Genomic DNA, 71,622 nt, shown 5'->3' on the forward strand with positions numbered 1-71,622 from the left:
CCGCAACCATACACACAGCGAGACAAACCAACAAAGTGTTAGTGACCTAAGATCTGGGTGGGGATCCTTGGCTAGGCCCTCCGACGCTCAAGTCAGTTTCTCTCTCAAAGGTGAAAGAAAGGAAGAAGAAAAAGAACAGTAACTGAAGTGAAATAGAGTTTAGATGCTAGAACTTGTGTACCTTGCCAACGGAGAGGATCCTCCTTTTTATACTAACTCACGTGACCTCCGTAGTCATGAAGTAGTCCCTGGTTCATTAGGAGATGAAGTCATCTTCTATACTTTATTCAATAATCCTTTAAGGAATCTTTTCTGTACCCTACATGTAATTGTTTTGTCGTTTATGATTTGTATTTATAATGGGGATACGTCATTATGACTGAAGAAACTTCTAGAAGATATTTCCCGCCAAATATCCTGTTGGGCATGTCTTGGCCAATTGTTTAAGTTGGCTACCTATGCTGTTAAGAATACCCCTATTAAATATGTCTCAGCCGGTCATTCAAATCAGTCGTATATTAAGAATACCTTCTACTGAATATGTCTCGGCCGGTCGTTCAAGCCGACCGTATATTAGGAATATCTTCTGTTGAATATGTCTTTATGTTCGGGCGGACTTTACTCGGCCGAGCGTATATGACCACGTGGGTGCTCGCTCGGCCTTCAGTTGGTCGATAATATGCTAGAAGTCATACATAAGGCTAAATGCCTTTATGCTCGAGCGGGCTTTGCCCGGCCGAGCATATATGAGCACATGGACGCTCACTCGGCCTGCGGTCGACCGGTAATATGTTGAGAACCATATATAAGTCTAAATGTCTTTATGCTCGGGCAAGCTTTGTCCGGCCAAGCATATATGAGAACGTGGGTGTTCGCTCGGCCTTCGGTCGGCCGGTAATATGCTAGAAGTCATACATAAGGCTAAATGCCTTTATACTCGAGCGGGCTTTACTCGGCCAAGCATATATGAGCACGTGAGTGCTCGCTCGGCCTGCGGTCGGCCGGTAATATGTTGAGAACCATATATAAGGCTAAATGAATTTATGCTCGGGCGGGCTTTGCCCTGCCGAGCATATATGAGCACGTGGATGTTCGCTTGGCCTTTGATCAGCCAGTAATATGCTAGAAGTCATACATAAGGCTAAATGCCTTTATGCTCGGGCGGGCTTTGCCCGGCCGAGCATATATGAGCACGTAGGCGCTCGCTCGGCCTGCAGTCGGCTGATAATATGTTGAGAACCATATATAAAGCTAAGTACCTTTATACTCGGACGGGCTTTGCCCGGTTGAGTAAATATAAGCACGTGAATACTTGCTCGGTCTTCTATCGGTCGGTAATATACTAGAAGTCATACATAAGGCTAAATTCCTTTATGCTTGGGCGGGCTTTGTCCGGTCGAGCATATGTGAGCACGTAGGTGCTTGCTCGGCCTTTGGTTAGCCGGTAATATGTTGAGAACCATATATAAGCTAAATGCCTTTATGCTCGGGTGGACTTTGCTCGGTCGAGCATATATGAGCACGTGGGCCCTCGCTCGGCCTACGGTCGGCCGGTAATATGTTGAGAACCATAAATAAGGCTAAATGCTTTTATGCTCGGGCGGGCTTTGCCCTGCCGAGCATATATGAGCATGTGGGTGCTCACTCGACTTTCGATCGGGCGATAATATGCTAGAAGTCATACATAAGGCTAAATGTCTTTATACTCGGGCGGGCTTTACCCGGCCTAGAATATATCAGCACGTGGGTATTTGCTCGACCTGCGATCGGCCGGTAATATGCTAGAAGTTATACATAAGGCTAAATGCCTTTATGATCAGGTGAGCTTTACCCAGCCGAGCATATATGAGCACGTGGGCGCTCGCTCGGCCTGCGGTCGGCCGGTAATATGCTAGAAGTCATACATAAGGCTAAATGCCTTTATGCTTGGGCGAACTTTGCCCGACAGAACATATATGAGCACGTGGGTGCTCGTTAAGTCTGTGGTCGGCCAGTAATATGCTATAAGTCATATATAAGGCTAAATGCCTTTATGCTTGGGCGAACTTTACCCGACCGAGCATATATGAGCACATGGGCGCTTGCTTGGCCTGCGATCGGCCGGTAATATGCTAGAAGTCATACATAAGGCTAAATGCCTTTATGCTCGGGTGAGCTTTACCCGGCCGATCATATATGAGCACGTGGGCGCTCACTCGGCTTGCGGTCGGTTGGTAATTGCAGGATCGAAAAGCGTTAGGGGGGTTGAATAGTGCTCGTGGGTAATTCGTTCGTTTCGTACAACTTTAAGTAAAGACGCAATGGAAAAGTAAAAAACACAACGCAAACACCAAGATTTTACTTAGTTCGAAAACTGTAGCGACCCTACTCCAAGGCCCGCACGTAAGAGTGCTTTCGGTGGGCAATCACTATAAATTCGTAGAATTACAAATACAATGATTAAATACAGTAATGGAAATTATACCGACAATTAAGAACAGAGAATTTAAATTTTCTGGTCGTCGGAGTCGAGTTACGGCTTTGTCGGATCGTCTTTTGAGCAGCTTGAAGAAGCGATAGTCGTTTGTTATGTTGTTCTAAAGCTCTTGGTCGAAGCTGCTTTTATAGGTTGTTCCGAGTGCCTGGACCACATGGCTCGGCCATTCCGTGCGTGCCACATCAGCTTGGCGATAACTTTTGAGTTTCGGGCGCCCGGACCAATTTTTTTCAGCCCCTTATTTTCTACAAAATAAAGTTAGTCCATGCATAAAACAAATATATATATATATATATATATATTGAAGTTTGACAGCGTCTGACTGTCCGGTTCTGACTTTGAGTTTCGTCGAAACTTTAGATCGAACCGACGCCTACTGTTCCCTTTTCGGGGAACGTGTCCTCACCTACTCCTCTCAAGAGAAGTTACTTGTTGTTAGATCGGTCCTCCAGACCGACTGGACTTTCTACCTAGGGTTACCACCCCCTAGGGTTTTCCTCAGCCTAGGGTTACTAACCTAGGGTTACCACCCCCTAGGGTTTTCTTTAGCCTAGGGTTGCAAACCCCTAGGACCTAGGGTTACCACCCCCTAGGATTTTCCACCTGTCTAACCGCAGCTAAGACTTTCCACCACATAGGGTTACCTCCCTAAGACCTAGGGTTACCATCCCCTAGGATTTTCCACCTGCCTATAATCAACTAGGATTTTTGCCTAAAACAACTTAGAACTTTCCTACAAGCTCAATGAACCTTGTCATATAACAAGACAACTTAATTTTGGACCCTTTGACATAATCAAAACACAGGCTCGATCATCGGATGTTTCCCGCATAAAAAATCTTCCCCTTTTTGATTATGACAACACGGTTCAAAGTTAAGTAAAACATAACAAAATAATAAAAGAATTTAAGCATGAGCATAAATGCAATAATTTATAAAAGACTTCCTTATGCTCCTTCTTTCATAAAAACTATGTTTAGATTTTTGTTTAAATGCTTAACTTTGACTTTTATCTCCCCCTTTGACATAAATCAAAAATAATAAATAGAGAGAAGGTTGTTTTACATGTAAAGATAGAAAAAATATTTATTCTTTTAACTTTAAGCTCCCCTGAATGGTAGCACTTAAAAACTTAGCTAATTTTTAAGCATTTGAAAGTGAGTCAGCCTTTAAAAAAATTTTTGAAAAAATTATTATTTATTTTCCTAATTTTCCATCTCACACATTCTAGGTCATCAAGCATGTTCAGCTTATGAGTGCGTATGAGACGGAGTTAAGTTGATTTTATCTTTAACTTTGAAAAAATATTTATGATCTTGAAGTATATTTCAAAAATAATTTAAGTTAAATTTGGATTTTGAAAATACCAAAATTGAGATTTTAAAATATAATTTTGAAATATAATTAAAATATGAATATTAATTGAACATTTAAAAATAATTAAGATTTTGTAAATTAATTATACTTGTGTAATTGATTATGATTTTAAAATTAATTAAGCTTTTGAAATTAATTATGATTAGAAATTAATTATACTTGTGAAATTAATTAAGATTTTGAAATTAATTATGATTAGAAATTAATTATACTTGTGAAATTAATTATACTTTAATGAAATTAATTAATTTAGGTTTGGGTAACTACTTTATGTTTTAAATCTAGAATTATCTCATCCTTTTCTAGATTTTCAATCAGAGAATCTTAATAATTTTTGTGAGATGATTAATTTAATCTTCAATTTAAATTCTAATCTAAGGATTGATTTACAATTGAGTTAGACTAAAATTTTACAGTTAGTCAATTAAATATTTATTTCAATGATTGACTTCCAAGCTGTGACGAGGCATTAGACCTTCTTGGGTATGAGATCATCCACCACTTCTAGACACAGCCTTACAAAGAAATTGAAAATTTAATTTTCTTTCTGAAAATCCTAGGTCTAACTAGTCAAGTGTGAATCAAGTCTAGGTCTTTATCTATCCTAGTCTAAGCATGAATAATAAAAAGTAATAAATCAAACATCAGATAATTCTATTTTATGATAAAAATAGTCTTTTTATTGGCTTCCCCTGGATTATAGTTTCAATAAGGTCTATCAAGGTAATGAATCTAATCCTTGGGGATCCAATATTGACCAAGTCCAACTTGATTAATCAAGTTCGACTTGGGGACCCATGCTTGGACTAAGTTTCTATTTGATCGATTTACTAATGATAAATAGGATCTAAATTTTTGTTTAGCCTTGTATCCAAGTCCAGTTCAGTTGTATACAACTCTTTGTTTTTCAAGAATTATGTCAAGGTTCTTGGAACCCAAAGTTGTTGGTGCGGTTAGCACTAACGATTTAACCCAGGTTTTGATGAATGACAAATCCGGTTAAGTTAGTTTGTTGTTGTCTAACACTCTGACCGAGTGTGCAGGAGAAGTCCAGACAGGTCGACGGGCTGACCGGATGTCTGGCACGAAGCCCAGCTAGGTCGACGGGCTGACCGGATGTCTGGCACGAAGCCCAGTTAGGTCGACGGGCTGACCGGATAGCTGGCAAGAAGTCCAAGCGGGTCGACGGGCAGACCGGACGCTTGGCGAGAAGTCCACTAGGTCGACGGGCTGACCGGATAGCTGGCGAGAAGTCCAGACGGGTCGAAGGGCTGACCGGACGTCTGGCAGGTAAGTGAGGTAAGTCATTGGAGGGGAGTGACCGCGAGGACGCGTTCCCGAGAAGGGAACATTAGGCGTCGATCCGGCTTAGATCCATTTCGGATATCTAAGTCGAGATCGTGACTAGATTCTGGTCTCGGAAAGATGGAATCTAAGTTATACTCTTTGCTATTACTTTGTTGAACTTTAATTATGCTAACACTTTGGTTTGCAGGATCTATTTTGTCTCGGACTAACCTTGTTTTGCAGGAAAGTTGTTCGCTGGAAAAAGGTGGTCCGAGCGCCTGGAAGGGATCCAGGGCGCCCCGAGCTTCATATAAAAGATGGGGCGGAGGCAGAGATCAGAATCAACTAAGAATTCTTAGACTGCTTGCTCTGCTGCTCTGCGCTCCAACGACGCCAACGAAGCTCCGACAACATTCTCTTGTCCTTGTGGTTTTCTTTCTATTGGTATAGCTTTGTTTCAATTTTCATTAGTATTCCTTGTTCTGTCTTTGTAATCATTATTTCGAATTGCTAGTGAATTGCCCAACAAAAGTGCTCACGGAGTACGGGCCTTCGAGTAGGAGTCGTCACAGGCTCCGAACGAAGTAAAAAACATTGTGTTCATCTGTCTAAGCTGTTTCATTTCCGCTGCGCTTAACTCCTTTATACTCGTTGTTTTTCGAATCGATATTCACCCCCCCCCCTCTATCGACGTTTCACGATCCAACAAGTGGTATTAGAGCAGGAACCGCTCTGATTTGGTGCAACCACCAATCAGACAGGGGGTGAAAATATTTTTTTTTTGTTTTTTCTTTCTCGCTTAATTCTAAATTGATATTACTATTAATTTAGGAATTTCTTTTCTTTCTTCTCGTTGCAATTAAATCTAAATTGGTGCAACACCAATTTAGATACAGCTATTATTTTTTCCGCACTACTAATCCAAGACCAAGTCTTGGAATATTTTTTTGTTATTTACTTGTGTGCAGCATGTCTCAACTAGAAGGATTTAACACAGTACGACCTCCCTTATTCAACGGGGATGACTTCTCGTACTGGAAGAAAAGAATGGAGGTGTACCTAAAGACAGACTACGATCAATGGTTCAGCATTATAAAGGCGTACCGAACTCCAATCGACAACTCCGGAAATCCACTAGACCCGGAACAGTGGACTCCGGACATGAGGAAAAAGGCATCAACATAAAACAAGGCAATCAACACGCTACATTACGGCCTAACACGAGAAGAGCTGAATCGCGTCGGACCACATCAGAATGCTAAAGAATTGTGGGACAAACTGATTGAGTTGCACGAAGGAACAAGTGATGCGAAGGTAACAAAAAGAGACCTACTTTTAAATAAAATATTTAATATAAAAATGCAGGAAGGGGAAACGGCAAGTCAACTGCATGCAAGAATCAAGGACGTCCTCAACGGACTCCACGCAATAGGCCACCAGATGGAAAACAGAGATTTAATAAGGTACGCACTAAATGCTTTTCCTCGTAATAGCTTGTGGGCATCAATCGTAGATGCCTACAAAATTTCGAAAAATTTATCTAAGTTAAAATTAGACGAGCTTTTTTGTGAGTTAGAATTACATGAACAAACTAATGCTGGAGCCGAGAAAGGTATTGCGTTATTTGCAGGCTCATCCAAAGAAAAGAAGAACAAGCCTGAATCTGAAGAAGATTCTGATCAAGATACCGAAGACGAAGAACACCTGGTGAACCTGGTAAGAAAAATGTTCACCAGGAGAAAAAGAAGCTTCAGCAAGAAGGACCTTCAAAAGATCAGTTCTCCCTCGGAACAAAAGAATGTGACGTGCTTCGGATGCAACAAAAAGGGGCACTACAAGACCGAATGCCCAAGACTGAAGTTCGACAAATCGAAGCCAACCAAAAAGAAGGCCCTCAAAGCAACGTGGGACGACTCCTCGGACGAATCGGAGGGAGAAGAGCAGAAATATCAGAGTCATCTTGCGCTGATAGCCCGCGAAGCTGAAACGGAAGACGGGTCTGAACCCGAATCAAGCCACGAGTCCGTACTCGTTTCTGAAGGCCCGGATGAGGTATATTTTAATTTAAACAAAAAATTCTTTAAAATTATTTCTTGCTTAAATAGTAAGTTAATTAAAATAGAAAATGAAAACAAATCACTCCTTGAGGAAAATCAAGACCTCAAGGAACAAATAAAAAATTTAAGTCCAACTCAAGATCTAATACTTGAAGAGAACTCATCATTAAAATCAGAAATTAATAACTTAAAAGAAATACTAGAAAAATTCACTTCAAGATCAAAAAATCTAGACTTAATCCTGAACAATCAAAAAGCATGTTATAATAAAACCGGACTTGGATACAAGTCGAACTCAAATAAAACCTTTAAGTCATTAATAACCCAATACAAATCAACTAGTCAAGCTTGGGTTCCGAAAGCGTGTTTGACCACGCAAGTAGGAATTAATCAATATTACATACCTAAAGAAAAAAATACTATATTAACTCGAATAAACTAAATCAAAAACCAAAACACAAATCAAAGAAATCAAAATTTAAAAATATTAAAACTCACCAAAATTATCACCAAGTTAATTATAACTATAAAATGAATCGACACAAACCTAAAACGAAAATTTAAATTAATGGCCAGTAATTCAGGGGGAGGCTCCAGAATAGCTGGCACCTCCAAAACTAACTTACCCGACAGGGTAACCTAAACAAACTTACCCGGTAGGGTAATTAGGATTAGTTAAAGAGACCAAGTTTAACTTGAATCATGGTACTGGTGAAGTTTTTGGATGATAGTACGTTAGGAAGCTTGGGCATCGCATGTCTAGAAAGATATGATTTCGATCTGGTGCATTTGGCCAAGTGGAACTGACCGAAGCTACCCTTAAATGGATCCTAACTAGTGAGACCAAGGTTTAGTACTAATCTCCATGGATAGGACTATTTAGAAAACCTCGAAAGGTTGGTTACTTCTAATGACGTCCATGTGACTCACCAAGCTTAGAAGTTTATCCGAAGAATGCCTGTTTGTAGAGACCAAAGCTAAACCTGAATCTAACACAAGTTAAACCAAAACTCCATAATTAAAAATCCAATTCATCTCACAAAATTATAGGATTCCCTGATTAAAAACTTAGATCGTGTGAGATGACTAAGGATCAAAATCAAGTTCAAATCAAATTAATTAAAATTCAAATTAAGTTAATTAAATTAAATTTCAAAGTAAATTAATCAAATTAAATTTCGAATTGAATTAGTTAAGTTAAATTTTGAACTAATCAAATTTCGAATTAAATAACTAAAATGAATTATGATCAATTTATTTTTAAAACCAAATTAACCTCAAAAACTATTTTAAAAATTATCTTAAAACCAAATTAACCTGAAAAACTATTTTTAAGACTAACCTTAAATCCTACTCATTGTAGGAAACCAAGTGGATTTTGGACAGTGGTTGCTCCAAACACATGATTGGAGATCACACCAAGTTCACTCAACTCTCCTACAAAAGCTTAGAAACAGTTGCCTTTGGTAACAACGGCAAACTCAAGGTGATCGGAATTGGTAATATTGAACTAAAAATAGATTTCATAATTACAAATGTTCTACTTATCGAGAATTTTAAATACAATCTCCTGAGTATAAGTCAATTGTGTGATACTAGGTATAAGGTTAAATTTCTATCCACAGAGTGTTTAATCAAACATCTAGATAATCCTACTATAAGCCTAAAAGATTTTAGAAAAGACAACATCTATGCTATTAACTTAACCACCTCTTCAATTAAGTGTTATTTAACACAAAAAGAAGAGACTTGGTTATGGCATAGGAGAATGTCTCACACCAACTTTAGAAATATAAGCAAATTAAATGGACGAGTGAGAGGCTTACCGAAATTACCTAACCTAGATTCAACCATATGTAATGCTTGTCAACAAGGTAAACAAACAAAATCCACTCACAAACCAACCAATCAACCACAAACCAACTTGATATTAGAACTTCTACATTTAGACCTTTTTGACTCCCATGGAGTCAAATCCATAAATGGAAACTTATACTGTTTAGTAATGATAGATAACTATTCTAGGTTTACTTGGGTTAAATTTTTAAAACATAAAGACGAAACTTTTGAAATCTTTGCAAACTTTTGCAAATAAATTGAAAACGAAAAAGATATTAAAATTAAAAGAATTAGAAGTGACAACGGGGGAGAATTTAAAAATCATAATTTCAACAAGTTTTGTCTTGAGAATGGCTATCATCACGAATTTTCGTGTCCTAAAACCCCCCAACAAAATGGAATTGTAGAAAGAAAAAATAGGACTTTACTAAAAGCCTCTAGAACTATGTTAAATGAATATAACCTACATAAATATTTTTGGGCAGAAGCTGTAAGTACAGCCTGCTATGTACAAAATAGAACAACATTAAATAAAAGACATAATAAAACTTTCTTTGAAATATTTTATAACAAACAACCCAACATAAAATATTTTAAGGTATTTGGGTGTCCAGCCTATATCTTAAATACTAGAGAACACTTAGGAAAATTTACCTCTAAAGTAGAAAATGGAATTTTTGTAGTTTATTCTCTAAACAGTAGGGGTTACAGAATATATAATAAAATTACGCTAAAAATCGAGGAAACCACAAATGTAAAATTTGAAGAAACCCAAGAACAAACTCAACTTCAACCTATTGAAAATAATAATTCTGAAGAAACCAATCAATCCCTAGATCATGAAGAAGATGAACACACTCAAGCAAATCAACCTCCTAGAACTATAAGAATCAACCCTAATCATCCAACTTATCAAATAATTGGTGACCCAGACCTAAGGGTTCAGACCAGATCATCCTTTAGGAACCTAAGTCAAATTTCCCTGATTTCAAAAATTGAACCCAAAACTGTAGCTGAATCTCTACTTGATCCAGATTGGATCATCGCTATGTAAGAGGAACTAGTTCAATTTGAGCGTAATGAAGTTTGGGATCTAGTACCACCACCTAAAGATAAAAAAATAATAGAAACAAAATAGGTATTTAGAAACAAATTAAGTGAATCTGGGGAAATTACTAGGAATAAAGCTAGGCTAGTTGCCAAAGGATTTAGTCAAGTTGAAGGACTTGACTACGATGAAACCTATGCCCCAGTAGCCAGATTAGAATCCATTAGAATGTTACTAAGTTATGCAACCCATAAGGGATTCAAACTATATCAAATGGATGTTAAGTCGGTCTTTCTCAATGGACTGATAAAAGAAGAAGTTAATGTAGGTCAGCCTCCTGGATTTGAAAATTTAAAACATCCTGATTATGTTTTTAAATTAAAGAAAGCATTATATGGACTTAAACAAGCACCTAGGGCATGGTATGAAAGGCTAACATCTTACTTAACATCCAAAGGATTCAACCAAGGTCAAATTGACCCAACCTTGTTTGTTAAATTACTAAAAAATGACATATTTATAGCACAGATATATGTAGATGATATAATATTTGGTTCAACTAACTCAGACTTTTTAGAAGAATTTATCAACCTAATGGAACAAGAATTTGAAATGAGTTTAGTAGGAAAATTGACATATTTTCTAGGATTACAAATTAAGCAAACAAATGAAGGAAATTACATTTATCAACATAAATACACTAAAGAATTACTTAAAAAATTTGGAATGAAAAATACAAAAGAAATAAAAACACCCATGGCAATAAACACAATCTTAGACAATGACCCAAATGGAAAACCAGTAGATCTAAAGTATTATAGAAATGCAATAGACAGTCTACTCTACTTAACTGCAAGCCGACCTGATATCTTATTTGCAATTAGTATGTGTGCTAGATACCAAACCTGTGCTAAAGAATCCCATTTGACTCAAGTCAAAAGGATTTTTAGATATCTTAAGGGAACAACAAACGTAGGAATTTGGTATCCTAGGACCAGTGACTTTGAATTAATAGGATATTCTGATTCAGATTATGCGGGATGCAAATTAGACCGCAAAAGCACAAGCGGTGGATGTCAACTACTAGGTCCATCACTTGTTAGCTGGTTTAGTAGAAAGCAACATTGTGTTGCACTATCTACAACTGAGTCAGAATACATAGCCATAGGAGAATGTGTAGCCCAATTATTAGGGATGATGCACACCTTAAAAGATTTCAACTTAAAAATCACAAATGTAAAAGTTTTAATTGACAATATTAGTTCAATAAATTTAACAAAAAATCCAGTGCATCATTCAAGAACCAAACACATTGAAATCAGACACCACTTTATCAGGGATCATGTTACTAAGGGTGATATTGAGCTCAAATACATTGAGTCCAAGTCAAACTTAGCTGACATATTCACTAAACCACTCCCTGAAAATGAATTCAGTCATTTACGTAGAAAACTAGGAATGTGTCTAATAGACTAGGAGTTTCAAATTTCAAAAAATATTTTCAAAAATGATTGTTTTCAACTCATAGGTTCAAACATGTGTCATTTTTAAAAACCTTCCTATTTATTAGCCTTTTTGCTCAAAATGTTTTTAGTCTTAGACTAGTTCAAAATCCTTAGAGAACATGTACCCATAGGACAAGTTTTGAGCATCTTACCAAAACCCTAGGCTTACCTTGCTTGTGTTTGACGAACATAGAAAGGGGTGAGATGCATAGGCCACTTGCCTAAGACTTAAGATGTTTATTTCAGTGCATCGACATAAGTCTGGGCATTAAATACAAAATATATATTAATCAAGTTAAGGTTGAATTTAACTTGACTAACCAAGTGAAAGCTGTTATCTTCTGATAAGTCAGTCAGTAACAAACTGGTTAGACATTTGATTTAATGTCAGGTTCAGGGGGAGAAATAAAACTACTTCAGTTTTTCAAATTAAACTTTAAAATTATTTTTGACTCAACTTGATTAAAAATGTGCAAATTTGTTTTGAAAAGTTGATTCTGAAAAAGAATTTTACAAAATTATTTTGAAAACTCCTTTATCTACTTTGAATATTTTAAAACTATGTTTGCAAACTAACTCTTATACAATCAAATTGTTTTGGGTTTCACTTTTTATTGAAAATTGATTTTGAATATTAGATTTAACTTAGTTTTGAAAATTAAATTCAAACTCTAGTTCTCAAAATTTGATTTTACTTAAGTTTGACAATTTAAAAGTTAAATTTTAGTTTTCAAAATTGCTTTGAAAATTGTGGAAATTAGAGTTTTTCAAACCTAAGTTTCTCAAAATCATTTTTCTTAATTGAATCTTTTACAAACTTAAATAAAGTTTACAAATTAAGTTTCAAAAACTTATTTGAAAAGCATTTCAACTAGTTTTGAAAATTTAATTTTTGGTCTTGAAATTTAGAAATTATACACTTGTGTTTGAGATTTTTTTTGACTTAGCTATTTTTCTTAAATCTAAAAGTTAATGCTTTAACAAGTTTTTCAAAAATTTAAACTCCCCCAGATTATCTTCTTTTTCTTTATCTGCTTATCTTATGCTTATTTAATCAATGCTTATTTTTGATGAATGCCAAAGGGGGAGGGTTAGGTGGTTAAGATAGCTAAACCAGAGTTGAAAATACAAACTAACTTAAAAACCCTTTAAATTCTTGTCTTTTCGTGCATATGTTTTCACTAACTTAACCAGGTTGTCATTCCATCAAAAAGGGAGAGATTGTTGGTGCGGTTAGCACTAACGATTTAACCCAGGTTTTGATGAATGACAAATTAGGTTAAGTTAGTCTGTTGTTGTCTAACACTCTGACCGAGTGTGCAGGAGAAGTCCAGACAGGTCGACGGACTGACCGGATGTCTGGCACGAAACCCAGCTAGGTCGACGGGCTGACCGGATAGCTGGCAAGAAGTCCAAACGGGTCGACGGGCTGACCAGACGCTTGGCGAGAAGTCCAGCTAGGTCGACGGGCTGACCGGATAGCTGGCGAGAAGTCCAGACGGGTCGAAGGGCTAACCGGACGTCTGGCAGGGAAGTGAGGTAAGTCACTAGAGGGGAGTGACTGCGAGGACGCGTTCCCGGGAAGGGAACATTAGGCGTCGATCCGGCTTAGATCCATTTCGGATATCTAAGTCGAGATCGTGACTAGATTCCGGTCTCGGAAAGATAGAATCTAAGTCATACTCTTTGCTATTACTTTGTTGAACTTTAATTATGCTAACACTTTGTTTTGCAGGATCTATTTTGTCTCAGACTAACCTTGTTTTGCAGGAAAGTTGTTCGCTGGAAAAAGGTGGTCCGGGCGCCCGGAGGTCCGGGCGCCCGGGAGGCACCCGGGCGCCCTGGAGGCAAAAATTATCCTGATCGCGCGTCGCCACTTAGAGCTCGCTGGTTGGACTTGCCACGTCTCACCAGGGCGCCTGGAAGGGATCCAGGGCGCCCCGAGCTTCATATAAAAGATGGGGCGGAGGCAGAGATCAGAATCAACTCAGAATTCTTAGACTGCTTGCTCTGCTGCTCTGCGCTCCAACGACGCCAACGAAGCTCCGACAACATTCTCTTGTCCTTGTGGTTTTCTTTCTGTTGGTATAGCTTTGTTTCAATTTTCATTAGCATTCCTTGTTCTGTCTTTGTAATCATTATTTCGAATTGCTAGTGAATTGCCCAACGAAAGTACTCACGGAGTACGGGCCTTCGAGTAGGAGTCGTCACAGGCTCCAAACGAAGAAAAAACATTGTGTTCATCTGTCTAAGCTGTTTCATTTCCGCTGAGCTTAACTCCTTTACACTCGCTGTTTTTCGAATCGATATTCACCCCCCCCCTCTATCGACGTTTCACGATCCAACAAAAGTGAACCGTTCTAATGAGTCCTTGAGTTCTTTGACTTGAGTTTTTAAATTGGAATTCTCTTCCTTAACTTGCTCAGTCAAAGAACTCGAGTTAGTCACTTCCTTAAGGGTTGTTACCTCCTTTGAAGTGACTTAACCTGGACGTTGGATTTGGCCAACTTTCATAATAAATATGAAACTAAATTTTGTAATTCATCAATTTTAGTACCAGAAATTAGGGAACTTATAACATTGTTTGGCCCTTCAAAAATGAAAACGGATCTGTGGCTTCTTTTGGACTCGATTTCCGATTCAGCTTTGATTTCTGATTCAAACTTTGTTTCGGCAACATATGCTTGTATTGGTAGAGCAAAGAAGCTTGCTTGCTCGTGTTCTTCGTCGAAATCTTTAGAGGATTCGGGCCACGTTGCTTTCAAGGCATTCCTTCTTCTTTGCTTCTGGTTCGGACACTTTGGCTTATAGTTGATAGATCAAATTAGTGCGATTGGGGGGGGGGGGGGGGGGGGGAATATCACGCTTTAAAACTGTTCTTTTCTTTGAAATCAAAATCATGCAGCAGAAAGTAAAAAGAGAGACAAGTTCATTTACTTCGTTCGGAGCCTAGCTCGACTCCTACTTGAAGGCCCGCGGTCCTTGACTGCACCGATGGGTAATCACTATAACTCTTCTTTCAGAAATCCTTCGGAAAGAAGCGGATCGTACAAATGAGCAAGATAGTAACAACCCTACTATCTTGCTTAAGTGAATTACAATGCAAGCTTATATAAAAATATACCGACAAGTAAATGCAGTTGAAGCTTTGGTCGGCACTTCCGGATAGTGTGGCTTGTTGAGTTGATAAAGGCTTGTAGCATGGTTTGCTTGCAGAACAGATCTTGAGTTGATCAGAAAGAGTTATTTAGCCGCAGACTTTGAGCCTCCTTTTATAAGTGTACTGGATGTTCGGTCGACCGATCCCTCTGTTCGGTCGACTGAACTAGCTCCCTTCCTTCCTGGCTGGAGTCTAACGCTGGATCGATCTCTAGCAATCAATGCTCATTAAGGGTTCGATCGACCGATCCCATTTTTCGGTCGACCGAACAGGTTCCTTCCCTATTCGTCGTGATTTTTCGAGATCAACAGTTAATGCACCTTTAATGCTGATTGGTTCGGTCAACCGATCCCTAGGTTCGGTCGACCGATCCGCTTCTTTTCCTTTGTTGCTGATCGGTGCTCATGAACTGGTGTTGAGTCATCATGGTTCGGTCGACCGATCTAGTCAGACCTGTAAAACAGTGTTAGGCAGAAAAGAACTCTGCAAAACAGATGTTAGCGTAGTAACAATATTATAATGTATGAGTAATATAAAGACGGTAGAACTGTCTTGATCTCAACTTGGAAACCTTCCCGGTTTCTTTAATTGGATCAGCAACCTTAGGTTGTTCCCTTCAGGAACCCGACCTCACTGTCACTCCTCCAGTTGCATACCTCAACTTACCTGCCAAACATTGGTCCTCCAGACCTGTTTGGACTTTGCATGCTCAATGTCTGATCGCCCGATTCACTAAGACTTTTCCTGCAATATTATATTAGCCAACAACATATAATAATAATACAGAAAATAATGGTAAACCTAAACCTAGATTTACCGAGATCCGCTGGTCCAGTCGACCACGCGCGATCGACCGGAAACCATCCGATCAACCTTGCTTGGAGTTCACTCCTCCAAGACTTCTCGTTACCTAAGGTTACCACCCCTTAGGATTTTCTCCACCTGGCAAGACTCAGTATTCGGCTACCCAGGGATCAGGTCCTCTAAACCTATCCACCTGGCTTCCACGATATACCGAGATTTCCCTTGCCTTAGTATTTGGCTACCTAGGGATCAGGTCCTCCAGACCTATCCACCTGGCTTCCACGATATACTGAGATTTCCCTTGCCTAGCCTCCAACTAGGACTTCCCTTGCCTAGCCTACAACTAGGACTTCAATAAATCAAGCTCCATACTTAAACATACTTAAACATATTTGTCTGACATTAAAACCTTGGAGGTCGATTGCACCAACAGTAGTGTCCCTTCTGGTTGTAGTCGTAGCATGTGACTCCAGACTTGACCTTCGTATTCGATTGAGTCACCTTCTTCTTTTTGCACATTTTCCATACCAGTTTTACGAGCTCGGCGATAATTTCATCTTCTTCTGAGTCCGATTCATCTTAGAACTCAGGTTCAGTTCAGTGCTTAATTTTTGGTTCTCTCATTCTACTTGTATCTACAATCAAAACAATACCTTTCTCACCGGGTAATGCATTAGTTTGCTCATGTAATTCAAGCTCTGAAAATAACTCGTTTAGTCTAATTAAAGAAAGGTCCTTGGATACTTTGTAAGTATCTACCATGGATGCCCACAAAGTATTCCTTGGAAACGTGTTTAGTGCATACTTGATGACGTCACGATTTTCCACCTTCTGTCTGATTGTGTGGAGGTCGTTCAGTAGATCTTGTATGTGAGCATGAAGCTGGCTCGTTGACTCACCTTCCTACATTTTTATATTATATAATTTATTCAAAATAAATCACTTTACTTACTTTTGTATCGGAAGTTCCTTCGTGGAGCTCGATCAGCTTCTCCCATAGTTCTTTCGCACTTGTGAATGAGCCTACTCGGTTTAGCTCCTCCTTTGTCAAACCACATTGAAGAGTATATGTCGCTTTAACGTTGGTCTCAACCTTCTTCATTAGATTTACATCCCAATTCTCACAAGATACTGGTTTTCCAGTGTCGTCGAGTGAGAGTGAGATGCCGATTTTGATGATCATCCACATCTCGAGTTGGGTTTGAAGGTAGTATTCCATTCACCCTTTCCAGTAGCAAAAATCTTCGCCGGAGAAGAGAGGCAGGCGAGCTGTGCTGTAGCCTTCTTGGTGAGTCATTTAACATGACAAAAAAAATAAGAAAACTTGTTCCAAGACTTGGTCTTGGATTAATAGTGCGGGATAATGAAATAAAAAGGCGAGCTCGAGTGGTGTTGCACCGACTTCAAGAACCGAAAGAATTCGATCAAAAAAAAAAAATTGGAAGGCGACAATTTTACCGATTCTGATTGACTCCGAAAAATTAAAAATTACCACGAAAAAATTTCTTGAATGGTGGTTTCACCGATTTGAAACGACCCCGCTCTAATACCAATTGTAGGATCAAAAAGCACTAGAGGGGGGGTGAATAACGCTCGTGGCTAATTCGTTCGTTTCGTAAAACTTTAAGTAAATACACAGCAGAAAAGTAAAAAGACATGATGCAAACATCAAGATTTTACTTGGTTCGGAGCCTGCGACTCCTACTCCAAGGCTCGCACGTAAGAGTACTTTCGATGTGCAATCACTATAAATTCACAGAATTACAAATACAATGATTAAATACAGTAATGGAAATTATACCGACTATTAAGAACAGATAATTTAAAGCTTCCGATCATTGGAGTCGAGTTACAGCTTTGTCGGATCGTCTTTTGAGCAGCTTGAAGAAGCAGAAGTCATTCGTTGTGTTGTTCTGAAGCTTCTGGTCGAAGCTGCTTTTATAGGCTATTACGGGCGTCTGAAATCCCTCCGGGTGCCTAGACCACGTGGCTCGACCAATCCTCGTGCGCCACATCAACTTGTCAATAACTTTTAAGCTCCGGGCGCCTGGACCAACTCCAGGCGCCCGGACCAACTCCGGGCGCTTGGATCGATTGAATGACTTCAATCGATTGAGTCTCAACTTCAATCGATTAGAGAGGTTGAGTTTTACTACAAATGTCTGATTTCAACCCATTAATCCATTTTTAGTCACATTAACCATCCTAAATCCTATGAAATTTATTTTTGAATATTTAAAGGTAGTTTTCTTGATGAAAACAATAGTGGATTGGTCAAAGAAGACTAAATTGAAGTCTAGAATAAGGTTTAGTTTTATTATTGGATTTTCTATTGGGATATGTTCGATGTGGTGTGTGCTAAAATATGTTTTGTAAACATGCACAACGGAAAATAAAATAATAATAATTCCTAAATTATTACATCACATGTACCACACGCATACAAGAATGCTAAACATGATCGCATAATTAAATTTTTATGGAAAGTAAATTTATGCTAGGTGCACCTTACGAATGACCTATAACGAGAAGGGCATCAACTATAGTGACATTGTCAAACCTTACCTCTATTCGTATCCATGCCGAGCTCCTCAAGACAACTTCTCGAGTATAAACCTCTCCTTCCGAAGTTACTAGCCACGGGCGAAGAAGAGGGATCAAGAGGAAGAGAAGCACACAAGGAAGAGTTTTCTCCTTTGTGGTGGTCACGACAACAAGGGGAAAGGCTTCCTCTTGTTGGCGACAACAAAGAGAGAGGGGAGACGGAGAGGAGAAGAGAAATTGGAATAAGGTTTTCCAAAAACCTTACAAGCCAATTAATGATCTCATGCGTATAATCTTCTCTCAATCATATCAATATATAACCTTCATTAAGGAGTTGGATTAGAAAGCCTAAATCCAACTCATTACCTCTTAAACAAAAATTAACCTATTAACCCCTTGGTTTGATTCACAACTAAATCAAGTTGGTTCATGACTAATTCATGATTAAACCAAATATGGTCCAACTCTTCCATAAGAGATGTGGCTCATCCATGCTTCCATTGCGACAAATATTTCCATATTTGTCTTATGTATGGTTCAATCAAACATTTATCTCTTGATCTAAGAATCATATTCTTTAACTTGTTTTACATCTTTTAGAGACTCGTTAGTGCGTGTGACCCAATAAGTTTCCGGTTTATCTTGGTCGTTCATAATTAACTACTTAATTATAAAACAATCATGAGTGGCACCTAGCTAGTAGTACATCATGATCCTCAATTAGCTAGCCAGAAAATCATAGTTAATCTTAAAATTAAATCTAAACCCTTCAGCAGCTACAGTGAGTCGTGTCTCGTTTCTTTCACTCATCTTATACCCACTTGATTTAGGACATGATCTATGTGTCTTGTCCCCACTAGACTGACTACGTCACACCTAGCCCAAGTAATACTTCCTCGTTCTGCGGATTCAAATTACTCATACATGTGTACAAGAGTCTCACACTCTTAACATGTGATGTTTTGGCCAAAGACTTTGAGTAATAATCCTAACGAGTAGCCATAGGGTATACGTCTCCTCGCGATGAGCGGTGAATCCTTTGTGGGCTATCCAAATACCTTCGGCCACTTCAACTTATACCTAATCATCCCGAGTCCACACCTTGATGAGATATTTGCTTAAGATGTCAAAGTATATGTCTCAATGACCAAGATGACTTATATACCTCAAGTCGAAAGAAACTTGCATATATATATATATATAGATATATAGATATATATATATATATATATATATATATATATATATATATATATATATATATATATATATATATCTGTGAAATTCTTACTGCAACACGAGTGCAAGTTTCCTTCGACTTGAGGTATATAAGTCATCTTGGTCATTGAGACATATACTTTGGCATCTTAAGCAAATATATATGGAGAACCATAAGAATTTCAAACTTTTGTATTTCTGTATTTACTTCTTGCTTCGAGTTGTATCTTTTTGTGTGAGTATTGTATGAGGTTTCTCCACCTCTGGTTGTTCCGAGAAGGAGTTATTTCTTAGTGGAGGGTGTGCTCGGTGTGTGGATCTTTGGATTAGTCACCTTTTCTTGAGGTGGATACTAAGTAAATCTCCTATGTTAGCATTGTGAGTTTGTTGCGAGATTTTTCGCTATATATCATCATCTTAAATGCAAGCAAATAAGCGAAATGAGCTATTCACCCTCTCTTCTAGCTCCCGAAGTGACCTAACACCTTCCATTCCGGCTTCTCATTGTTGAACCCCGTGATAGTTTTGATGTGATCAACCAAGTTGGTTAGGTCCTGCGTTTTGTCTGATCCCTGTGTCTGAGTGTGCAGGAACTTAGGAGCACAGGAAGTCGAGCGGAAGACGCAGCTGGCGAGAAGGACGGCACGGGAAGGGAGCCGACGGGCTCGGTGCGTCCGAAGGACGGGAGAGCTGCGGAAGAGTACACCCGGTGGGCGAGAAGAACGTGCGCGGCGTTCGAGGGACGTAAAGCCGGGGAGGAAGCCTGCTCGAGGAGAAGGCCGGGAATTGGGTTCGGGTGAGCCCTATTCCGGTAGGCCGCAATCACCCAAGGAGCCGAACCGGAACAAGTCAACTGGAAGTTGACTTGTCAATGGTTCGGTCGACCGAACCCCTTGATCGGTCGACCGAACCCTTCTGTATCCGAAGCCAGCTGTTGGTGACACGTCAGAAGCCACGTCAAGCAGCCAACCGTTGGGGAGCTGATCGGTCGACCGAACCTTCTGATCGGTCGACCGAACCGAAGTCTATCTAGAGACCAAGTCGAGCAATCTGATCGGGCCAACTCAACAGAAAACCGTTGGCAGATCGGTCGACCGAACAAAAGGATCGGTCGACTAAACCCAAGCTCGATCCACAGAGACTGCACCTAGACGCGAAGCTGGGCAGGTACAGTAGGTTCGGTCGACCGAACCTGGGGATCGGTCGACCAATCCCTCTCGAGTCAAACTTGATCCCGAAGGATCAGGTGAACTAATAAGCTCGAGAACCCCTATATAAAGAGGGTCTCGGGTAGCTCTTTGTGATATCGAAAACAGTGAACGAATACGAACGATTTCAAAATACAACTCCTGTACTCTCATTTCCTAAGCAACAATTCTGTGCTCTTCAAGTGTAAAAGGCTACTCCGCCTTCAGAGAAGGAGACTTCTTTTAGTGCACTCTCTAACTGTCTTGGATTAACAACTTTCTTGGTTGTAACCAAGTAAATAGCTGAGTCTTATATTTCTGTTTATTTTAGTTCTGTTGAATTTCATAACTGTTGCTTTATTTAAGTTGAAAGCCTTGAGGAGGGTTTAGTTTTTATTGCAGGCAATTCACCCCCCTCTTGCCGGTCTCCGCTGCACCAACAAGTGGTATCAGAGCCCAACAGCCTCAGATGGACTAACCGCCATCTGAAGCACAAATATCAGAACAATGGCCGGGCCAAACATCCATCCCCCGAAGTTCGATGGATATTTCGCTACATGGAAGCGAAAAATGGAGATATTCTTTAAAACAGATTTTGATATTTTAATTACTATGAAATATGGTTTTGCAACTCCTGAAGACAAAGAAGAAAACACGTGGAGCAAGAAGGAGCAAGCCGACTTCGTTGCCAACGGAAAAGCGGAATTCCACCTCCTCAGTATTCTGCCACCTCAGGAGGTAAGTCGGATCGGAAGTTACGACTCCGTGAAAGATCTCTGGGAGAAATTCCTGGAGCTTCACGAGGGTACATCCGAAGGGAAGCTAGCTAGGCGCGACATCCTCTGGAACCAGTTGACGAACCTCCGAATTAACCAAGGCGAGAAGGTAGCGCAGCTCCAAGCAAGGATCAAAGAACTGATCACGCAACTAACCAACCTTGGAGAAGAAGTAACGAACCGGGATTCCATCCGATACGCGCTCAACGCCTTCCCGAGGACTCCAGAATGGGCATCCTTAGTAGATGCGTGCTACATCTCTAAGGATCTTGAGGTAAGTAGTTTAAAAAATTTGTTTTCAACTTTCGAACTTCACGAATCTCGAATTACAAAAAATCAAGTAAAAAAGTCGAACCTCAACATTGCCCTACGAGCTGAAAAGGACGATCCTGATTCCGAAGCGACGATTGACGAAAACGAAGCTGCGTTAATGGTAAAAAGATTTAACAAGTTTTTTAAATCTAACCAATTTAGATCGCAGTCAAGTAAACATCGTCAAAAGAGAAGGACAGTCCGTTGCTACAATTACAACGAAGAAGGGCACATCAAGGAGGACTGCCCAAAATTGAAGTGCAAACAAAAGAAGACAAAGACCAATTACAAGAAACCAAATTCCTCCAAGCACAAAAATTTGAAGGCGACATGGGACGACTCTTCATCCTCCGAGTCAGAAGTCGAAGAATTCTCGGGACTAGCATTGGTGGCCAACCACCTCTTTGAAGATAACTCAGACTCAGAGATGGGCATTGATCAAGGGGGAGAGACAAAAGAGGAAAGCTGCGATGAAGGGGGAGCTACCGACAAACAGGTAAGTAAGGTACGTGCCCTAAACCCTAAACAGTCTTTTGAGTTTATTAAAGCTTTGTCTAAAGATCTATTCAAATCAGAAAAAGAAATTGCCAATTTAAAAATAAGTTTGGAAAATTTAAATTTGGAAAATGAGATTTTGCAATTAGAAAATACAAAATTTAAAAATGAAATTGAAAAATTGAAAAGTGATGCATGCTTAAAGAAATTTCCAAATTCAAAAATTAGGATTTATGAAAAATTAAATTCGTACATTAGAAACCATCAGGGTCAACTTAGAAAAGTACCAAGAAACTATATACCCCCTAAGTATCTGACTAACCCAGTAGGAAGGAACCTCTATTGGGTTCCAAAATCCGTACTTAATTAATCCTTTAAAATTAAAGGCTTCAAAAGAGAAAATTAAACATTGATTTTCCTAATGCGACTTTGACTAGAAAGTGGTTGTTACTCCAATAACCAAGAAGGCCTAGTGTCTCGCCATTACTTGGAAGCCAAATTTAGAAATGAACTGTTTAATTAACGTTTTGATAAAAGCATTGAAAATAAAATTGAATAGTACTTAGAAAAAATGTTTGGAACTTAGGAATTTTTTTTTAAACATAACCCAGTTTTTTTCATTTACTTAGAAATTTATTTAGATTTTTTAAAAAAAATTAAAAAATTTTTAGTTGCATTTTGAAAAACATTTTGACACTTAGAAAATGTTTAACGTTGAATTTTTTTTTTTTGATGTTGAAAACTTAGAAAATTTCATTGAAAGTCTATTTATCCCCGTTTTTGCTGTGATCAAAGGGGGAGAATAAAAGATAAGTTCAGTTGGGGGGAATTTAAAATTTTTTTTATATATTTTAATGTTGCAATTTTGTTCAAAATTGCAAATTTATGCATGAATTGTTAGTTTAGTAATTTTCTTCAAATTACTATTTGTTTGGTTTACCCCTAACTTGAACTTGGTTGATGCACATCAAAAAGGGGAAGATTGTTGAACCCCGTGGTAGTTTTGATGTGATCAACCAAGTTGGTTAGGTCCTGCGTTTTGTCTGATCCCTGTGTCTGAGTGTGCAGGAACTTAGAAGCACAGGAAGTCGAGCGGAAGACGCAGCTGGCGAGAAGGACGGCACGGGAAGGGAGCCGACGGGCTCGGTGCGTCCGAAGGACAGGAGAGCTGCGGAAGAGTACACCCGGTGGGTGAGAAGAACGTGTGCGGCGTTCGAGGGACGTAAAGCCGGGGAGGAAGTCTGCTCGAGGAGAAGGCCGGGAATTAGGTTCGGGTGAGCCCTATTCCGGTAGGCCGCAATCACCCAAGGATCCGAACCGGAACAAGTCAACTGGAAGTTAACTTGTCAATGGTTCGGTCGACCGAACCCCTTGATCGATTGACCGAACCCTTCTATATCCGAAGCCAGCTGTTGGTGACACGTCAGAAACCACGTCAAGCAGCCAACCGTTGGGGAGTTGATCGGTCGACCGAACCTTTTGATCGGTTGACCGAACCGAAGTCTATCTAGAGACCAAATCGAGCAATCTGATCGGGCCAACTCAGCAGAAGACCGTTGGCAGATCGATCGACCGAACAAAAGGATCGGTCGACCCAACCCAAGCTCGATCCACAGAGACTGCACCTGGACACGAAGCTGGGCAGGTACAACAGGTTCGGTCGACCGAACCTGGGGATCGGTCGACCGATCCCTCTCGAGTCAAACTTGATCCCGAAGGATCAGGTGAACTGATAAGCTCGAGAACCCCTATATAAAGAGGGTCTCGGGTAGCTCTTTGTGATATCGAAAACAGTGAACGAATACGAACAATTTCGAAATACAACTCCTGTACTCTCATTTCCTAAGCAACAGTTCTGTGCTCTTCAAGTGTAAAAGGCTACTCCACCTTCAGAGAAGGAGACTTCTTTTAGTGTACTCTCTTACTGTCTTGGATTAACAACCTTCTTGGTTGTAACCAAGTAAATAGCTGAGTCTTATATTTCTGTTTATTTTAGTTCTGTTGAATTTCATAACTGTTGCTTTATTTAAGTTGAAAGTCTTGAGGAGGGTTTAGTTTTTATTGCAGGCAATTCACCCCCCTCTTGTCGGTCTCCGCTGCACCAACACTTATCCCTCGGAATAGCTGTGAGTTTCCTTTTCGTCTGCCAACGTACTCTTCTATAGCGCCTCGTCCCTCGGACGCACCGAGCCCGTTGGCTCTTTCTAGTGTCGTCCTTCTAGCTAGCTATGTTTTTCTCTCGACCTCCTGTTCTCCTAAATTCTTGCATACTTAGACACAAGGATCAAACCACAATAAGACCTAACTTGATTTGACTGATCATATCAAAATTACTATGTGATACTTACAAAAAGTACTCGACTCAACTGACTCAGGAGTAGGGGTGTAAATGAACCAAGCCGCTTGTGAGCTATTCGAAGCTCGATTCGATAAAAGCTCGTTTGAGCTCGTTTAATGAGGCTCGTTAAGATAAACAAACCAAGCTCAAGCTTCGCAATACTCTGCTCGTTAGCTCGTGAACACGTTCGTTAAACTCATGAATCAACTTTTAAATTAAAAAAATAATAATTTTGATATTAAATTTATATATTTTACACTCTACTTATGAAAAATATAGACAAATATATTAAATTTATTTATTATAATAAAATTATAAATTTTAATAAGAATATTATAATTTTATCTAAATATATAATTTAATTTTTAATGAATATTTAAATTTATAATTTATATTTATTAAGCTCGTTTAGGCTCGATAAAAACTCGAATAAGCTCGTGAGCCAATATATTCGTTAAATAAAGCTCGAGCTCGGCTCGATTATAAACGAGTCAAACTCAAACATTCAAGAGTTCGGCTTGACTCGACTTGATTACACCCCTACTCAGGAGTACTCGGGCTCGACAGGAGTACTCAAACTCAACAGAAGCATTCAACTTAATTACTAGGCACCCGTAGCGCTTGGCCGACTTGACTCAGACTTGGCAACCCTCCGACTCAACTTCACTTTGGAGCACTAGGCCGACTCGGACTCGACGACTCGACTTCACTCAGGAGCACTCAGCTGACTTAGACTCAACCATACAAAATAGCCCAGCTCTATCTTGGACAACTCAGTTCGGACTCGACCATCTTAGCTCGAACTTGGACAGCTCAACTCGGCCAAGTCATTCCGACAACCTAGCTTTCCAAGTAACTTTTTCTTTCCTACTTGACAATCTGAGATTATCAACTTAATCACTTAACAAATAAGTTAAATTTAAATTTTGAATATATTTTAATTCAATAACTCTCCCTGTAACCTCAACAAATTTAAATTGAATGTCATCAAAGATCCATATCTAGAGTGACTATTTTCTTACCTTATCGAGATCGATATGAATCTTCTTTCATTAAAATTAGTGAATTGAAATTGAAAATCACTGAGATTTCATAATTCAAAGACAAGAGTAAAGAAAATGATTTATCTATTTATATAGTTTAGAAAATAATAATAATTAAATCATAGTTAATAAAATAATTAATTAAATAATCTCAACCGTTAAATAAAATATAAAAAATCTAATAATCGAAATTGCAGGTTAACCGATGACTCCAAATATTAGAATCATGGGTCATAATTGTAATAGGTTTGAACCTATTTTAATCTGGTCAACAGATAATTATCCCATTGACTCAATTATAAATTCGGGTCAAATCCGATTCAATCCCATCCCATCCCGTGATCAGGCCTTGGTAGATGCTAGCAAGTGATATATGTGGCATGCGTGGAAAAGAGCTACCCATGGAACATGTCCAATGAACGAAGTGGTAAATGTGTATGAAAAATGTTTTCACTATCGATAAATACAAAGTGACCCTATCATATTGTATACAATTGTCTATGTCTAAATAAACCCAACAACTCTAGGAATATTCCCTTTATTCGTTATAAGAATCAAACAGTATCAAAAGTAAATAATAACCACTCTCTTGTTTTTAAAAGATAATTAACTGTATTAGCATGTGTATTATATGAATGTGTGTGACTATTTAATTATTAATTTTTGGTCTTTTGTTATAAATTCAATCGTCAACGCTGAGCGCTTTGGCAACGGGAGATCATCTCGATCAGCTCCATCTCCGCTTGGCCGTCGTCCTCCCAGCACAGTTCGGCCGCCACGCCCATCTCCTCCCACGCCAAGCCCTCGCCGACTCCGAGCGGGAACTCGGAGAGGAACCCGCCAGCGTCACCTTCTCCCACCTTCATCTCCGGCTCGTCCAGCTCCTCCTCGCCGCCGTCGTCGAACAGAAGGCCTGTCAAGTCACTGAAGTCGTCAGCGACAGAGGAGTAGTCGTTTCCAGCGAAATCTCCGGCGCTCGCTTTGGAGTTCTCGTCCGTGGCCGGTGGTGCGGCGCCGTCCATCATCAAGCCTTGGATGTAGGTCTGGAGGAGGACGCCGGAGTTGGGGTTGTTCTTGTTCCTGATGGCCCGGCGTCGACACCGCGGGGCGATGTGCCTGCGCTTGGTGGCGTTCCAATGGTTCTTGATGGAGTTCTCCGTCCGGCCGGGGAGCCTCTTCGCGATCTCTGCCCATTTGTTGCCGACCTCCGAATGCGCCTCGATCAGAATCTTGTCCTCCTCCTCGCTCCACGTCTCCTTCTGCACTGCGTCTCAAAGGACTCACGAAAGAAAGAAAGAAAAACTAAAATACAATCGACGACGACGACGACCGAAACCTTGATATTTGGCCTGAGATGGTTGTTCCATCTCTCCCTGCATTGCTTTCCAATTCTTCCATGCATCACTTTCGCAATCTGAGACCACTTCCTCAATCCATGCTTCTCCACCAGACCGATCAACAATCTGCAAAAACAGAGTAAATGAGTACACCAAAACAGAAATAAAAAAAGAGTAGGAAACAGAGATTACCTGTCCTCTTCAGCTGTCCATTGCCCTTTCTTCCCCCTGCTTTTCTTCTGCGTCTTGCCGCCATTTCTCTTCGCAGACTTATTCTTCATCAGCACGTCGACGACTTCCATTTGAGGCTTATTGTTGACGACGGTGGAGAGCTCATCGAAAGCCATCGGGACCTGCTGCAGCGCCGGCCCCATCCCGCCGATCGATCTCTCTGTCAAATAATACGGCAGCTGGATGCCCTCGAATGGCACTCTGCTCTCCATTTCACTAAACGGGAATGGGCCGTCGAAGCCGTTCAATATCTCATCCAACGGGCCGATGAACTGCAGGAAATCTTGGTGCTGGAAGAGGTCGTCCCCCATGTCCACCTTGAAGCTTCCAAACTCCATGGCAGGGGAGAGAGATGTTCGAAAAGATTGGGGTGCCATAATTTGGTATATATGTTCTGAAACATACAGCATTATGTACACATGCATGCATGAATTAATATGTTTTAAACTATGGAAGTTACTCTTAAGACGATGCAATTAATTAGTGGTGGTGTGAATAGTAAGAAATGTATAGTTGTGGAGAATTAAGTGCAGCCTTAATTGCAGATCCCTCAGTTACTGGATGTTTGGAAGGGTATCAGTTGCTTTTAATGGACCCCTGAAGACGAGAAACTGAAGAACATGTGGCTAGCTATTTGATTAATTGGATTAATTATTACTTCTTTTGCTTGTAGTTAGAACTTGTTACGTTGTTAGTGGTTAACAATCAAACGGAATAGAAATTGAACAAATCAATTTTTTTTTAAAAAAATAACTGAACCATTGAATTTCCCATAAAAATTGAATAAATAATCAAATTTTTTCATCATTCAGTCGAGTCCTGTTAAATATTTTGAGTCACAGTTATAAAATATAAAATTTTGAATTAACTGGATTGAATTGACTTTGAATTTAGATCAGTTCGATATTTTGCTCAATCTTACTTGTCCTTGATTGACTCCTTTCATTAACTTTAATTTGTTTGTGAAATATATAGATAAGTGGGTGTTGTTATCGAGTGAGCGAAATGGACTAATTTGATTACATTATATCATTATGACATTTTTAGTCTGTAAGAATTTAGATCAAGAAAGTAGCTTTCTAAACAACATAGAAGCAAAAAAACTTAAATGGTCATATTTACACAACATAAGAGCATGTGAATATCATTAGTGAAAGAGTTATGTTTTGATATAAGCAACATGAAAGCAATGAAAACTTAATTAAAATTGTCCAATAAATATCACTTAGTACTTAAGACTTTGATAGAGTGAATAGACGATAATAATTTTAGAATAGGAATTGTGCTATGTGATTCATCACTAAGAACATGTTACTATGATTTAGCTCATTGTCTCCTTGGGCACAGTGCAAGTTGATGATTGAGCAAAATTTAATGAACAAATTAGAGGGAAGGCCGTCTCTAGAATTAATCGAATCCAAGGCTTACATAGGTACATCATTAAAAAAATTGAGAGAATTTATAATTAACCCCTTGCATATCCATAAAATAGAAAATATTAGAGAGTAGTTTTGATAATTAACAAAATATTGAAGGGTACATTAAAAACTGGTTAAATATTGATGGTCATTTTAAAATTTGCCCTTAGTGCTCATCCGTCATCCGTGGGCGGGTTTGGGCTTTAAGCGCCACAGACCAACCACAACCAGTCGGGGGCTCTAGTCCAGAACCTTCCCGGCTTCCTCCGCCCATTTCCAGTTCCACTCGCTGCCTTCTTTCACTCCGGCGACGAAACTCCCTAACCCTAGCTTTTCTCTCATCCCTCCGATGCGACCTTTCTCATCCCTTGCTGCCCTACGCCTCCAGGCCCTCCCGCCGGCATCCGCCTTCCTCCGTAGAGTCCCCTCACGCGCAGCAGTCGCCCTCTCCTCCTCTTTCTCCCGCGATACCTCCCGTAAGCCCGCCCCAGATAAGAACCTCCTCAAGGCCAGGGACACCGTTAAGGACATCCCCTCTACCTCCTCCACGCTCGATTCCAACGACGAGCGTCGCCACCACCTCCTCCCCTCCCAGGCCGTCGGCCTTGTGGCCGCCGCCCAGGCTAACTTCATGCGTGTCATCGTGGAGTCTGTTGGGGGAACCCCCGAGAACCCTGGCTTCTTCGGGGACGATCCGCGGATTGGGCGGGAGCTGCTCTGCGTCGTCAGGGCTCTGCTTAAAAAGATTAAGAGGCGGGTGCTCGTTGGTGACGAGGTGCTTGTCGGTTCCGTGGACTGGGTGGACAGCAGGGGAATGATCGAGGACGTGTTTCAGCGGAACTCAGAGATTTTAGATCCGCCGCTGGCCAATGTTGATCACCTATTGGTGCTTTTCTCGATGGATCAGCCAAAGCCTGAGCCCTTCACGCTAACTCGGTTCTTGGTTGAAGCAGAATCCACTGGATTGCCGCTCACGTTAGCCATGAATAAATTGGAGCTCGTTGACGACGAGGTTTGAGTGCAGCTAGCTTTGTTCAATGTTTGTTTTGATTTATTTTTTTTTATTAACTGATCATCACATTTAGATTGTTTGTTTATGTGTTCACACTTCCATTTTAATAAATACTCAATCAGTCTGTCAAATTCACTGTTTATGGCCGAGGTTTATGCATTTCTATAGTCTATTGGTCTGTGCAAAGTAGCGCTGCTTAACAACAGAACTAGCTTCTTGGTTCAATGCGTGTCCACTGATTCTTAGAATACTAGCATGATTATTTTCAGAGTTAGCACTGAAACACACACATGAAAAACTGATGTGAAACAAATCCATGAAGCGAGTACAACATGGCCATATTTAGTAGCCATGTGGTAATTTGTTGCACATTCTAGCTGGAGAGAACTTATAGTAGCACTTTCTCTATTAAAATGGACCTCTTTATCTAGTATTTTATAATAAAAAATTGTCGGTCTTCCTGAGAAGAACAAGATCCATCACTATAAGTAGACTTAACAATGAGCATATTGCAAGATGGTTTATAATTTCTCCATCATCAAGGTGATCTGTGGAAAAGAATATCACGGATTTTCAATAGATTTTATGAATGGTTTGGGCATTGATAAAGAGGTTGTGCTGGATTTGGTAGATGCATTTGCAGACAAATGTGCCTTGTTCCATGGATATGTTGACTAGATATTGTAATGAAGACAGGAAGGATAATTGAATATTAGATGCTATTGAACATATTATATAACCATGATTACCTTTGTAGAAACATCCATCTTAAAGCTGAAATATGCTTTGCACAAGAAATCAGTTGAAAATTGGCATCATGGTTGCCACATTTGCATTCTAGATCTTAGGATCTTACAATCCTATAATGCAAATAGCCTAATCAAATTCTCAAGTACGATCTTCTTACAATCCTATAATGCAAATAGCCTAATCAAATTCTCAAGTACGATCTTAATTGTGCTTGGATTTCATGAACCTAGGATCCCATCCTTGGTAATATCTTGATCCACAGAATCATTTATCCCATAACTTGATAAACCTTTTTAACTTACTGAGTAGAAAAAGTTTTGATCTTTATCATCAAGTTCATCAAATTTAGATAAATGAAAAATATTTTATGATATTGAAACCACACATTATAGTTAAATTTAAAAAAGTGCGAAACAGCTATATTCTACTTGAACAATGTACTTTGTGATATTCAGGTGATACATTCTAAATTTTGTATTTCAACATAATTTTTTTTAAAAAAGGTTAGATTGTAGGATCTTACTCTTTCCAAAATGTACGTCACTAAGTCTTACCCAAGACCCTTCGCTTTCTGTTGATTATATTTTATTTTTATTTAAATTTGAAGATGAATTGTCATCCTTGAATGCAATATAATTGTATTATTTGTTACAGTCATAATAAATGATCTTTAGATTTAGTCAATAATGGCTTTTCACATATGATGCAGGCTTTATCCGCCTGGAAAGAAAGGTTACATGGATGGGGCTACAAACCTTTATTTTGCAGTGTTGATCAGAAATCTGGATTGGCTGCTCTTGAGGACATATTGAAGGGACAAACAACTGTAATTGTTGGTCCAAGTGGTGTTGGGAAGTCCAGTCTTATCAACTCCTTGAGGCTTACTTCGGGAATTTCTGATGAAGATGAAATAAAGAAATTACTTGAGCATGTGGGTATTTTTTTCTTATTACTTATCATTCTTGCATATATTGTTTTTTGTGGTTGCTTCAAAATTGTTATGAATGACTCTTGCATGTTATTTCTTTTGTATATTTCATGATGTGTAGACCTTGTTTGTCAAACAGGAAGGATATATGATAATATTGTGGTCTTGGTAGATTTATGTGAATCTTGTCGCTTGGTAGATTCTTGGTGGTGGAATACTCGGTGAGTCAAAGGGACATGCACCACTAAGTAAAGAATCTTGGTGGTGGAATGAGAAAGTACAAGAGAAAGTAAAAGAAAAACGAATAGCTTATAAGGAATTATATACTTGTAAGAACGATGAAAACTTAAAAAAATATACAATAGCCAAGAAAGAAGCTAAGAAAGTAGTAAATGAAGCAAAAAATGAAACTTTTGAATGGTTATATCAAAAATTAGATACAAAAGAAGGGGAAAGAGATATTTATAGAATAGCTAAAGTGAGAGAAAGGAAAACAAGAGATCTTAGTCAAATAAAATGTATTAAAGATGAATGTAATAGGGTATTAGTAAATGATGGAGAAATAAAAGAGCGGTGGAAGAGGTATTTTCATCAACTTTTTAATGAAGGTTTAGGTGACCAACTTAACTTAGGTAATTTAATTAGGTCAAATGAGCATAGAAATTTTAATTTTTATCGTAGAATTTAAACTTCAGAAGTAAAACAAACTTTAAATGAGATGCACAATGGGACCAGATGATATTCCGATAGAGGTATGGAAGTGCTTAGGGAAACAAGGTATTGAATGACTTACAAAATTATTTAACATGATATTGAAAAAAAAAAATGCCTGATCAATGGAGGATAAGTACTCTAGTTCCCTTATATAAGAACAAGGGAAACTTACAAAATTGTGAAAACTATAGGGGTATTAAACTAATGAGTCATACTATGAAACTTTGGGAAAAAGTAATAGAAAAAAGATTAAGGAAGAAGAGCACAGTGACAGAAAATCAATTTGGGTTCATGCCTGGCAGGTCGACAATAGAAGCTATACATCTCCTTAGACAATTAATTGAAAAATATCGGGAGCAAAAACAAGATCTACACATGGTATTCATTGACTTAGAAAAATCTTATGATAGAGTCCCAAGAGAAATTATATGGAGAATTTTAGAAAAGAGAGGTGTTAGCGTAATATATATTGAACTAATTAAGGATATGTATGAGGATGTAACGACCAGAGTAAAGACTTCAGGCGGAGTAACTGAAGCATTTCCAATAAAGATAGGGTTACATCAAGGATCAGCCCTAAGTCCCTATCTTTTTACACTAATTATGGACGAACTCACTGCCCACATTCAAGACACAGTACTGTGTGCAGATGATATTATTTTGGTAGATGAGACACGTGAAGGAGTAAATGCTAAGCTAGAATCTTGGAGGGAAACACTAGAAGGGAAAGGTTTTAAGCTTAGTAGATTAAAGACAGAATATATGGAATTTAAATTTAGCAATATTAGAAGTAATGAAACAATTGTTAAGATAGGAGAGAACGAGTTGCCCGGAACCGAGAGATTTAAATATTTAGAATCATTTTTACAAAATGATGGAGGGATTGAGAGAGACGTCTTACATAGAATACAAGCAGGATGGGTGAAATGGAGGGGAGTGTCGGGTGTTTTATGTGATCGTAAAGTACCTTTTAAGCTTAAAGGTAAGTTCTATAAAACCGCTGTTAGACCTGCTATGTTATATGGAGCTGAATGTTGGACTATGACTCGAGCACATGAGCATAAGATGAGAGTGGCAGAGATGAGGATGTTAAGGTGGATATGTGAACATACGAAGATGGACAAAATAAGGAATGAGAGCATTAGAGAGAAAGTCGGAGTTGCATCTATTGAGGACAAACTTCGAGAGACACGTTTAAGATGGTACAGACATGTTAGGCGATGTGAAACTATGATAAACATGCATATCAAACGAGGAAGAGAAAGAGGAAGACCAAAAAAGACTTGGTTAGCAACAATAAAACAGGATAAAATTTATTTAAATATAGATGATGATATAATAGGAGATAGAGTTCAATGGCATAAAAGGATTCATGCAGCCGACTGCACCTAGTGGGAAAATGCTTGGTTGTTGTTGTTGTTGTCGCTTGGTAGATTTATGTGGCCGTTTCATATTTGAGTGTGCTTGTCATTAACTTTCACTCATTCATGTAAACAGATCAATTAATTAGAGTGTTATTACATGTAACTAATAATCAATTATTCTATAGTTCATAAATGATCTGATAGAGAACTTTACATAATTTTTCAGTATGAAAGAAGTAAGTGGCTGGGAGAACAACGTGTTGGCAATGTGTCTAAAGGTGGCAAAGGAAAGCACACTACAAGACATGTTTCTTTGCTCCCGCTTTCTGGTGGAGGCTACCTTGCTGACACTCCTGGTTTTAACCAGCCTAGTCTGATGAAAGTTACAAAGAGATCTCTTGCAGATACATTTCCAGAGGTTCTGTTTGAATATGGAATGTTGTCATGATGCTCTCTGCTGTTATTTTGGTTGATATTCATCATTATTTTGATGTATTCAGATCAGAACGATGCACAAAGCTAGCGACCCCCTTAAATGTGCATTTAGCGACTGTTTACACCTTGGTGAACCTGGATGCATTATCAAGGCAGACTGGGAAAGATATCCATATTATTTGCAATTACTTGATGAGATCAGAATCAGAGAGGAATTCCAATTACGAACAATAGGAACAAAGAGAGAAGGCGAAGTGAGGTAAGGATTGTAGAGAAAAAAAGGTTGGTCTGTACATCCGAGTTTATTCTAACACAACTTTTGTAGCTCCATTGTTAGTCGGATATTTGCTTTTTATTTACTAAATGAAGTCTAGCTAAGCATCAAGTTAGATAGTTATATTATGGTTTTAAAACCTGTGCCATTATATTCATGCATGAATATAAAGTTTGTTGCCCCAGAAGTATTATAAAAGGGATAAATTCCATGTCTGAACGACTTTAATATCGTAGTTGCATTTAACACTCGAGTAAAATGAAATAAGTTGACAAGTTTTGCAGGTACAAGGTGCGTGAAATGGGTGTCAAGCAAGCAGAACCTCTTTTGGAACTTAAAAAACATAGGAGGGTATCAAGGAAGAGGCTGAACCAGTCTATTCTTGATGATATTGATGATCTTGAAGATCTAGAGGACTACTGGTCAGAGGAAAGTGCTAAGTGAGGTTGGATATCAGACATAACTCTCTAAGATGGAAGCTATTACATTGTTTTGTTATGTATATATACTGAACGGCCAGGTATGAACACTACCTCCTATTATGACCTCATAGGAATAGGCTAATGTGCTTATTAGTTGTAGTACATGTTAGCCGATTCCAGATAATGAGATAAAAGTTTGCTACTCCTATTGCTCTCGACAACAACTCACTAGTATTTTCTTTTTACATGGCTCAGTATGCTTGCCAACATAATGGAATAAAAAACTGACTACCTGCCATGAAGGCACCCAACTATTTCTATTAATATGTTCCTACAACCATATCAACCAAACAAACAATATCTATGCACAAAAACTTAAGATGATAAAATTATTCGTTGACCATGAGTGCAAATAGCTACTAAACATGTGTTCTTACAGTCAACTGAGCTCTGAGCAGGGGTGGCATCGGCCGGTTTTATCCTATTACGGTTTTATTTTTTCGGTTTCGGTTTTAAAGATTTTTGATTCAAAATCAAACTGTGTGGTTCGATTTTTATTGTAATACGGTCCGATTTATATGGTCGGTTATATATGATTTATATAATGAATTAAATTGATTTTGTGCTACTACAAATATTAGTTTAGAGACAAGAAAAAATATTAATTTATTAAAATAATTATTAATTTAAAATAATACTAAAATTTTGTTATCCGATAACAATAAGTAAATATAAATATATAATTTGATTATGTTATTATATTATAAATGATTAGAAATTAATTCATTTGTATGATCCAATATCCATAAAAATAATGTTTTAAGTATAATACGGTTGGTTAGGTTTTTTCGGTTTTTTGGGAGTCAAAATCGAAAATTGAATCGAATAATCGAATTTTAAAAAACTTAAATCGAAACTGACCGAAACATCGAAAAAATCGAACAAAAAAATAGAAATTTTTTTGGTTCGGTCGACTTTTCCAGTTTGAATCAAATTATGCCCATCCCTAGCTCTGAGTGTATATACCCAATTACCAGCTTATCTATAGATGGTGTGCATCTTAAGCTCTTCTGCTTTTGTTTTTCTTTAATACATTGGTTTATGAAATAGAGTTAACTTTTGGAATCAAATTCCCAAGGAATGAAATAATAAAATAGAATAATGATATTACTTTGTTTGATTTCTTGGACATTAGCTTTAAACATCAATATCTCAAAACTTGACAAAAAAAAAAAAAAGGAGACAAGTTTACAAGCAACTATTATAATCAATATTTTAAATTTCATTTCCAATTGTTATTGTTTTTTTAAAATAGGCATTTCAGGTTGACATAATTTATCATGCATTTACTTGGGGGTTCATGAAATGAATGAATAAAGATAGGGTTCTTTATCTAAAATATAAATTCTACAAGGTTTTTTTTCATAAAATTTCCACATCGAAACGCTTTCTTAATTGACCGATAATGTTTTAAAAGTATCGAATGTTGATAGCCATTCTTTTATAAGTAATCATTAACAACTAGGAATAGTTTTTGGATTATACGATCGAAAATGAATCTTTTATAGAAAATCTTTAAAAAAATATCCTTGTCTACGCTACCAGTTAAAAGAAACAAACTATAATAATAATAATAATAATAAATATAATAAATTATATCGTCATATGTAAAACGAACGGACCAGAGACGTTTGTTTCTAGATGGGCCGGGCCGTTGCATGATTTGATTAAGTTTTACCCGCGGCAGATGATAGCAAACTATGCAAGGCGATCTCAGCAGTCAACGCCCCTCTCTGCTTCTCTCACGCTTCGTTATAAACTCAAGGGCGGAAGTGAGGGGACGAGTTGGGACGAGATTTCACCGTCGTCGGCGGAAGCAATGGACCCAGATGCGGTAGCGAAGGCCTTCGTGGAGCACTACTACCGGACGTTCGACAGCAACAGGGCAGCGCTGGGGGGCCTTTACCAGGACGCCTCTATGCTCACCTTCGAGGGCGATAAGATCCAAGGCGCCGCGGCCATCGTCGCGAAGCTTACGTCTCTTCCCTTCCAGCAGTGCGCCCACGCCATCACAACCGTCGACTGCCAGCCATCCGGCCCTGCCGGTGGCATGCTCGTCTTCGTCAGCGGCTCCCTCCACGTCGGTGGCGAGTCGCACGCACTCAAATTTAGCCAGGTATATTTTCTGCGGGATTTCCTATTTGATCCGATTAAGATCTACTTGACTCCCTGGGTTTTGCACCTTTAATAATCGGCTAAATTTTAGGTCGTCGATTAGGGATCCAAATTTCCCTTATTATAATTTATAACCTATTGTTCTTTTCTGCAATGATCAAGTATTTTGAATGATCTAAGTTTATGAGAGGATGTCGAATTTATGATTCCCCTACGTGTGCTACTATCTAATCTAATTGTAGTGCTAGTTGCTCTTATAAAATTTTCTTCTTTATTCTTTTGTGGCGTTAGGTCGGACTGGGATTATTGTTTCTTACTTCGTCTATCCTTCTGTTAGTTTTTGGTCTTTTAGATCAAATAAAAACGTCTGGAGTTTTCTGGATTGCTATTGTTTCTTAATAAATGGCTACCCAAATTAACTTTGCTGTCATCAGTGAAAGGCATCTCATCATGTTTAGGAACCATCTATGATCAACACACAACTATAGAACAAAATTGCACTGTTCTTAATTCAGAGGCAGGAAATTTGCAAATTTTGCAACTTACATCAATTTGCTGCCTAATTACCCTTCTATATCACTTATTTCCATGTTTTCTTGATCATAGACTCTGACTTTATAATTTGCACCATTAACGTTTGGAAATAGTTGAAGTAGCACTTGTTCTGGAAAACATTATATTGTTTTGAAATGTTCACTCTATTGTTACAGATTTGGGGAAATGATTAATTCAAGTCCAACTTTCTAAAACCTTAGTGTCTAATTGAAGTCGCACTTATTCTGGAACATTATATTGTCTTGAACTGTTCGCTCTATTGCTACAGATTTGGGGGAATGATTAATTTAATTCCCACTTTTTAAAACATTATATTGTCTTGGATTGCACTTCACATCTGCTTTTGTACATTGGTCAACTGTCAATAATTAGATAATTTGCCTGAAATTAATAAGGCAATATAGCAAAATGTAGCTATGATATATTTTTTCTTCTATCCTTGACAATTCTCTGACCATGCATCAGTCCAATTTATCATCAAACCTTTACTTGTTATTATTTAGCATCAGCAACTATTCTTCATGATGTATACACATTTGTATCTGAGACTCCTTTTACAAATGTCTCTCTTATTAATGCTTCCAGTTCATATTTTGAAACTAGTTGCTTTGTGCATCTGGGTTTTCCATTTGACCACAGAATGTTAAACCGCAGAAAAAACATTTGAAATTTTATTACATTATCAAAGTATAGAGATGATTTGGCTGTGTTTATGATCAATTTTTAATTTTCAAGAAATATATGTTTGTTTGTAACTGCTTTGGTTCTTCAGGACATAAAAGGTCTTGGCTTCTTGCCCGAACTGTTTATCTTAGCCAATTTTAACTTCATTTAATACATAAATATTCAATACATATCATATATGAAAATCTTTTTGAGGGAAGGAATTACCTTAGCTGAAACACTGTTATTTAACAAAAACAGAATGCATCTTTAGTCTCCTAAATGAGCAGTTGATCATCAATGTTGTAACAATTCGGAAATGGTGATTGTTGTATCAAAAACAAGCAAAATCTATCCCAAAAATTCTTGGATGCCTCATACAATATGAATTAGATTTCTTTAGTCTTTCTTATTAGGCAAATGGATAGCAAGATAGATGAACTGCTGGAGTTGATTGATAGATAAAGGGGTGAAAGGAGTTTAGTTTGATTTTAATATTTTTGTACATGTTTGCTTGATGATGGATGGATGTATAACTCAAACAAATTTTACCTATTCCTAATTCCAAATGCTAACCATACTATTTTTTCAGCATTGAGATGTTTCACTCTATGTGATGCAGCACAAGCAGAGATTGAGGGGGTGGTTTGGAAGTAAAGGGATTCTAGAAACTTAGGTATTACACCTAAGGGTTTTTAGGCATCACACCAGGGAGATTGTATAAAGAAATGTAGAAATTTAGGTATCACACTTAAGGGTTCCTAGGCATCACACCGTAGGGAGATTGTATTACACAACCAAAGAGAACTCTCAAAACTTTGATATCTATTCATATTCCAGCATTACGGCAGTACACATATTTATACTAGGACTCACAAAGAACTCAAGCAACATAAATGCTAGTAGATAATTCATTAAAAACACAAAAGACTTCTAAAGACACATACGAAACTTAAAAGACTCAAACTTAAAAGATTCATAAATATGCTATAATTATCCAAGTATGGGAAATTAAAGCATATTGGAATTGTTGGTTATTTAATGTTGACTTTTGACTTCAACCCTTAGAAATTGATGAATTTTATGTCATTTCCCAAGTAGGTTTATCATCTTCCAAGACATGCTAAATTAATAGCTGAGTTTTAGAATCTTTATTTATGTGCTTATAGGGTTTTAATGGAGTTTGGCACTTGTCTCCATCTAACTCTCTTTGGGTGAGAAAAACTTGTCTTTGGCAAGTTAAAAGCATGGAATTTTTTATAAAGGTCACATTCAAAAAGGGTCGTGTCCTCCATTTGATAAGATACTTTTGATAACCGTACCCTTTTTCAGACACAATTTGATGATCAATTACATCTTTAATGTCATCTTTCATTGTTTGAATTGATGGCAAATGAGCCTTTGAAATCTGTCACCTTTCGAACCTTCTCTGTTATATCTCCAACGACATACAACAACAATCAAGCCTTATCCCACTAGGTGGGGTCGGTTATATGGATTCTTTTACGCCATTGAGTTCTATCTCTTATTATATCATCTATACTTAAATAAATTTTATATTTTTTTATTTTTGCTAATCAAGTCTTTTTTGGTCTTCCTTGTTTGATATACATGTTTGCCATAGTTTCACATTGCCTAACTGGAGCATTTATTGGTCGTCTAAGTACATGCTCGTACTATCTTAAATGTGTCTCTTAGAGTTATCCCTCAATAGATATAGCTCCAACTTTCTCTCTAATGTTCTCATTTCTTATTTTGTCCATTTTTGTATGTCCACGCGTCCATCTTAACATCCTCATCTCTGCAACTCTCATCTTCTGCTCATGTGCTCGAGTCATGACCCAGCATTCAGCTTCATATAAAATAGCAGGTCTAATTGCGGTTTTGTAAAATTTTCTTTTAAGTTTTAGAGGTACTTTACAATCACATAAAACACCCGACGCTTTCCTCCATTTCAATTATCCTGCTTGTATTCTATGTAAAACATCTCTCTCAATTCCTCCATCATTTGACAAAAATGATCCTAAATATCTAAAGCTCTCAGTTTCGGGCAACTCGTCATCGCCTATCTTAACAATTGTCTTATTATGTCTAATATTGCTAAATTTAAATTTCATATATTCTGTGTTTGTTCTACCAAGTCTAAAACTTTTCCCTTCTAGTGTTTCCCGTCAAGATTCTAATTTAGCATTTACTCTTTCACGTGTTTCATCTATCAAAACAATATCATCTGCAAACAACATGTACTACAGGACCGTGTCTTGAATGTGTACAGCGAGTTCACCCATAATTAGTGTAAAAAAATAGGGACTCAAAGTTGATCCTTGATGTAACCCTATCTTTATTGGAAATACTTTAGTTACTCCGCCTGAAGTCTTTACTTTAGTTGTTACATTCTCGTACATATCCTTAATTAGTTCAATATATGTTACGCTAACACTTTTCTTTTTTAGAATTCTCCATATAATTTTTCTTGGATTCTATCATAAGTTTTTTCTAAATCAATGAATATCATGTGTAGATCTTGTTTTTGCTCTCAATATTTTTCAATTAATTGTCTAAGAAGATGTCTAGCTTCTATTGTCACATTCTAGGCATGAACCCAAATTGATTTTCTGTCATCGTGGTATTTTTTCTTAATCTTTTTTCTATTATTTTTTCCAAAAGTTTCATAGTATGACTCAGTTTAATACTCTTATAGTTTACACAATTTTGTATGTCTCCCTCCTTATATAAGAGAACTAGAGTACTTATCTTCCATTGATTAGACGTTTTTTCCATTTTCAATATCATGTTAAATAATTTTGTAAGTCATTCAATATCTTATTTTCCTAAACACTTCCATATGTCTATCGGAATATCATCTGATCCAACGACTTTTCCGTTATGCATCACATTTAAAGCTTGTTCGAAATTTGAATTTTACAATAAAAAGTTAAATTTCTATACTCAATTGGCCTTCTTAAATTATTTAAGTTAAGTTGGTCATTTGAACCTTCATTAAAAATTGATAAAAATACCTCTTTCACCGCTCTTTTATTTCTCCATCCTTTACTAGTACCCTATTACATTAATCTTTAATACATTTTATTTGGATAAGATCTCTTGTCTTCCTTTCTCTCACTTTAGTTATTCTATAAATGTCTTTTCCTTCTTTTGTATCCAATTTTTGATATAATCGTTCAAAAGTTTCATTCTATAAATGTCTTTCCCATCTTTCCCTTCTTTTGTATATTGTTTTAAATTTCCTCGTTCTTAGAAATATATAATTCCTTATAAGCTATTCGTTTTTTTCCTTCACTTCTCTTGTACTTTCTTATTCCACCGCCAAGATTTCTTACTTAATAGTGCATGTCTCTTTGACTCACCGAGTACACTGTTAGCTACTATTTTCAACTTTAATATTATCTTATCCCATGTCGTATTAGAATCATCATATATTTCACTTAATGCTTGTACTCCTACCTTCCTCATTTCTCGTTCCAAATCCATAACCCCATGTACCCTCTTATATTCCTCATTTTTCACTTCGGCATGCCCATTTAGATCATCTCTTATTAAAATTATTTTATTTGGTGGAATGTTTTGTAATATTTCATCTAAGTCGTCCCAAAATCTTGATTTGGTAGCTTCATCTAATCCTACTTGCGGTCATGGTAAAGTTGTTGTTTTGTGACTTAAAGGTCACGAGTTCAAATTCTAAAAATAGCCTCTTGCAAAAAACAGGGTAAGGCTGCGTACAATGAATCCTTCCCCGGGACCTCGTATGGCGGGAGTTTCATGCACCAGGTTGTCGTTTTTATCTAATCCTACTTGCGGTACATATATACTAATTATGTTCATAGTTTCTTTTACCACTATTTACCACTATTATCTTGAGGGTTATAATTCTATTCCATTTTCTAACTACTATTACGATTTATCCTTTAATTAACTATTTACAGCAATACTCACTTCATTTCTTGTTTTACTCTTTCCTGTTTATCATAACTTAAAACCCGAGTTCTTTATGAGTTTTGCATTCTTGCCTACCCATTTTGTCTCATTTACACACAAAATACTAATTCTTCTTCTAATCATCGTATCTACTACCTTCATTGATTTACTAGTGAGGGTTCCTATGTTCTATGTTCCAAATATTAGATTATTAATTTTCCTATCATATTTGTTCTTATTCAACCTTTGGTGTGAGAACTTTTGCATATTTAACACTACACCCAAGTTCTCATGGAGATGTAGCGGTCCTTGTCGATACGTTGTAGTTGGACCCTGCAATGCAAACACTTACATATTTAGCACTACACTCGAGTTTTGATGATGTAGCAGTCTTTGCCGAGACATTACAGTTGAACCCTGCAATGCGTTCCTTTCGGGGAACAACCAAGCATTAGTACAATAGTTTAATGAATCCCTTCATTGAATATTTGTCATAGTTTTAAGCGGGCAACCTAACGCAACCCTCCTTTATCTGCATGATTAGTTCGTTACGGGCAGAGTTATATCTCTAACAGGATCTTGGTTTATTTTTTGCTTCAAGAAATCCTCTAGTCCACTCAGAAAAAGGTTGATGTTATTGAGGTGTTAGAAACCCTTCTTGAATCATGTTGTTTGCTTGAGATGTTTCTCCATGCTCTCCTTGGACTTGATCGCCTTTAGATTGAGAAATCATAGCTTTAACACCATTTAGTCGAATTTGCATGCCATCAAGTTGCTCCATCACGCAAATAAGTATCTCATCAAGTTGATTATCAGCCAATTTTCCTCTAAAGCTGCTCCTAGATCTTGTAGACATATTAAAGCTCTAAGGCTCTGATACTAAAATGATGTAGCACAAACGGACATTGAGGATTGGGTGTTTTGGAAAGTAGAAATTTGGAATGAAGTGGTAAAGAGATTCTTAGGCATCACACCATAGGGAGATTGTATAAATAAATGTAGAAATTTAGGTATCACACGTAAAGGTTTCTAGGCATCACACCATAGGGAGTGTATCACACAACCAAAGAGAACTCTCAAACCTTTAATATCTATTCCATATTTCAGCATTACAATAATACACATATTTATGCTAGGACTCAAGCAACATAAATGCTAGTAGATAGACTCATTGAAAACAAAAGACTCATAAAGACCCATAGGAAACTTAAAAGACTCACACATAGGCAACTTATGCTACAAGCTACAATTTTCCAAGCATGGGAAATTAAAGCATATTTGAATGGTTGGTCATTTAATACAGACTTTTGACCCTTAGGAAAATATATACCCAAGTAGGTTTATCATCTTCCAAGACATACCGAATTAATAGTGGAGTTTTAGAATCTATATGTCTACGCTTATATACTTTTAATGGAGTTTGCCACATGTCTCCGTCACTATGTTTTTGTTATTGTCCTCTTCTGTGTGACTACCAAAGCTTGTTCTTCACATTTTTATTGATGGTAGGTTTAGACGTTTTTTTACATACTATGATAATCTGTTTGCATGTTTAGAATAGATGGTTAATTGTTGCATGCATGATCAGGGAGTTTTTTTTTTGTGGCCTTGATGGAGGGGAGCATTGGTGCAACGGTAAAGTTATTGCACTGTGATTGGTGGGTCACAAGTTTAAGTCACAGAAATAGCCTCTTGTAATACAAGTAAGACTGCATACAATAGATCCTATGTAGTCCGACCTTTCCCTGGGATCCTAGACTATCCTTTTTTGATTTTGATGAAGCATATTAAATAAGAGTATTAAGTGGAATTCAATAAAAATAAATTCGAAGAGTGATTTGGAAATAAAAATGTTAACCCTTCCATCCTTGAACTAGTAAGGGATGACAACGTCTTTTTGTTTGCCAACTTTTCCATCTGTCTTTATCTATTCCATCCTCTCAAGTAAAGAAGGAAGAGATAAAATTATATCTGCCTTTGATCCATCTACTCATTTTCTTTGTCCAAATAACACTGCCTCATTGTACATGACTAGAAGTAGCGGTTATTGTTTCATTGAATTTGAGGCTGAGCTAAATGTGAATGCTTCTCCAAATCCATGAAATTCTGAGCTCTATGGATGCTTCCCTTTGATGTGGTACTTCAATTTTACTGAAACTTTGGTTCAGTTGAAATTTCAATCCATGCAGAATATGTTTGATAATTTATTAATTTGGATATTATTAAGTCCAGTTGAATGTAAAGATATTTATTTATCAAATACATTCTATTTTCTGCAATTTTATGGCATTGTGTTTAGAAAATGAAAACGATTTTTTAGGTTTCATAAATCAATTATTGTGGTATATGGCTACAATTTCTGGAAGTATACATGAATTTCAACTTGTCTTGTACCTTATATGGTACTAATCTTGTTACATGGTAGAATGTGATGATTTATTACATCAATCATCTGCTGAATCATCTTCTAACATTCATGACGTGGCCTAATCTTGTTAATCATTCAAAGCATGATCCTTTTTTTAAACTTGGCTTCGGCTATAATATTTGAAAAGGGTAATTGGATTATTGAAATGCTTTTTCATAATGTTTTCTGATGCTGCATGTTATCTCTTGTCAATTTTATGAGTTAGACTTAAGCTATATGCTGTAAACTGTGCTGGCAAATAAGCTAATGGGGCACCTTTCAACTATATGAGAATCTACTTCGCATTGTTTATTTTCTTCCTCTCCATTGAATCTTTATTTATTATTTCTCCCCATTTTGCATTGTTTTCACTTTTCACCAACATTTTGATTATTATTTTTGTCGTTGTCATGTTTTACTTTCCTATAATAATAAAGCATGGGCATTCTTCTGCCTTTGGTTATCATGGTGAAGAATTTATTAGGCTCATGAATAGATTAAAATGCGAGGTTGATGATGCTAAAAGAAGACATTGGGTCATACCAGGAATTTCAACACATTAAATTAGACATTTGATTTACAATGTTGAAGATATTATTTAGAGGCAATTTGTTTACTACCTAAAATGTGGTGCCTGTGATAGTCTGTTGTTGCAAACGAACAGAATGGTGCCTGTAATAGTCTTTTTTGTTGTAAGTGACCAGAGTGGTGCCTTTGAGTGGATTCACTTGCTTGCAAATGAGCCTTAGTCGACTAAAAGTGTTTTGTTGACTCTGGGGCAATCACGTGTCAATAAGGTTTTAACATTAGTTCAATTTGATTTTTGATCATTGTCACTTTTCCTAAATCTTTGATCTTTGGACAGTCGGGAATATAAGAAGCTCAATTGACCAGTTCCTGATCTGCTAAATTGTTGATCACATGATCCACCAATCAGTCAAAGTACTCCAGTGCCTCATTTTTTGGATATAGCCGTATACTAATTCTTGTTTATTTTTTGTTGGTAAAAGTCTTGGTATGACTTTATTTCTTACTGTTGTTTTTTCACAAGGTGCTATTGATCTTCTATTTTGGTTCAGCGCATGGAATTTGTGATAGCCATATATTGACAGCAGTCCTATTACTCATGCAAGTTAATTGGTTTGTATTTTTGTTGCAGATGTTTCAGCTTATGCCAACGCCACAAGGAAGCTTCTATGTATTGAATGACATATTCCGTCTAAACTACGCCTGAGCAATCTTTTGCACATGGACTAGATGGCAGTAGCTGAGCGACTTGTATGGATTTGGGATTGAACAAATATTGATTGTCCACTTATGTTTAATTGCTTGTTCTGTAATATTGCTCTTTGGTCGTGTGGGGTTCAACCTCTTTAGGGTCTACAATGGTTTAGTCATGACCTTTATTTACCATGCATCTGTGTGTCTCTGCTTGTTAAGACGGATCATGTGCTATTTATTTGGAGGAGATTTTGCAGGTTCTTATTTGAATCTGGCAGATTTGGTTGCATAAAACAGTATTCTTGTTGATATGGTTTAAGAGAACATCATGCCATGGTTTGATGCCAATATCTGTCACTCTATAATCAATAACCATAGTCTATTTTGTTATTTATTCTTTGTTTGGTTTCATATTTTTTTTTTCCCTGACCTTTCTTGTAGTGATCTGGATAAGCCGATTCTGTTTGCCAGTTAAAGCTTTCTAGAACTAGTTGCTTGGTATCTGCATCAACAAGAAGCTGGTTTCGGGTGACTTTGGGTAAGCACTTTTGGAACTCGTTTCTGGATGATCTATCCAAAGTTTATGCTCGGTGAGACCGAAACCCTTGTCAGCACATAAGGTTGAAATAATTTACATAGGGCCTACTAAATCACCCTGCAATCTGTTCGTGGCAGAAAGAAATTAATCATTTTGTTCATTAGATACCAGCCTTTTAGTTATCTTGCCAGCACTTTTCAAGTCAATTCAAAATCCTTCAAAGTCGACTAGGAATAATAGCTAATCTTATATTTAAAGACTCGAAAAGGGGTTGACATTCATTTATTTTATTTGCTCTGCAGCTCTTAATTAACCCGTGTCTAGGACATACGCTCCCCACCGAGCTGAATCCATATACTATGTACCTCAAAGCACATAGGCCAAGTCAAATGGAGTTCTCTCGAATAGAAGTGAAAGTCAACTAGCTTGAATTGTTTGGGGCTTCAGCCTGGTTGGACGAGTTTAGTCCTTAAGTGGCTTGGGATTCAGCCGTTGAGTAAACTGATTAATAACAAGTGGAATGCTTAATTACTTCAAAAGTAGATGTTTTATTTAAATTTAAAAGCGTAATGCGCTGCTTAATTATTTGGAACCATTAACTCTGTCTGCTGATGAAATCCCAGATACTTCAACAGGGACCGAAGCGACCTATGGAGCAGCGTATCTGTTCCAAGGCTGTTCGAAGGGGCCAGCAGCTGTCCAAAGAGATGTCACCTCAAATTTGGTAGGACGCAGGAGACACGCACTGATTGAATGCATCACCCGCAACCACTGAGTGATGATGCATCTCACTTTGCAGCAGCAGCAGCTTGACGACGCCTGAATAAGACGGCCCTATCCATTGCCACCACCCACCAGTTGAATGACAGTGCTGTGCAGCGTCATAGTAATGTTTCTGTGAAAAAAATGATGACGACAATTAAAAAGGGTGGTATTGGGGAACGAGCTGTTGCATTGGATTGGAGGCCGTGCATGCTTATCAGTGCCGATGTGTACCAGCGCTGATCGGATCCGATAGGATCGGGAGAGGAGGCAAAGATCTGCTTCCTTGGCTACAACATGTCGGCCATTTCTTGCTGTCTTCTCGCAGCAGCCACTGCTTGGATTTTGCCTGGATTCGCATGTCCACCTCGCCCACCGCACCTCGCCGATGATGGAGCCTACTGCTCGCCTCGGATTTTGTTCAGACATAAAAGCGACAGTCTTGTAAGCCCGCACTTGTCTTTCTGTTTTTCAATTCAAAAGTTTATAATTTAAATAAAATAATTTTTTTACCGTATACTTTAAGTAGATGCATCTTTATCTAACTATAAAAAATCACTTATTTTAAGACGGGTACTAAGAAATTCATATAGCATGGAATGTACTTAAAAGATTACCATTATATTAGTTTTATCCTTTAGAAAGTGTCGATTCACATTTAGATTTTCATTACAATTCCACCAATTCAACTTAAAATTTAGATATCAAGTTCACCAATTAATTTCACTAGATCGATGGCACAAAGCTTCACTAAGACTTTGACCGATCTAAGCGCTAGGTTTAACAGTAGGTAGACAGTGGAAAATGTAGCTTTTCATTGCTTGAAACCCTCCTGAAACCTTAAAACGACAGTACGCATTTAGGATGAGGACAATCGGCACATGCATGCAGATCCAGATCCTGAATTGAATTCATGTACTAGAACATAATCTGTAGTCTCGCACCAACAATGAGGGACTGTAATCGATCATGAAAAGTGCAGGCATCTATCGAGCTACTGCCATGGGTATGGAAGAGCTTGGGAGGCCTCGCCGGACGACCCTGCTCCGCCCATCGCATTGAACACGCACTGGCACTGAAGGCCGGTCTCGGCCTCGCAAACGAACACATTGCCTTCTGGATCATCGAAACAAGAAAAGGCAACTGGTTGCGCCGAAGCATAGCTCGAAGGTCGAGCAGTGGCGTAGGCGAGATCGGAAACCAGAGGCCGGTGCACGGGTATCCTTCCGGCAGGCAGCAGTTGGCCGACGCCGATGCCTCCCGATCCCTGAGCTGCTGACAGAAGAGAGAGAGCACAGTCGGAGTCGAGGATTTGCTCAGGCGGCACTCCTCCGGCGAGAACCTTGCTGCTGCTACTGCCGCTGCCACTCTCTGCTGTCGACGTCGCCTTGAGCATGGCGTGGAATGTGGGCTGCGAGAAACGGCTGCTGTCATCTTGCAGAAAAGAGAACTGTTTTATGTTTTTGGTGCTCGATGAGGCAGAGAAGCATTGCTGGCTGTCGATCCCAGACCAGGTGCTGTGCCCTTGTGTTGGAGATGGGATCCCATGAGGAGGAGGAGGAGGGTACATCAAGAAGCTGCCTCCTGCGCACAGAATAGCTTATAGGTTACTGAAATCAGCTGAACCAGCAGCTAGCTAGCTAGCTAGCTAGCTGCATCCTGCACGAGCTCAGAGACCGAGTGTGTACGTACATTGTTCGAGATCATACCTTGAGTGTTTGGAAATAAGCTTCCAGGATTGATGGATTCGGGTTGAGGCTTCCTTCGGCGTCGATTGTGGCCGTCTAGGCGTTTTCGACAGCTACGTTTGACCTCGTCGAACTCCAACAGTTGGTGAAACCTGGACGGGATTATCGATATGTATGAAGAACAGCAACTAGAGCTCGATATGTATGATTTTGCAGGATGCCCTGTTCCATTACCTGCTGCACTGTTGGCAGAAGCGCTGCTCCTGGCCACCCACCATCACCATCGGCGTCTTGGAATGGACCTCGCAGACCTTGTGCCGCCGGTGATATTCACGGGAGTTGCTGAGGTCGGATTTGCACCCGTCGACTAAGCACGAGGCGCCGGCATTGCTTCCCGCACGGGCTCTCCTCGACGGAACGGCTGCCGCCGCCGCCGCGGTCGATGCGGGTACGGGGAGCCACCTCTCCGGCGGCCCGAACTCACCCAACCCACCCAGCCTCAGATCGACCGAGCAATCCACCAACCCGCCGCTCTGGCTCCCCAGGACAAAGCTCGGACCCGCCAAAGCGCCCACGTTGAGCTCCGCCCCCTGCTCCAGCTCCGCCATGTCCCAATACGGCACCTTGGAGCTGCTCCACTCCATCAAACGCTGAGCAAATGAGGGAAGCAATCCAACAAGCTCGCAAAAGGCTTCGCGCAGTTGAAGAATCCAGTAAAAGTCTCCACTCGGCAAGATGAAAGGGGGATACGGGAAGGCAACAGAGGCAGACAAAGCGAGGAGGCTTACGAGCAGAGGAGCTGCAGCAGTACCGGCTGGCGCTTGGCCTTCCCCATCACCACTACTCGATCTACTGACACCGGACTCAATTATTCAAGCATTGAATAGGAGGTTAAAAGAGAGGTGGAGTTAAGCTCGAGTACAGTGGGAGCACAGCTCCTGAACGAGACAGCATAGAACGCAGAGGTGCCCTATAAGTAGAGATGAGCCCCAGAGGAGACACACAAAAGGCTTTAGCCATAATTATTGCCAAAGTTACTGAGAGAAAGAGAGAGAGAACAGAGCAGCAAGCTGCAACTGTGGAAAAAGTCCAGCCAAAAGTGACAGGGTGTGGTTGCTATCCATTACAAGTTGCAAAAGGCGGGTCCCGCCGCCCAGCGGCCCCCTCACCCCTGCCCCACGAGTATGAGAGGGAGTAAATCACGGTGAATACGGGCCCGGCGATGACATGGCGGTCGAAGGTGTTTAGCACGGACAGATATTGATGTTATCGCAATTGCTGCCGCAGACCTTCGACCTCCCGACCCATGTTGCAAGAATACCATGTCATAACCGGTTGATCCCGCCCGTGGGGGCTGGTTGCTATCCATTACAAGCTCCAAGCTCTGTGTGTGAGAGAGAGAGAGGAAAAGAAAGAAGACGTTGAGAGAGGGGGTGTCACCGTGCTTCCACTCATCCTAACAGGCTGCTCTTGTCTCCCTCCTTACGCAAACACGTTGCAGAATCTCCATGTTTGCCCTCTGCAGATCTTCCTTCGCCATGTCCTCTTCTTAATCTTTAGGGTGCGTTTGGTTCGGGGTTATTCTTGATAACCTTGGTTATCCATCCAAGATTATCAACAAAAACCTTGTTTGGTTTAGGTATTCGATGATTCTCAAGTAATGTTCCATGCCCGACACGTCAGCAAAAGGGTCATGCAGCCCGGAATCGGAAAACCTCAAAAAACTAAGGTTTTTGTTGATTCCGGGGTTAATGATTTTTTTTTACCAAAAATACCCTCCGATAAGAAAAAACATGAAAAAAAGAGAAAAAATATAAAAAAATATAAAAAAATGTAAAAAACTAAAAAAATGTTTTAAAAAAAGTAAAATTTATTTTTTAAAAAAATAAATAATTTTAAAAAATAAAAAAATAAAAATTTTAAAAATAAAAAATAAAAATTTTAAAAAAAAATTAAAAATGTTAAATTTTTTTTAAAAAAAATTATAAAAATTTAAAATTTTTTAAAAATTTAAAATTTTTTAAAAATTTAAAAATTTAAATTTTTTTTAAAATTTTAAAAAATTTTAAAAAAATTAAAAAAAATTTAAAAAATTTAAAAATAAAAAAAAATTTTAAAATAAAATAAATAAATATAAAAAAATAAAAATATATAAATATAAATAATATAAAAATATAAAAACATTAAAAAATAAAAAAATACATAAAAAAGTAAAAAAATATACATGAAAAAGAAAAGTAAAAAAATATTAAAAAATAAATAAATAAATAATAATAATAATAATAATAATAATAAATAATAATAATAATAATAAATAATAATAATAATAATAATAATAATAATAATATTATTATTATTATTATTATGTATAGTTGGTTTTGTAACTGAGGGTAATACGGTAAAATATTAAATTAAGGTATTCATTAAAATCTTCAAACAAACAAGTTTTTGTTGCATTACCTTAGTTGAACCAAACAACATTTGGTTATATTTTATTCCTTATAACCTTGGTTATGTGATTACCTGGTAATCACATAACTAAGGTTATACATAATGACTTGAACCAAACGCACCCTTAGAGCCAATCATAGCCTCCAGCCGCCACGTGCATTTCACGTGAGGACAGGGATCAATTTTTTTTTTTTTTACCATGTTTGTAGTAAGCCAGTAATCGTTATTTTTACTATATTTAATATAAATAAATAAATATTAAAAGTAATTTCAAAATAGACCTAATCATAAAGGACTTTTAAGTAATTTCATAATGATGTGATTTGGTAGAATCAGCAGTACTAAAAATGTGATTTGATTAATACTTCCATTCTCCACGAGGAATTTAAGATAATTCTCAAATATTTTCATGTAAATATCACATTTTTTTAGTAAATATTTCATAAAACTATCACCGCTTACTAAACACTCTTAGTCATTAATTAGTCTTGATAGATGGTCTACCCACCCTTAATAATTTAATTAAAGTGGTTGTACCTTTATTACCACGTGATTATTACACGAATTTAACTCTCACATGTTACTAAAAGATTATGGGTTACGTTAAATAATTATTTGATATCATTGTTATTATATATATATATATATATCTCTATAGCATCAAATTAATTTTAATTTAATTGTTCCATTCGGCTTGATTTAATTAAAGTGGTTAATTTTGTCGTCGCGTGCACTTGTGGAGACTGCACACGTTGTTGCTCCGGGAAGCGTGCCGACGTGGCAACCCCCGGGCCCCGTCATAGAATCTAGTGCTATATTTTAATGATATTTTGGGCCTATTGTTTCCTGGCGCACAGCTTTCCAAAGCGAAATTCAATAGGAAAGTGTCGGCATTACAGGCTATTCTCCGCACGTGTTTCGAAGAATCTGGTGTCACGTGCGAGATGAGCCCCTCGACCCGACGGACGATTGCGGGTGGATCGCAGACGACGCCCATTCCCGCCATCTCCTCGCCTGCTCCGCCCCGCGCTAATCGCACCGCCTCCGGCGCGCCTCCACCTGAAACTTCTGCCTCGCCGATTACCTCAGCGAGAAAAATTCCTCTCTTTTTTTTTGACTTCATCTCTTCTAAAAATCATCTTTTCCCCTAGATTAGCCGATCAAAATCCGATCTTTATGCAGTTTTCAACACGAACTCGAGCAATACTGTGATCCAGATCTTCGACGCCACCTTCTTCGCCCTCTTCTACTCCTCCGCCGCCTCCGAACGCCGACCTGGCCCCTCCGCTGCGGGATGTACTAGCAGTGACCCTAACCACAGGCGGAGAAGGAAGGTCTACGGCCAGGCCTCAATCACTATCGGCCATGGCTGCGGCTGCCTCTGCTCTTCCCGGAGCTTTGATAGACTTTGCCAAGCGGTAAAAATGGGCTAACTGCGCCCGAGCCATTTCCGGCTCAATTGAACCATTCTGACACTTCTAATCAAGACGACGAACCAAACTGGTCGGGCCAGACCCGATTCGACCATTCCGGCTCACAACCTAACGCTAATCAGCCCCCCACCGTCGTCCATAAACCCCGAACGCTAAGCCACTCGTTCCGAACTGGAAGAGGAATCTCGTAAATGGCGTGCAAGGCTGTGGTTATCTGGTCGATGCTGCTCTCGGAGCGGCCACGGCGCCTCTCCCACAGCACTGTTCTGGCTTCCTCTCCTCCGCTCCTTTGGCGCCGAGGTAAGGCTTGGTTTGGAGCTACCCAGATTCGGTGCTCTCACGGTGTCGCCCCATCGGCCGCCTCCCCTCAGGACGAGCAGGGCCCGCCCCAGGAGGCCGTACTTAAGGCCATCTCGGGTTAGTCTGTCTCTAGTTTGTAATCTGGGTTTTCTATATCAGATCAGTTTTCTTTATTATTATTATTATTTCTTATGGTTTGGTTCTGACCTAGTTTTCCCTGTCTAAGGTGCGGAGAGGGTAGTTTGAATGTTGTTTGGAAATGAATGCAACTGTGTGTTATATTTAGTTGAACGTTAGGGAAGGATTTGTACTATCTTCCATGTGTTTAAAGATCATGGGAGCTTATCGATCTTTCTTTGCACGTTGTTCATGTTATTTTCATTGCGATTCTTGTGATTCCTTTTTATTATAATGTGAAGTTGGAAGCAGATTTAGTATCACTCAACCAATTTTGATTTGGGTTCAATTTGTTGTTTCCACTTTTTGTGGGAGGTTGGCAAGCCAAGTTTAACAGAGATGGTAGCGTCAAAAGGAGTTTTGTCTATATATGGTCTTAGTCTGAGCAAAAGAGTTTAATCTACATAATGCAATGCAGATATATATGTATAATCTGCTTTGTAAAAAAATCAGGTGGATTTTTTCCGCAAGTGCCTTTAAAACAACTTGTTTGAGTTGAAGACCAGTCTAAAATCGTTTGTTAGAATCTACCGCTTCTAACCACTGGTTGAAAAAACAAATTCAATGCTTATAGAATGTGGAATCACCTCCACCATAAGCCAATCTGTTGGGATTTTCATCTTCCATTGGGAGAAAAACACACACTCTCAAAGAAAGAAAGTAGAATCATCTTCTCCATATGTTGCTACATTGGGATCATCGTTATCCGTGGTAGGAGAACACAAAGAAAAAACAATAGAAAGTTTAGACATTTACTATAATCCAGTTCTATGGGGAGAATAAAAGTTTATCTAATAAAAGAGCAAAAATGCAATGAAAAACAGATAAATCATTGTTCACACCTCGTGCAAAAACCCTCACACTATACCTTAGACTCCTAATTCAATACTAATGCAGACAATATAAAACTTCACCGCCAACGCTTCTTGAATATAAAAAGTTATACCAAAGAAGTAAAATTCTCATTTCTACAAGCTTTCTAGTGTTTCACTATCACAAGTAGAGGCTTCGAAACAGCCCCATGATTAAAAGATTTGCATCGTTTTGTTTTATTGGTCATCACAATGTAAAAAGTCACCAGAAAACATGTTGTATCACACTAAACAACCTGAAAAAGGGTTACTACTTGCTTGAGCTGTAATTGGGCCTAAGTGCCTAGCACTATTGACAACGCTACTCAATAGGCCTCACTTACCCAGCATTGAACCCCACATGTGCCGATAGTTTGTAAGACATGTGGTATCTGATTTTTGTCACCTGGCTCAATTTTTGCTTTAGCGAGCTATTTTTGTTAGTTCTAGCCTCTTGATTGTTGAACTCATATGCATTGGGTGGAACATTAAATCAAAGACAACTTAAAATAGAAATGCAACCATGAAGACAACTAGTAAGCTGTCAGCATATATTATTGACAAATGTTTTTGTCCTCTGTTAGTGCTTGTTTACAAGAAGAAAAAGGAAAAGAGAAGGGAAGGAAGGGAAAGAGGCTGCGGAAAGGAGAAACATCTTCCTTTATTTAGGTACTAATTAGTAAGGTGAACTAAAGGGAGACAATATCCATCAACACTCCAATTCCTAATTCCTAATTCCTAAAATTCAGTCGATTTATGACATGTATAAATATAATGGAGGGAAAGGAAGGGAATTTTTGTTCCTTTGATTTTCTTCCTCTTCTTTAATGTGTTGCCCCTAGCTGAGGACTTTGAATCCCTCCCTTCCCTTTTTCTCATTTTGACTTTCTTCTCCTCGAAATAATTGTTTATGGTGAGATGCTTTCATGTATTCATTTGCTTATGGAGTGGTTGTTGAAAATGAGTGAATGGAGAAGAGAGTGAAGAAGAAAGAAGCTCCATTCTGAAAAAGATTTTAGTCCCATATTGGAAGTTTCAAGGCTTGATGGTTGGTTTATATTGTTTCACAAGCATGTGTGTTGTGAACAAATAAATGAGTGGAAGCTTGCTCTTGTGTGTGGATGCATAGGGAGGGTGCAAATCTAGGGCCCGGATTGCACTGAACCAAGTTTGCTTGTGTGCGAGCACGACCTATGCACACCCAAATAAATTAACCGACATTTTGCCACTTGGATTATTCTTTTTTTCATTAACGCTTAAATAAGAAACGCATATTAATATAATGCATATGACGTTTCTTTAGCAAATGGAAAAGTAACCTCATGCAAGGCATCCTATAAAAGGCCTTGAGCATGAGAGGAAAAGAAATAAGGAAAAAGAAAGATTAAATAATCTTTCCATCCACCTTCTTTTCCCTCTTCTTCTTATCTGTCGTTTCTTTCTTCCACTCGACAGAACCCTGGTGATAGCATTCGGGTATTTCTCAGTTCGCCGCAACCACCAGTGCTAGGTGGAGATTGCGGTTTCACCGTTGTATCCTGGGAAACAGACGACCCGAGTAAGCCTCGAAGCACAGCCGGAGGTGGACGAATCTGTTTCAAGGAAACTGCGTCATTCGCAGGCCTCGGTCAGCCTCTTCGCCTGTTCGGCTTGTCTCGCTGTTCGCTCGACCGGCCATTCTGCCTACCCGACCTCGCTGCTCGGTCGGCCCCTTCGTTCGCCCAGTCAGCATCTTCGCTCGCTCGGTCGTCCGCCCTCGGTACACTCGGTTGGTCTCACTACTCGCACGATCAGCCTGTTTTGTTGCTCGCCCGGTCGACCACCTGCTCGGCCCGGTCTACCTTCAGTCCGCGCGGACTTTGCTGCTTTGACACTCTGCTCACTTAACCACTCCGTGGTCAGAAAACCAGCCCCTGCTGGCAGCCTGAGATTATCAGCTCAGGTCATTTTAACAGATAAGTGAATTTAAATTCAGTATATTTAAATTCAGCTAATACCCCGTAAAATCTCCGGCTACAGATTGATTGTCTCCAACAATCTTGAAACAGATTCGTTTCTGTTGAGATGGCCACAAAACAGAATGTTGAGGTGCAACAGACTCAACAAATAAAGGCCCCCTCCGCCCCGATTGGAACTGTACCAATCAATCATGGGGAAAAGCCAGATAAGTTCAGTGGACTGAACTTCAAGAGGTGGCAGCAGAAGATGCTCTTCTACCTGACCACACTCAATCTGGCTCGGTTCTTGACCGAGGACCCTCCCAAGCGCACTGAGGATGCTGATGCGCAAACCATCAGTACAGTGGAGGCATGGACTCATTCCGAGTTCCTTTGCCGAAACTACATTTGCTGTACACTGTGTATAGCATGAAGAGTACGGCTAAGGAACTGTGAGTCCCTAGACAAGAAATACAAGACGGAGGAGGGCAAAGAAGTTCATCGTGGGTCGATTCTGGACTACAAGATGGTTGACTCCAAGACGGTGATCAGTCAGGAGCTTGGTGATCTTGCACGAGATCCATTTGGAAGGTGGTTTCTGAGTGAAACCTTCCAGATGGTTGCTATCATTGAAAAGTTGCATTCTGGATAGAAGGACTTCAAGAACTACCTGAAACACAAGCGGAAGGAGATAAATATGGAGAACTCATTGTTAGAATTCACATCGAAGAAGATAACAAGAGTTTAGAGAAAATGTTATTCTCTCATGCTACTGTGAAAGCCAACGTGGTAGAGCATGGCCAAAGCTCAAAACGAAAGAACCCCAAAGTTTCTAAGATGGGACCTAGAGGAGGCATCAGCAAGAAGAAGTTCTCTGGGAAGTGCTTAACTGTGACAAAGTGGGTCACAAATCTTGGTGCAGAAAGTCGAAGAAGAAGCAAGAGGCCAACCTGAACGAGGGACCAGAAATGGACGACCTCTGTGCTGTGGTCTCCGAGCTAAACTTGATCGGTTCAAACCCGCGGCAATGGTGGATCGATACTGGAGCCACTCGACATGTCTGCTGCAACAAGGAGCTGCTCCACAACTTCGAAGAAGTCACTGGAGACAAACTGTTCATGGGGAACTCAGCAACCTCGGACATCACGGGCCAAGGAAAGGTGGTGCTGAAGATGACCTCGGGCAAGGACCTCACTCTGAACAATGTGCTGTATGTTCCGGAGATTCGTAAGAATCTAGTGTCCGGATCACTTCTGAGCAAGCATGGCTTTCGCATTGTTTTTGAGTCGGACAGAGTTGTATTGTCCAAAAATGGGATGTTTGTAGGAAGAGGCTATGTATCTGATGGGCTGTTTAAGCTCAATGTAATGGCCATTAGGCCCAAGATAAATAAAACTGAAAGCTCTTCCACTTATATGCTTGAGTCTTCGTGTTTGTGGCATGGTAGACTAGGACATGTTAACTACGATGTGTTGCGTAGATTAATAAATATGCAAAGCATACCTTCATTCCACCTTAACCCAAAACACAAGTGTGAGATTTGTGTTGAAGCGAAAATGACAAGGTCATCCTTTCAACATATTGAAAGAAGTAATGAACCACTTGACCTAATCCACACTGATGTGTGCGACCTAAAAGGTACGCCAACACGTGGTGGTAATAAATATTTCATCACTTTTGTAGATGATAACACAAAATACTATTATGTGTATCTTCTCAAAAGTAAGGATGAAGCTATAGAGAAATTTGCTCTTTATAAGAATGAGGTTGAAAACCAGCTTAATAGAAAGATTAAGGTGGTTCGAAGTGACCGAGGCGGTGAATATGTGTCACCGTTCACTAAGTTGTGTGCTGAACATGGGATCAGATACAAAACAACAGCTCCTTATACTCCTCAGCAAAATGGAGTTGCTGAGCGAAAGAATCGAACTCTTAAGGAGATGATGAATGCTCTTCTATTGAGCTCTGGATTGCCAGAGTCCATGTGGGGGGTTAACAGCTAATTACCTTTTAAATAAGGTGCCCCGGAAGAAAATAGATAAGAGCCCTTATGAGTTGTGGAATGGAAGACAACCGTTATACAAGTATTTACGAATGTGGGGGTGTCTTGCCAAAGTGTTGGTACCTGATCCAAAAAGGATTAAGATAGGACTAAAGACTGTTGACTGCATATTTATTGGATATTCACAAAACAGCAGTGCTTATCGATTTTGTGTGTATGTCACACATACTGGAGATATACCTGAACTCGATAATCGAATCGAGAAATGCCTCTTTCTTTGAACATGTGTTTCAGTATAAGACCTGTGAGGATGCTAGCTCCTCAAAACGGGCGAATGAAACACAAGGTGAAGAAAATGATAAGAAACCGGTGGAGATTGAGCTTAGGCGGAGCAAAAGAGCTCGGGTAGAAAAATCCTATGGATCGGATTTTATCACTTTCATGTTGGAGAGTGAGCTTCGTAGTTACTTCGAAGTCGTAGGCTCTTCCGATGGACCTCACTGGAAAGAGGCAATTAGATCGAGATAGAATCTATCTTGCAAAATCACACTTGGGAACTTGTGGATCTTCCTTCAGGAAGTAAACCACTAGGTTGCAAGTGGATTTTCAAGAAGAAAATGAAGTCGATGGCACGATCGATAAATACAAGGCAGATTGGTAATCAAAGGATACCGACAACGAGAAGGCCTTGATTACTTCGATCTCCGGTATCGAGAATAACTTCCATTAGAGTATTGTTGGCTATAGCCGCTCTATGGAATCTCAAAATACATCAAATGGATGTAAAAACAGTCTTTCTAAACGGAGATTTAGAAGAGAAAATCTACATGGAGCAACTTGAGGGGTTTTCTATACTAGGATAGAAAACAACGTTTGTAGATTGGTGGTCATTATATGTCTTGAAACAAGCACCAAAGAAGTAGCATGAGAAATTTGATAATACATGAAGGAATATAGATTCAAGATTAATGAATGTGAGAAATATGTATATATGAAAACCACAGAGAATGACTATATCATCTTGTGCCTATATATAGATGGCATACTTATCATTAGAAGTAATGATAAGATAATCAAATCACTAAAGATATATTGAACTCAAGATTTGACATGAAAGACATGAGTCTAGTTAATATGATTCTGGAAATCAAAATTCTTAAAACAACAAAAAGACTTGCTCTTAGTCAGTCTCATTATGTGGATAAGATTCTTGAGAAATTCACCAAGGATGATGTTGTGTTGGCACGAATGACGATAGATATAAATCAACATCTATCGAAAAATTGAGGTAAAAGTATCTATCAAATTGAGTACTATCAAGTGATTGGAAGTCTGATATACCTGATAAATTGTACATGACCAGACTTGGCCTACGTAGTAAGTAAACTGAGTAAATACATGAGTAATCCTGGTGTTGGCCATTGGAAAGGGATAACAAGAGTATTGAGGTACTTGAGGTATACTCGTGAATATGGATTACACTATTCGAGATATCCAACGATGCAAGTGGATATCCGATATAAAAGACTCTAAGTCTCGAGTGGATATATCTTCACTCTAGCAGGTGCAGCCATTTCCTAATAACAAGATCCACGATGGAATCTGAGTTTGTAGCTCTTGACAAATGTGGTGAAGAGGTTGAATACTTCGACAATTCTTAGAAGATATTCCGAGATGGTCGATTGTATACATTGCGATAGTCGATCAGTAATTGGTGGCACAGAGCCATCTGTATAATGGTAAGTCTAGACATATACGTCGTAGACATAATACCATTAGACAACTACTCTCAACTGGAGTTATCACTGTTGACTATGTGAAGTCAAAGGATAACCTAGCGGATCCGCTAACCAAAGGGTTAAATCGAGAGTTAGTTGCAAGCTCATCACAGGAAATGGGCTTGATGCCGTTGTCAGCGATCAGTGCAGAGGACACCCAACCTATGCTGATTGGAGATCCCAAAAATTAGGTTCAAAGGGACAACTAATCTGCACTGACTAGACACACTGTGGGGGGTATCCCATTGAAACAGTGATTAGAGCAGGATAAGCTAATGGGCTTTTAATGATCAAGAAGAGTATATGACAACTCTTGAGGGATCACCTATGTGAGAAAAAAGTGGGGCCGCTTCGAAGAGAATTGGAGACACAATTCTTAGAGCTTCTCACAGAACCAGGCGTGTTCATGGCCAAGAACGAACACACTCATGAGAACTGAGTTGTATCAGGGAGAGTCTTGGGTGAGATTTGTCACTGCTTATACAAACGACAGTATAGTTCAAAGACATCGTGTCTATTATCAGCCAGTAAGCAATCAAATCTTCACAAGGGAGGGTTCAAAGGGTAAAACCTACCTATCCTATACTTGACTCAACTGCTGGATGTTATCACTTACTCTATCTCCATTCATGTGGGGGATTGTTGAAAATGAGTGAATGGAGAAGAGAGTGAAGAAGAAAGAAGCTCCATTCTGAAGAAGATTTTAGTCCCATATTGGAAGTTTCAAGGCTTGATGGTTGGTTTATATTGTTTCACAAGCATGTGTGTTGTGAACAAATAAATGAGTGGAAGCTTGCTCTTGTGTGTGGATGCATAGGGAGGGTGCAAATCTAGGGCCCGGATTGCACTGAACCAAGTTTGCTTGTGTGCGAGCACGACCTATGCACACCCAAATAAATTAACCGACATTTTGCCACTTGGATTATTCTTTTTTCATTAACGCTTAAATAAGAAACGCATATTAATATAATGCATATGACGTTTCTTTAGCAAATGGAAAAGTAACCTCATGCAAGGCATCCTATAAAAGGCCTTGAGCATGAGAGGAAAAGAAATAAGGAAAAAGAAAGATTAAATAATCTTTCCATCCACCTTCTTTTCCCTCTTCTTCTTATCTGTCGTTTCTTTCTTCCACTCGACAGAACCCTGATGATAGCATTCGGGTATTTCTCAGTTCGCCGCAACCACCAGTGCTAGGTGGAGATTGCGGTTTCACCGTTGTATCCTGGGAAACAGACGACCCGAGTAAGCCTCGAAGCACAGCCGGAGGTGGACGAATCTGTTTCAAGGAAACTGCGTCATTCGCAGGCCTCGGTCAGCCTCTTCGCCTGTTCGGCTTGTCTCGCTGTTCGCTCGACCGGCCATTCTGCCTACCCGACCTCGCTGCTCGGTCGGTCCCTTCGTTCGCCCAGTCAGCATCTTCGCTCGCTCGGTCGTCCGCCCTCGGTACACTCGGTTGGTCTCACTACTCGCACGATCAGCCTGTTTTGTTGCTCGCCCGGTCGACCACCTGCTCGGCCCGGTCTACCTTCAGTCCGCGCGGACTTTGCTGCTTTGACACTCTGCTCACTTAACCACTCCGTGGTCAGAAAACCAGCCCCTGCTGGCAGCCTGAGATTATCAGCTCAGGTCATTTTAACAGATAAGTGAATTTAAATTCAGTATATTTAAATTCAGCTAATACCCCGTAAAATCTCCGGCTACAGATTGATTGTCTCCAACAGTGGTTTGGGCAGGAAGCTTAAATTGTGATCTGCTGAGACGGGCATATTATGCCACCAAAATGTTAAAAGTACTATTTTGTTTTATTGGCAAATGCTTTTGAATCTTTGTGTAATTTTTTTTTCCACATTTTCTCGTTGCCTTCAATTTGTTAAATTTTGTTGTCATTGCATCCAGAAGTATCAAAAGCTGAGGGAAGGGTTACACAGACAACCAACGTTGTTATTGGTGGTACAGTGGTTAATGACTCTACTGATGAATGGCTTGTTTTAGATAAGAAGGTATGCTACTGATCTACTAGACCAACCTACCCTTAATTTTGATTTGAAGTCAATCTTGCTAAATTGCACGTGCAGGTTTTTCCATAGCCTTTTAGTTCCAGGACATTTGTAATCAGCTGATATTGATTTTTTTTTTAAAAAAAAAAAATACCTTTCCACTTTTGAGTTGTATATGGGGAAACATATTTGAACCCCAGAGTTCACTTCTTTTCAAAATTTTCTGCAAACTCTGAAACTCATTTTACACTACACCTCATGACCTATGCCCTAAATCTATCTACTAGGATGCCAGTTTAGACCAAATAATGTCATGAATAGCAGATGATGTTGCTGACTGCTTGCTTGACTAGATGAAGTTACATACAAGGGCTGCAGTGGCTTCGCAAACTTCAGAAGGTTGAAACATAATTTTTCACACCATGTTTAATTTGTGGAGTGGGATTGATCAGGAAGAGAATAGTTATTCTTGGTAGATGAACGCATGGAATTAAGTTTGTTTCTCAAATGGAATAGATGCTTTGTTCTCATTTCTATTCCTATGTTTGATTTGCAAAAACTCTGTAAGCAATAGATAAGGAAAAATCTCCAAAAGAAGAAGATATCCTTGCGAATAAAATATTTCCTTATCGTGTATTGCAAAATAAATCTGCATAATATCTTTTGCTTATCGTGATGGTGGGAGTAGCTAATTTGGATAAAAAGAATAATTATTTTATCATGATATTGTAGTTGGTCGTATTTTTTTAACCAAATATAGTTGTTCCATTGAAATTCATAAGGAATAGAACTATTTATGCAGACAAACATGCGATTACAGTTTTGGGGAAATCTGATAAAAGTCGGTAAAGGGAAGAGAAAAATGAAATTCCCATGTATCCATATGAGGCCATGAGATCGACATGTCTTTATCTCATGGTAAAACCATTTATGGATAAAATATTGTTTTTGACTTTGCCATTATTTGTGACCTCTAGTTCACAATATTGTATATTTACATTTGAGCCAATATGTATGTATGCACCATACAGATAAGAACACGGTTCTCTAGTTCACAATTAGCTAGAGTCCTTATGCTGTTGTTTTTGGCTTTTCTTGGATGCTCAGATCAAGACCTACAACCAATCTTTTTGATACAATTTTGTCAAATGTTGTATTCTTTTCATATTATCAACTCAAATTTTTACTTTATCCATTCTGGCATAATGACAAGTAGGATTTTTTCTTAGAAATTTTTCTTCAAGACCTTTATGAATTTTGATGATCTGTTTGTATAACTGTTGGCATATTTGCACATAAGCCAAAAGGATAATTTATCTAGCTTTGTTCTTGGCCATTTATTCCTTGTCAAATTGAAGGTGTAACCGAAGAAGTGGTGTCTGTTGCTGAAATGGATATCACGACGCTTTTGCTAGTTGTCAATTAGTGTAATGTGAGATATAGACAACTCAATGTTTATGGACTTACTAAATACTTTTATGGAACAAATGTATCCTGTTCCACTTCAAATTTCAATTCTCTTAGCATTAAAGGAAAAATAAAATAACTATTTCTGGTTCTCAATTGAGAATGTAGCTATTGACTAATGTATTTGTACAGGTTAATTCATATCCCATGGTCAGACATTTTACTGCAATTGGAATTGGGGGTGATGAATTTGTCCAAGCAATGGTTGATGCTGTTGAATCTGTGATCCAGGAATCAATTCCTAAGGTTTGTGAATAATGCCATATAAACTAGTTATTCCTCGAGATAGTTACAAGTACAATTATGCATGCAAATGTTTTACATTTTTACTGTTTCTTTCGTTGCAAGGCCAGGATCACTATTTTGCCCTTTTGATTGATGAACTTTCAAAAAATAGGAATACTGAACTTTTTTGAGAAAAGGGATCACGAATGAGAGATTTCAAAGTTAGAGGAACAAAATTCTATGGATTCTCGCTTGATTTAAAGTGAATGAACCTATTTTTAACTTTGACAACTCTCTTTGCTTTCTTAGTCTTTCCTGCATATAGAGGATCAATAGAATTTATTCCGAAATGCATAGATCATTTTTTGTTATTCTCGAAAAAGTGCATATGTTAGGGTATCTGTTGAAATGATCCAGAACAGTAGTACCTTTGGAGCAAATGACAGCTAAAAATGTGAGCGCTGGCATCTAGACTCAAGTAGTGCAAACATGTTGGAAAGTCGACAAATGAAATTGTAGCCTCAAATGCCTCTTAGGGAGTGCTTGGTTGGATGGAATGGAAGCGAGGAATGGGAATGAGATTGAAAGTTGGTGTTTGGTTTGGGGTATTGATGGTGGATCCCACGGATTCAAACCCCCAAATATGGGATTGGGTCATTACCAAGTAAAATGGGGGGAATGGGAATCGGATTGAACCCCCCATTCCCGTTTTTTACTTCAATGAATCTCATTCCTATTCCCATTCTCTTCCGCAAACCAAGCGCCCCCTTCGTAATGCTTAAATCCTTTATGACGAAAATTGAACCGCTGTTTAAGGCAGTTTGGAATCAGAATATATTTTCTTCCCGATATTGGTTTGAGACGAAGGTTCTTGAAGAAGATTTTAAGGGATTGCTCAGGCATATATGTACATGAACATAAATCTCTTGTACTGTATTCTTTTTGTGTACGAAATACTTCAGCTTGTGCTTTATAATATCCATTAGCTAAAGCAATTTTATTCTAACATGAATAAGTTTCTAGTATATGCTCATAATATCCCTAATCTTTTTTGGATCAATATGGCTCGTGCAGGAATCACACTACTTACCTTTGCGTTAATTAATTTTGATCAACAGGGTAGGGTCACTCGGAAAGTATCATCGAGGGGCAAGTATGTATCAGTAAATATCGGGCCTATTCATGTCGTCTCTAGTGAACAGGTATGCTTCATTTCACCAAATGTGATGTCTTGCCATTAGGCACCATGCATAATTCATGCATTCGAACGACATTCTGCCCAGCTTTTAGCTTGCAATTTTCAGGTTCAAGCTGTATACAATGCCATGAAGAGCGACGATAGAATGAAGTATTTCTTATAAGCCATATGTTTCTAAAGATGCTGATCATGGCTCATCTTGGAGTGGATTATCAATGCCAATTCGCAGGGTTCTCTTGATGACCATATCGATTCTTCCTGATCGACGCGAGGCAACAAAAGCTCTGAAGCAGGTTGTCTGCCTCCTACTTATCCAATTTTTGAGCAAGTAGTGTGCTTCATTGAAATCTTTGCCAGATGAGTTTGTTAGAAAAATGTTATCAGGTACATGATAAATAAATTATATGATTAGTATGTATAATATTAATCGAGCTCCATGATCACATTTGTTAAAAAAAAATAATGTAATAGAGTTCATGATACATTATGTGTGTGATCAGTAATCCACATGCTGATATTAAAATACAGTCAATTATTGAATTGAAAAGATGATAGTTTATAATTTAATAAAGGTGCAATAATATGAGATGATATAATAAAATACTAAATGCGCCAATAATTATTTACTTATGCGGTTGCACATTTATTGATCTGCGCATGAAGACTTCTAAGCGACTCAGTAGTATAGATCCCACCTGCTACATTGATTGATTTGTATAGATTTCATCCGATAAATGGATGGGTAAATCTATTTAATTACAATCTGACTAATCAGAATTGAATTGTGATACATATATAATTAATAATATAAAGAGATGATATTATTAAAAGTATATTCTAATTGATTAAATTTTAATCATTTAGTATTATCCTAAATAGATAATATTTATTAAAATCAATTAATAAATTTTTATATTTCATCCTTTTTGTAAAGTACGGATCTGTTTGTGATTTAACCTGTTAAATTGAAACCGACACAAAACCCGATTTATTGGGGGGAGCAAATCGGGATTCGAAAATCCTGCTAAACCAATGACGTCATCTTCATTTCAGTGCGTTTCTTTCCTTTTATTTGGCAGCTAGAATCAATACAGGTAAGTGTACATATGGATATTTTGATAATATCATCTGTATATATTATAAGTATACACATGGATATTTTAGTAATATCATCTGTGTACATTAATTACATGCATGTACATACATGTATTTTAATTGAAGCATAGATAATTCTAACTGGCCAGATTCTGGCCAACAAGAATTATCGTATTAGGAATAAGACTTCAATCTAAAAAAATTAATGTCTTTATTTTTTAAAAAATAATGATTTTTAATCGTCTGCCGCCTTGACATATTAAAATTTTGGTGGAGTTTTTTTTCTGAAAGAACAGCATTGACGGTCAATGAGTTATAAAAAGAATAATAAAGGTATTTTTAAAATTAAAAAAATAAGTATTTTATAAAATAAGAAAAATATCTTTATTTCAAAAATATTTTTCATATAAAAAATATCTTTATTTTAATATTTTTAATAACTACTAAAAAGTTGATATAATATATAATAGCTAAGATATAACTGTTACAGCGTCTTAAAATAAAATTTAAAAATTCAACCTAATTAAAAAATTATTTATATAACACTTTTAAACAAAAATTTATTTATTAATTTGACCAATATCATTTAAATTTAATGAATATCACTTAAAAACATCAAAATTATTATAAATTTATTTTAATAATTATTAAATGTTTGTTGTAATATTGTAATATAATTTTTTTATAAGTAAAGTGTATATAAAAAAATTAGAGTATTTAAGTAGTGTCTCATGTTGGATAAATCAAAGATGAACTTACTATCTAATTGACCCTAAAAAAATTATTTCTAACCCTCTATATAAGATATATAGAAACAGATAAATTTTTACCATAAAAACATCTAAATACTCGTAACATCCTTCTTTAAATAGACATTTCATGTTCCATATGTAGTCAATCGTTTATTCTTCTCTATAGGGCTGCAATGTATAGACACTTCGGTGGTCTTGTATCTCTATTGTTGGTGGAAAAATAGCACTATCTATTTTCCAATTAGTCCCATCTCTTCCTTATGCGAAGACATATCTGTGTCATATATATGTAGAAATTAAGAAAAAGAAAAAAACTAGATATATTATTGAATTCAAATTGATAATCAGAAATATAGAGTATAAGATTTTTATATAGTTTAATTAAGAAATAAATTCTAAATATAAAAGAGTAAAAGACCAAATTGTCCTAAAAGATATAAACAAATAAATATATATAATCTAACGCCCCCCTCAAACTCATACAACTAGAAGCATTGAGAGTTTGTCAGATAAAAATAATACATATTTCGGTTGACCAAGCCTAGTTCTAATTGTTTTGTTACGAAGCAAAGATATCCACTTAGGCCAATTCGTCCTATTCAGATATTCACGACCAAGAGGTACTGGATTCTCTTTCGGATAGGCCCTGAAAGGAGAAGGAAGGCTGGAATGCCAAGAGACGTCTGTCTATTCTCTAATTCACCCGCCCCGATCCGCTTTGGGAACGTTCAGTGCCAAAGTCACTGAATGGGTAAGTCGCCAATCCCTAAAATAGAAGTAGAATGTGACTTGGTAAACATATCAACAATCTGTAGCTTTGAAAGAATAAAAGATAATGTGATGGTGTCAATCTGAAGATGGTGACGAGTAATGTGACAATCAATTTCAATATGTTTCGTCCGTTCATGAAAAATTGAATTACGTGTACTTTGAATAGTACTATGATTATCACAATATAACGGAGTAGGTTGATGAAGAGAAAATACTCATATCCGCAAGCAACCAACGCAATCAAACTATCTCACAAGTAGTTGAGGTCATGACATGATACTCAACTCTGTGAAAGATCTAGAAATAACATCTTGCTTCTTTATTTTCCAAGAAATGACGGAATACCAAGAAAAACATAAAAGCTAGTGGTAGATTTACGATCCGTAGGATCACCAGCCCAATCCGCATCAGAGTATGCAAGCAGCTCAAGAGATGAAGTAGAAGAAAATAAAAGGCTTTGAAATTGAGTGTCCCAAAGATATCTGAGAATACAAAGAACAACAACCCAATGAACTGTAGTTGGTGCAGCGATAAATTGACTAACGACATGAACAGCATATACAATATCTGGACGAGTCACAGTGAGATAAATCAAGCTTCCAACAATAGTTCTGTATAAACTAAGATCTGACAAAGGTGAGCCATCGGATAGAGAATATCGAGCATGAGTCTCAATAGGAGTATCAACGACTCTATTATCAATAAAATGAGCATGCTCAAACAGATCAGATATATACTTTGATTGAGATAAAAGATAACCTTTTGGGAAATAAACAACCTCAATGCCCAGAAAGTAGCATAATATACCCAAGTCTTTCATAGGAAAATGATGAGCCAACTCAGACTTCAGGGAAGCAATTCCATCAAAATCATCATCAATAATAATCATGTCATCAACATATAATGATAAAAGAATATGACCTGCACTCATACATCTAACAAATAATGCTAAATTATGATTACTAGGATGAAAATCAAGCGAAGTAATCACTCTACAGAATTTCTCAAACCAAGCACAAGGTGCTTGTTTGAGACCATAAAGTGCTTTGAGAAACCTGCAAACTTCATCAAGTTGGTGTGAAATATAGAGCTGTCAGACGGGCCAACCCGTGGCGGGGCGGGTCGACCCGTGGCGGGCTAATCATTTGGCGGGGCGGGGCGGGCCAACCCGCCAACTTGGCGGGTTGGGAAATTTCCAACCCAACCCATTCTAAGGTGGGTTGCGGGTTTGGCGGGTCAACCCGCGGGCCCATCAAAAATTTTTAAAAAAATTAAAAAATATTTCATATCTTCAACATTTTACTTCGAAAAAGTTTTCTACAATTAAATGTATACATAAACATGTATCTTAAATATAAATGAACACAAACGAATACTTATGTTGGATGAAAAGTACTATTTTTATTTCAAAATTATAACAAAGAAAGATAATAAATTGGCCTAAAACTTAACTTATATATGTTTTTCAACCCGCGGGCCAACCCAAGCCCGAGCGGGTCGACCCACGGCGGACTTGGGTTGATAAAATTCCAACCCAACCCGCTTAAGTTGTTTGGCGGGGCGGGCCAACCCGATGGGCCTAACCCAAATTGACGGCTCTAGTGAAATACCAGGAGGAGGTGTCATATAAACTTTTTCATGAAGATCACCATTTAGAAATGCATTCTTAACATCCATCTAAGATATTCTCCATCGACGAATAGAAGCAACAACAATCAGAGTATGAACAGTCGTCATTTTTGTAACAAGAGTAAATGTTTCCTCATAATTCATGTCATACTCCTGAGAATAACTTTTAGCAACAAGATGAGCTTTGTATCGCTCGATAGATCCATTAGATTTATTTTTGATCTTATATACCCAACGAGAACCAATAGTGTATTTTCCTGGTGGCAACGGAACCAACTCTCATGTATGAGTCTGATACAAAGCAGTTAGTTTTTCAGCCATAGTACTTTGCCAAAGTGGATTGCAAATAGTTTTTCTATAGGATACAGGCTCAGAAAGATAATAAATAGATGCAACAAATAAAGCAAAAGAATGAGAATAACAAGAATAAGCAAAATCTGGTAGTTTAGTAGACTTACGAACACAAGTGAATTGACGATGGTGGAGAGAATGATCATCCACAACCTCAGGAGATGATTGGGTAGTGGCAGAAGAAGGAGCATGTGAAGCGGATATCTCAGGAACCAAAGTACTAGATTCAGTTGAACTACTACCAGTAAGAGATGTGGATGAAACTTCCTTAGTATCGGTATTGAAAGGACCAATACAAAGTAGATCTAACTTTGTTATATTATGCGAATTAGCTGGAATAGAAAAGAATGGAATATGCTCAAAAAACACAACATGATGAGAGACATACAATTTTTGACTAACTAGATTAAAGCAATGATATCCTTTTAAAGTAATACCATAATCCAAAAAGACATAAAGAGCAGACCGAGAGGCTAATTTATTACTCTCAACATGTAGACGAAGGATAAAGCAAGTATAACAAAAAACATGCAAAGAGGAATAGAGAGGAACATGCCCATACAATTTTTCAAAAGATGATAAGCCTAAATTGTGTGAGGTTGGAATTCTATTAATCACGCGAGAAGCGGTAAGGATCGCTTCCCCCAAAAGGTACTAGGAACATTGGTAGACAATAAAAATAAACGGAATATTTCAACAAGATGTCTATATTTTCGTTTAGCCGCATCATTCTGTTCAGGAGTATCTGTACAAGAGGTTTGATAAATAGTATCATCAGAAGCAAATAATTGTGAAAAAATGATTTGAAGTTTATTCACCCTTAAATCACAACGAAAATATTTTATGACACTAGAATATTGAGTTTTCATAAGAGCTCTGAAGTTGTTGAAAATAGTAAGATAATCAGACATGTGTTTCATAAGATAGACCCAAATATAACGAGTGCAATCATCAATAAATAAAACATAAGACCTTGACCCCCCCCTCCTTTTGTAAGAATATGTGAGGGTCCCCCACGCATCAAAATGGATAAAATCAAATAGAGCAGAAGAAAATGAAAGACTTTTAGAAAATGGTAAGGTGAAAAACTTGGCCAGTTTACAACCACTACAATAAAAAATATCAAAACTTTTTAAAGGTCCTAATACTCCTATAGAAGTTAAAAAGTGCAAATGAGATGCTGAAATATGATACCAAAAATGTCGGGCGGTTGGGCTGTGGATTGAGATAGTAAGTTTCAAATAAAAGAGATAAACATTTGAGAGTGGAACTTACTCAGAAAGTAGACTCTTCTTATTGAGACTTCAAACACCCCAAGTTATTATAGAGACTTCAACTTCCTAGGTAAGGCTTAAGTGAGGCTTGAATGCCTTGCAAAGGATAAGACTTGTCTTAAATAGAGAGGTAAAGGTTCTTCGGGTGCTCTGATGGGCCCCATCGTCGAGGTACCTTTATTCCCTGATAAGATCAAGCACTGAAAACAGTACTTAGTGTTGTTACTTTACAACTCATAAAGCAGAAAAGATAAGGACACGTCCTGACTTCTTTGCATAAAGATAGACATCTCATAATTTTCTTTACATAAAGGTGACGGTGCTAGGTCTTGTCAAACTTTAAAGTTGTTCATCCTATGCACCGCATCATTTAGGAGATTTGATGCTTGTTCCAGCTGGTGATCCACTTGCCTGGTGATAGGGTGTCATCCGGACCACCAATTATCTTTGGTACTTAGATGCTGACATTCTCATAACTTAAGTGAGTGCAAGATTCGTAGTTGTTGAACAGTATTTGTGGCTTGGATTGCTGCTCTTTGTTGAATTTGGTGGAGTTCTTCCCTGATTCATTGGTCTTCATCTAGGAAAATTGGGTATTGTCGTTGTAGTAACCTCTGGTATTGTTCAGCCAGGTAGAGAGGTTGTCGAGAACTTTCAGGATCTCCACTTTTGCTTATGGGCAGGGTTGAGATTGAACTTCCTTCACTGCTTGAGGAATTAATTCAAGACCTCCAAGAATCTGCTCCAATTATTCTGAAATAATAGAGAGGTGATTAGTCTTGATAAAGCATCGACAAGTTGGTTGTCCTTGCCATCAATATGCTCAAAGGATATAGGAATGTCGGTTCCCGTAATATAGTCGGTGAAGGTTAACCATTTGACTCTTGATGGTTTATTAGCAGCTGTTTTTCCAAAGAAGCTAATAATGGCCTAGCAATCAGTGCGGATAATTAATTCTTGTTTCTCTAGATAATAAATCTTTAGAGCTTCTAAGGTATTCATAACCGCATGCAGCTCAGCATCAATTGTTGATTTAATGGGGGAATATTTTTCACTAGAATAGGCACAAATTCTTTCAGTTATTTTGGGATCAAACTTGTATTGTTTTCATTTACAAATTCCTCCCCAGCCTTCTAGGCATCCATCTATTTCAAGGACAATGAAGCAGTCTTTAGGAGGAACTTCAGGGGGGCAAGGGGGGGGGAGGTTTCGGATTGTTTCTTTAATCTTCTTGACTAGTGATCAATCTTAGAAATTCATTCTTTTATCTTCGTTTGGACTTGTTTTTGCATATAGTGGTCCGAGTAATCGTCCAAGATTAGGAATATAATTTCGTGTATAGTTTAGGATTCCTAACCATGAGCACATCCCCTTTTTGGTCATTAAATCTGTTGGGACCAAATATGTAGCTAGAGAGGGGGTGAATAGCTCTTCGCGCTCGTCGTGCTCTGCGTTGCTTGTTTCTTCAAAGATATGCAGCGAAAATACAAGAAACAACACATATAACGCTAATACAAAGGATTTCCTTGGTATCCACCTCAAGAAGATGTGACTAATCCAAGGATCCACACACTCACACACCTTCCACTATATAAACACTCCTTTTCGGTAACTACCGAAGGCGGAGAAGCCTTA

The 71,622-nt window shown here is 38.3% G+C and overlaps 5 protein-coding genes across 7 annotated transcripts; 3 read left to right on the forward strand and 2 right to left on the reverse strand.

Annotated features, from left to right (window-relative positions):
• Positions 1 to 26,155: 26,155 nt before the first annotated feature.
• LOC121999695 (transcription factor MYB119-like) lies at positions 26,156 to 27,372 on the reverse strand. The gene is made up of 3 exons (XM_042554340.1): positions 26,996 to 27,372; positions 26,778 to 26,929; positions 26,156 to 26,730 (listed from the first exon to the last, which is right to left on the reverse strand). The coding sequence occupies exons 1-3, from the start codon at positions 27,370 to 27,372 to the stop codon at positions 26,156 to 26,158; spliced, it is 1,104 nt and encodes a 367-aa protein (XP_042410274.1).
• A 1,277-nt stretch (positions 27,373 to 28,649) lies between these two features.
• LOC122002370 (small ribosomal subunit biogenesis GTPase RsgA 1, mitochondrial-like) lies at positions 28,650 to 34,553 on the forward strand. Of its 2 annotated transcripts, none has more exons than XM_042557515.1 (5): positions 28,650 to 29,464; positions 30,924 to 31,145; positions 33,447 to 33,638; positions 33,721 to 33,914; positions 34,214 to 34,553. In XM_042557515.1, exons 1-5 carry the CDS (start codon positions 28,802 to 28,804, stop codon positions 34,371 to 34,373), a joined length of 1,431 nt encoding a protein of 476 aa, XP_042413449.1. In that variant the 5' UTR covers positions 28,650 to 28,801; the 3' UTR covers positions 34,374 to 34,553. The 2 variants fall into 2 exon arrangements, with proteins under 2 accessions (XP_042413449.1, XP_042413450.1); XM_042557516.1 differs by having other exon boundaries at positions 33,721 to 33,937; positions 34,214 to 34,350.
• A 1,514-nt stretch (positions 34,554 to 36,067) lies between these two features.
• LOC122002373 (nuclear transport factor 2B-like) lies at positions 36,068 to 45,617 on the forward strand. Its single transcript, XM_042557518.1, has 2 exons — positions 36,068 to 36,527; positions 45,247 to 45,617. Exons 1-2 carry the CDS (start codon positions 36,099 to 36,101, stop codon positions 45,319 to 45,321), a joined length of 504 nt encoding a protein of 167 aa, XP_042413452.1. The 5' UTR covers positions 36,068 to 36,098; the 3' UTR covers positions 45,322 to 45,617.
• Positions 45,618 to 47,302: 1,685 nt separating this feature from the next.
• LOC122002372 (squamosa promoter-binding-like protein 16) lies at positions 47,303 to 49,430 on the reverse strand. Its single transcript, XM_042557517.1, has 3 exons — positions 48,531 to 49,430; positions 48,318 to 48,448; positions 47,303 to 48,192 (listed from the first exon to the last, which is right to left on the reverse strand). The coding sequence occupies exons 1-3, from the start codon at positions 48,938 to 48,940 to the stop codon at positions 47,603 to 47,605; spliced, it is 1,131 nt and encodes a 376-aa protein (XP_042413451.1). The 5' UTR covers positions 48,941 to 49,430; the 3' UTR covers positions 47,303 to 47,602.
• A 2,214-nt stretch (positions 49,431 to 51,644) lies between these two features.
• On the forward strand, positions 51,645 to 64,662 carry LOC122002375. 2 transcript variants are annotated; one of them, XM_042557520.1, is made up of 5 exons: positions 51,645 to 52,597; positions 61,128 to 61,228; positions 62,825 to 62,938; positions 64,036 to 64,119; positions 64,222 to 64,662. In XM_042557520.1, the coding sequence occupies exons 1-5, from the start codon at positions 52,372 to 52,374 to the stop codon at positions 64,276 to 64,278; spliced, it is 582 nt and encodes a 193-aa protein (XP_042413454.1). In that variant the 5' UTR covers positions 51,645 to 52,371; the 3' UTR covers positions 64,279 to 64,662. The 2 variants fall into 2 exon arrangements, with proteins under 2 accessions (XP_042413454.1, XP_042413453.1); XM_042557519.1 differs by having other exon boundaries at positions 51,648 to 52,597; positions 61,125 to 61,228.
• The last annotated feature ends 6,960 nt before the right edge of the window (positions 64,663 to 71,622 follow it).

This window comes from Zingiber officinale, chromosome 7A (assembly GCF_018446385.1).
Source record: "Zingiber officinale cultivar Zhangliang chromosome 7A, Zo_v1.1, whole genome shotgun sequence".
NCBI classification, from domain to species: Eukaryota; Viridiplantae; Streptophyta; class Magnoliopsida; order Zingiberales; family Zingiberaceae; genus Zingiber; species Zingiber officinale.

Excerpts from the sequence above, each read along its gene's own strand:
- LOC121999695 (XM_042554340.1), bottom strand. The coding sequence starts at position 27,372 with ATGGAGTTTGGAAGCTTCAAGGTGGACATGGGGGACGACCTCTTCCAG. Across the intron at positions 26,930-26,995 it reads TGGACAGCTGAAGAGGACAG|ATTGTTGATCGGTCTGGTGG; the intron begins GTAATCTCTGTT and ends CTGTTTTTGCAG. Across the intron at positions 26,731-26,777 it reads GGTCGTCGTCGTCGTCGATT|TGCAGAAGGAGACGTGGAGC; the intron begins GTATTTTAGTTT and ends TTTGAGACGCAG.
- LOC122002370 (XM_042557515.1), top strand. The coding sequence starts at position 28,802 with ATGCGACCTTTCTCATCCCTTGCTGCCCTACGCCTCCAGGCCCTCCCG. Across the intron at positions 31,146-33,446 it reads TAAAGAAATTACTTGAGCAT|TATGAAAGAAGTAAGTGGCT; the intron begins GTGGGTATTTTT and ends ATAATTTTTCAG. Across the intron at positions 33,915-34,213 it reads AAGAGAGAAGGCGAAGTGAG|GTACAAGGTGCGTGAAATGG; the intron begins GTAAGGATTGTA and ends CAAGTTTTGCAG.
- LOC122002373 (XM_042557518.1), top strand. The coding sequence starts at position 36,099 with ATGATAGCAAACTATGCAAGGCGATCTCAGCAGTCAACGCCCCTCTCT. Across the intron at positions 36,528-45,246 it reads ACGCACTCAAATTTAGCCAG|ATGTTTCAGCTTATGCCAAC; the intron begins GTATATTTTCTG and ends TTTTTGTTGCAG.
- LOC122002372 (XM_042557517.1), bottom strand. The coding sequence starts at position 48,940 with ATGGAGTGGAGCAGCTCCAAGGTGCCGTATTGGGACATGGCGGAGCTG. Across the intron at positions 48,449-48,530 it reads TTCTGCCAACAGTGCAGCAG|GTTTCACCAACTGTTGGAGT; the intron begins GTAATGGAACAG and ends AATCCCGTCCAG. Across the intron at positions 48,193-48,317 it reads CTTATTTCCAAACACTCAAG|GAGGCAGCTTCTTGATGTAC; the intron begins GTATGATCTCGA and ends TTCTGTGCGCAG.
- LOC122002375 (XM_042557519.1), top strand. The coding sequence starts at position 52,372 with ATGGCGTGCAAGGCTGTGGTTATCTGGTCGATGCTGCTCTCGGAGCGG. Across the intron at positions 62,939-64,035 it reads TCCAGGAATCAATTCCTAAG|GGTAGGGTCACTCGGAAAGT; the intron begins GTTTGTGAATAA and ends TTTGATCAACAG. Across the intron at positions 64,120-64,221 it reads ATGTCGTCTCTAGTGAACAG|GTTCAAGCTGTATACAATGC; the intron begins GTATGCTTCATT and ends TGCAATTTTCAG.